The sequence below is a fragment of the Pelobates fuscus genome, chromosome 7, assembly GCF_036172605.1.
Source record: "Pelobates fuscus isolate aPelFus1 chromosome 7, aPelFus1.pri, whole genome shotgun sequence".
Lineage (NCBI taxonomy): Eukaryota > Metazoa > Chordata > Amphibia > Anura > Pelobatidae > Pelobates > Pelobates fuscus.
The window spans coordinates 81,897,238-81,954,209 of NC_086323.1; the positions used below are offsets into that span (position 1 = coordinate 81,897,238).

General features: G+C 41.4%; 1 protein-coding gene across 1 annotated transcript; it reads right to left on the reverse strand.

Annotated features, from left to right (window-relative positions):
• Window positions 1-519: 519 nt before the first annotated feature.
• On the reverse strand, window positions 520-32,291 carry LOC134567962 (putative ferric-chelate reductase 1). Its single transcript, XM_063426141.1, has 6 exons — window positions 32,207-32,291; window positions 22,295-22,496; window positions 20,122-20,261; window positions 9,592-9,683; window positions 6,276-6,405; window positions 520-893 (listed from the first exon to the last, which is right to left on the reverse strand). Exons 2-6 carry the CDS (start codon window positions 22,494-22,496, stop codon window positions 834-836), a joined length of 624 nt encoding a protein of 207 aa, XP_063282211.1. The 5' UTR covers window positions 32,207-32,291; the 3' UTR covers window positions 520-833.
• Between the last annotated feature and the right edge of the window lie 24,681 nt (window positions 32,292-56,972).

Sequence of the window (56,972 nt, forward strand, 5' to 3'; positions counted from 1 at the left end):
ATATAAATCTTTATCTATCTCTGGAATGTTATTGCAATGCTGACAATAAAATGGTAAAGTCAATTTACTCCTCACCCTTGACTGTAGGAATAATATGACCCATTGAAATGCCCATTACTGTTTGAAAGCAGGGGCTGAGCTGAAAATGTCAACAAACGTGCAGGCATTATCTCAGTTACTAGTGGCTTCTGGCAGACAAATACGTTCCTCTACAGGCTTGTAATCAAAACAAGAGTATAAATGAGGTTGATTGAGGCTTTATGGACTATAATTCATACCGAAAAATACATGAAAATGAAGCTGTTTATACTTTATTTGGGTATTGAAGTAGTTAATGCATAAAAGTAAAATATAGGCCTGCATTTAGTAAGCTTTCCAAATAATTCTATACTGTTAGAATAACTTTCAAAATGATTTATCTGCAAAAATTCCCATAGGCGTTAATGGTGACCTTTGTAGAGAAATAATTTGAAAAGTTATTCTAACACTATTGAATCATTGAGCTTATTAAATCAAGACCATAGCAAGTTTATATCAATCATATTTTGTGCCTTTACTCACAGCTAAATCATTTTATTCATTTAATGTTTTAGTCTATAATAATCATGCACTTAAATTAAAAAACACTCAAGACACATAAAGCATTTTAACTTGCCAGAGTCTATCACTTCTTCAAAAGTGCAGATTCCTGGGATGAGAAAGGCCTGCAAGCTGATTGAAATATATCATTATATCATTTGCCAATGTCTAACTGGACAACTACCATTGTTTGTTATACAAGGGGAGCTCTGTTTTGATTTCTTCTCAATCACTTGGACTAATTATCTGTAGATTCAAATGAGATTGGTGATGGAGATGATTGCAAAAAGCAGGAGTCCATGTACCGTAGGAATCTGTAAGAAATAATAAACTTTACTAATTTTACTAAAATTAAGCAAATGTAGCAAATGTAGCAATAGAATGGTAGCATTACAAACACTTTTTTTTATTTAACTAAATAAAATGCGATATCTCGCGTTGTCAGATCTATCTTAAATTATTGCAACCTGAGCAATATTACTTTTTTTTTCCTATTAGCACATATGTATGAGTCTTCAGAATCTCATTGTATTTAAAATGCAAACAAGACTCCAGAATCCATATGTCACAGGGTCATGATTTATTTGAATACATTGGCTGATACACAACGGAACAGGAACGGTAGCCTTGAACTAGCAACCAAACCTGGGGAATGTGAGAGAAATACACTTAAGATTATCTATACTCCACATTTTAAATTACGATGATCAGCTCTGCAGCTAAAAACTAGTCATTACCGTATTTAAGCTCAACTGAATACATCTTCAATTTGCCCAAGTCCTTTTTATACAGTTGTTCTATTTTATCCATGAGACACTGCCAAACTTATTTGTGTGTCATCAAGATATCACATAGCCTTGTAGCTCCTATTGCAGGTTAATTGAGAAATATACTAAGATCGATAACACGCAAAGTCTGATAATCCTTTGTGATAGTCTGTGTATAAATATAAATCACGCTGAACTATCTAGAGTAAATAAAGGTATAATCCTTGGTTTTACCTAAATATAACTCCCCTTTACAACATTATAAACAGGTTTATGGAATGAGGTTTGGTGAGTCATCTACAAATATTTTGCAAGTCATGCCCTTGAAAGCGTTATTGAGAGATGATTTTTTGTGTGTGTGCGCGCATGTTCTGGTGGATGATACTTAGGGGAGATCATCTTCTAAAGCTACGGTTTCCTCAACGTTACTGTGACCTACTTCTGAATTATATTTAATCATAACACATTTTGCGCAAATTATGCGACTGAAAGGTGACTTGACGAATAAATGTAAACACATTCAACTAAAATGTAATAATCCAGAGCAATGCCTGTGTAGCACTCTTAAGATAGAAATTATTAGTTCTTCCCTACAGAGTTCAGTAACTTTGATTTCATTTGGAGAAAAGATAAAATGAAAAGTGAATGCACAAAACTATATTCTTCAGATAAAAATGGTAAAAACTCAAATGACATTGCAAACTCCATGTCTGTAATAGACGATGGTTATTGAATTTAACATTGCACAATATGTATTGCTCTGTCCTAATGGTGCTGTTGATATCTGCCTCTTCATCCCCACCCCATTTTCTATCCCCATTACCTTTGGTTGTACTTAGATGTTAGATGAATGTTTCTTTCTATGTCTATGTGCACCAATTGTCTGACTGTGTTATAATTGTATACCCAATGCAAGATTTGCATATTTAACATGGCAGGTCTCCTTGACTCCTTTCAAAAGGCTCTACATTGCCATTTCCTTGAACAAGGAGATTTGCACTCTTGAGAGACTACTGATCCATCACTTAGAGGTGCTTCACATTTAAGCTTTATTCTCACGTGATAACTGATCTTTTAACTGTTTCTCTTTCTTATGTCTCTTGCTTTTTTTTTTTTTAATGTTCCTCCACATCCCTTTTTTCTCATTTTTGTATTATTATTATTTTTTTTATGGTGTTGGTGCCTATGGGAGCATGAGTCATCATGTAAAAGGCCTCAAAAGTCAATTGAAACAAATAATTTCTGTGTAATATTATATTTCTCAGGGTGTCAATATTGTTTTTGTACAGGAAACAATTTTCTCAGAAGACATGACACCTGAGATTTGAGACATGCCATTTTCTACAGTTTGCCATGCATAAGCTTACCTCCAAACATAATGTGGTTTAAGTTTTATTTAAAAAAAACAAGTGAGTTGGTTGAGAAACAAACAAACATACGCTCAGGGGAGATATTTGTTACAGATGGGTGGACTCTTTGACTCTCACGTCAAACTACTTACTGTATATCGCTGAGTGACCATGGCAACTGCTCCTTTTCCACCCTAAAATCTATACTAGTCAACAGGGAGTCATATTAAAACTATAGCATGCAGAGATTTTAATGCCCATGGACTGTTTTGTTTTGGTTATTTATCCAGTCTAGTATCTTCCAGGTTCCACCAAAACTCCCAACTGTTTATTTGTTAATGGTCAATGCTTGCTAGACAGAGAGATTACACCTTTTATTCATATTAACATAACTACTTGCGAATACACCACACGATCATAAAACCATGCATGATTTCTTGACTCATGTAGAATAAGTTGCTTAAACTTAGTTGTTCTAGATTACATACGGCTAGCAGAGAGCATCTGAGAGATCCATTGTTATGTGACCATGATGCATGGGTATAGGTATTGTGTGGAATACGTTTCTATGTTGATGGCAATACTACAGGAGATACCTTGAGAACAACAGTCTGGGTGGCCTTCAAGGCTCATATTAGAGGCAGATGTTTTTGTATAACATTTTCCATAATGCTCAGAATTATAGGAATATAGTCGACAAACATTGTTCTCAAATTCACTCATAAACTCTCCCCTAGCTAGGTTTTCATCCTTTTCCCTTGAATATATGTGAATGTGTGTGACTGGGTATGTCTATATATGTAGTATGTGTCATTCTCATGTGTTTGTGTATATCTGACTACATATGCATGTTTATTGTGTATAGGTGTAAGTACAACTCTAAATTAATTTGTATGTGCGTATAATTTCTAAGTGTTCTTTGATGGGGTGGGTAAAATGTTTTGCTCAGGGGGTGTATAACTGAGAGGTGACTGGATGGGCGAGCTTACTTAATAAGTGTGTAAATGTAAAAGGTTGAATAAGTTTAAAGGACTGAAAGGTGGGTGTATATGACTGAGAGGTAAAGTAGGGGTATGTGACAGGGTGGATGGATAAATATGAGTGCGACAGAGGTGTGTATGTGACAGGGTGGATGGATGAATATGAGTGCAATGAGAGGTGGGGTATGTGACAGGGTGTGTGAAGAGGTTGGGTATACTTACGGTGAGTATATTGTGTATTGCAGTGTGGCTGTTGCATGTGAACTAGTGATCTTAGTTGCTCCAACAATACAGCTGAGAGTTACTATAAAATTGAAAAACCAAATCCGTAGCCACTCATCTTAATTTAATGCCTTTATTGCAGCCATCACAAGAGACCGGATAGCATTTCGGCTCCAAACAATCCTACTTCAATGCTGTAATTTTCTTTTTGCACGTATCAGATCACAAATTTCTGGTGGAGTTTGCATTGGACTTGATCAGACACACTTTCTGTAGCTCTGTGTTTTGCTTGTAAAGATGCTGCAAAATATCTTTAAGCCTGTGCTTTTTGGACAGGATACCCTCACTGGCACCTTCCTTCTGGTTATGGCCCACAAAAGCAAGAATCCAAATGACCAATACCAGCCTAGACATTAGCAATCTACTTCAACGTTACTCCAAGGACCTCATGAAGGCAGATCCTTGCTGTCCATGGAGGACTCTTAACTTACCACCCTTAAGTTAAGCTTAACTTTACTGGGAAACAAATTACAGAAGACATGGTCAAAAGTTTGCTTGCTGATCTGCACTCAAACATCACTGTAGCTGTTTCTCAATTTAGGGATGCCATTACTGGAAGGAACACATGGATCACCCTAGTTGAAACCTCTACTAGCAAAAAAGACCCCCAACTGAAAGCCGTGGAGCAGAAATGTGCTGACTTGCAATGGGACCAACAGGTGACAACTCTCCATATATACACATTAGAAGATCAACAAAGACACAACAAGATTAAACTTGGAAGCAGTTCTCCCAAACTGTAAGGCTCTTCATGGCTTTGCTACCACCTAAACAGGCAAAATCAATATGTCTACAACGCTGCCTTTGACCGTTGCAGAGCTGAAAGTTAAGTTCCAAACTATGCAAGATAGGGCCTTATTCTTTTCATCTGTCAGGCTTACATAAAGACCCATTAAACTTTGACGACTGCTTTCTCCCAGTTTTTGCAGAACTCAATGGAATAGACCTGGCATTGGTCTAGCAAGTTGCAACCCCGAGAACAAATTATGCTATCAAGGACATGTCTTATGAATGGGTTTTCTAAGATTGTGCCTGTTCACTCATTAGGACATTGTTTATCACAAGCTTCACAGTATTCAGGACTTGGTAACACATCTGTAATAATTACAGGGATGCCTGGTCCCTGACTTGGGATCCACAACTGTCCCTCTATGTTTCAAACCAAAAAAAGTGGAAAAAGCGCTTAGATCCGAAAAGATTTACAAACAAATATATATGGTAAAACACCCTTTCAATAAAAAATAAAATAATACCAAAATTGGGATTATAAACAGTTTAGTACTTAATAGTGAACAGTGCTACATAAAAGCAATCACAATAATCTGTGCAAGTGTATAATGCCAGCAGCGCTCACCAAAGTGACACACATTCAATACAATGAATACCAAAACATGTAATGCGCTTGAGATATTTAACACAGGAGTAATATTCTTCATAAATCCAAATCTTTAAATAATAACATAAACACATAATATTGCAGACCATCTGTAACAATCAACAGTGGTAAATTGCCCAATGTTTTATATTGCCCTTTCCAGTGGAGCCAGTATAACCCAGAGTCATGGTGGTAAGGCTCTGTAAATGTGTGTTGGACTACTAGACACTTTATTATTCACTTTATTATTTACCACTTTTGATTGTTACAGATGAACTGCACAATTATGTGTTTGTTATTATTTGTAACCCAAGCACACCCCAAGTAACCCAAGTAACCCAAGCACACCATACATTTTGGTATTTTTGTATCTCCCTTCTCCTCTGGCACTATGGACCTAAACCATCTTCCAGGTAGGAATTGATCCCTCTGTCCTCTTTGTCCATTCAGGCAGGAATCAATTCCTCTGTCTGCTCCATGCTCTTAGGCAATAATCTACACCTCTGCTTGCTCCTGACACCATGTTTATAAAGATGTTTTATGTCTCTGAATCCTAGCTCTTTTACCCATCAGTCTTATGACTCTGTGGCTGAACCCACATGCCTGGAAGCATGCAGCCAGAAGATAGTCCATAAGACTCAAAGGACCACACGCAGTCAATATTTCCAAAGGGACTGTCTCAATTCTTTATTAATGAACTGTGACTACCTTTTAACCACTCTACATATGTTTTTACTCTTGCCTTTTTACCTATAATTATAAAAACTCAATTCAATCACTGTACTTTGCATATTGCTAATGTGGTGAGACATAAGTAAAAAAATGTATAATTTTAGATAGACATATGTATATATATACACACAGTATTTGTTAGTATACAAGATCCTAATACCATAGAGATTTAAATCAAGGTGTGTTTTCTTCTAATGCTGGTACTACTTACAGAAAACCCGTTATTACCCAGTACGCAATCGATGTTTCCCGTGCTATTGGATGAAGACGATGTGACATAGAAAAGTTTAGAACTAGCAACATTTGTCCAGAATGTCTTTTCCACTTGTACAACCGTGGCTCTAATAAGGAAAGATTGAAAAAGTTATACTGTAAATATTTTCATACAAATGAATTAAATTTTAAAGGATTTGTTCTAGTCTCACTGACAAAAGAGTCCACGGTTACCAAAATAATGCATTTAATCTTTTACCAGGGAATTCAGTCACATCATAGTGAGTTACACAACAATATTAATATAGCAGTATATATATATATACACACATACACACATATATATCCATCTATACTGCCTCCCTTGGTAAACTCATTAGCTCCTTTGGCTTCCAATATAAATTCTATGCAGATGACACGCAAATCTACCTGTCCTCTCCTGATCTCTCCCCGTCCCTCTTAACTAGTGTCTCTGACTGCCTCTCTGCTGTTTCTAACTGGATGGCTGCCCACTTCCTTAAACTAAACTTGACCAAAACTGAAATTCTGGTCTTTCCTCCCTCAAGTGTTGTTACTCTTGTGTTTGTCTCCCTCCAAGTCAACGGTGCTACCATCAGCTCCACCACGCAGGCTCGCTGCCTAGGTGTTCTCTTTGACTCCGACCTCTCCTTCAAGCCTCATGTTCAATCTATCGCCAAATCCTGTCATTTCCATTTCAAAAACATTGCACGCATCCGCCCCTACTTAACGCCAGATGCGACTAAGGTGTTGGTCCATTCCACTGTCCTTTCTCGCCTTGACTACTGTAATCCGCTTCTCAGTGGTCTTACGTGCTCTCAACTTGCGCCATTACAGTCCATAATGAATGCGGCAGCGAGGCTCATCTTCCTGTCCGCCCGCACCTCCCATGCCTCACCCTTCTGTCAGTCCCTACATTGGCTTCCTTTAAATATAGAGCTCAATTTAAAATTCTGGTTCTTGCTTTCAAATCTCTACATAATGCTGCTCCCACCTATCTATCCTCCCTTATACACAAGTATGTCCCGTCTAGGCCCCTTACGATCTGCTGAAGACTTACGTCTATCTTCTGTCCGTACTCCCACCTCTGATGCTCGCCTTCTTGATTTCTCGCGGGCTGCACCATTCCTGTGGAACTCGCATCCCTCCTCCGTTAGATGCTCACCCAGTCTCCACTCCTTCAAAAATTCGTTAAAAACCCACTTCTTCATAAAAGCGTATCAATTAAACTGTTAATAGCTCCCAACTGATTCCTCTTCTCTGCAACTGTCACTAGTCTAATACTATCCTTACCTTTTTGTGTCATTTTACCCCACTCCCTCTAGCATGTAAGCTCATTGAGCTGGGCCCTCAACCCCTCTGTTCCTGTTTGTCCAACTTGTCTGGTTACAACTACATGTCTGTTTGTCCACCCATTGTAAAGCGCTGCGGAATTTGACGGCGCTCTATAAATATCATAATTATATATATATATGTATATATATATATATATATATATATATATATATACAAAACACACACACTTTTTATTTACTATTTACAGAGTATATATATATATATTGTAGCGGACTGGACCCTGCACCAGAGTCTGCCCCAGTTTCCTGGAAGGGACTGCTTGCTCGCCTCCTGCCCAGTGATTATGGTCCCGGGAAGATGGGACCCTTTAAAGAACTGCATTTGGACATATAGTACTTTATTGTACTGTGCTGGCCTTTTAACAACAGTGAAGGGAAATACTGAAACTTTTTGGACACTTCCTCTTCCCCTCACCCGGATCCATTGTTCTCCAGCAGGGTGTTGTCCCAGGGACACTGCCAGACTCTTGTGAAACTGGTTTGGACCGGAAAGCCATGCTGGCAGTGGGTTTTAAAAATACTTTTGCTGACTTTTGAACCCCTGGTCTGATTCGTGCCAATTTTTTTATATGTTGTTCCCCTGAATGGATTGATTATGAAAATGTATGTTTTATGTTTGTGACATGTATATTTTAGAAGTTATAAATATTGTGTAAAAACTGTATTCCTCTGCCTGTGATAATGAGATTAACCATTGTGTTCAGTAATCATATCACAGGCAGAGGGGAGGATTTTGTGTGGGAGTTCCTGTGTGTATTGTACGGATTGATTGGTTGTTCTGTAAAACCCTGTGGGCTGTACTGTGTTTGGGGATTGGGAATAAAAGAGGCTGTATGAGCCAGGACAGAGAGTTCCTGTTTTAACCCTCAAAGTGAAGTGTCGTCTCATTCTTGGGGAAGGATTTATTGTATGCTGTTCCAGTTTGACTGTTAGGAGTGTAAACCTAATCGTATGGTTTCCTATTCAACTGTCTACAGCATTCATATGCTTGAGAGGATTTATATGCTTCTTCGGTTCGGTGATTGTGGTGTCTGCCAGAGTGCTTGGAGTCCTCAGGAAACGCTAGGAGCATCCTTCAATGGAGGTACCCAGTCGGGGTGCCAGGCCATCCGTTACACACACATATATATATATATATATATATATATATATGTGTGTGTGTGTATATCCCAGAAAAAGAGCACTCAGGAGGACTTTATAAGTGAAATACTTCCTTTTATTAATTTAGGGTAAAACACCCAAAACGTAGACGTTTCAGTCTACCAACTGACTTTCCTCAAGTCTAGTGGACATGATTGATGGGTGTTCTACACTAATTTAATAAAATCAAGTATTTCACTAACAAAGTCTTTCTGTATGTGTGTGTGTGTGTGTGTGTGTATGTATGTATGTATGTATGTATGTATGTATATATATATATATACATATGAAACATGGGGGATGGTTGCACTCACCTGAACATGCTTAAATGGGGTGCTGCTGGGGGCCATATTATCTGCTGTTTAGTAGATAGGAGAGTGCGCTGGATCTTGTGTATTGTTTATTATATATATATATATATATATATATGTGTGTGTGTGTGTGTGTGTGTGTGTGTGTGTGTGTGTGTGTGTGTGTGTGTGTGTGTATTTTTTTTTTTTTTTTTTTTTTTTTAGAGAGAGGGAGATAACAGGAGGAGAGATTTATCAAACAGCTGAAACTTGGGGGAAAGAGCTAAATAAGGTCTAATCAACATAAAAATCAATAAAACACCTCTCAGCAACCAGCACCTAAAATATAACGTATTTTTTGTCAATAAATCTCACCCAATATATAATACATCCCCCCTTTGCATAATAATTGTTTAATGTCTGACACAGGAAAAACCTGTTATATGATTTCATAATGTGTAGGGCAACACTGACATGCATTGTTTCATCTTATGTTACTACTGCAATTTACCTCAACTGGATATCCGTAATGTTATCTTTTGGTGCTACCCAGGTTACTTGCACACTTGACTTCCTTGAGCTACTTGTGTGGCTCACTGCAGTCTGTAGGTTGAATAAGGAAATTCATAATAAAGCAGCAAATCAACACAACCCACACTGGCTAGTGTATTTTGGACACAGAAATTGCAATTAGGTATTGGCTTATTCCATGGTGATCTGCGATTGGTAAACAAAACAAGACAGTCTAAAACACAGTACAATATAGGCACAGGAGAACAAATGATGATGAAGGACAGATAAACGGATTAAACATGCAGTTGAAGACAAAGTGTTAAATGGAGTTAAAGGGACAATCTAAGCACTAAGACAACTTTAGTGATGCTCTGTTAATTGCCTTCTAGATACTGCAACAGCCTCGAGGAGGACACGCCCCCCACCGAGGCATACTAAATCAACATGCTACCTGCAAAGATGCTCCCGTTGTGCTGAGAACTCCTGGAGGAAGTTTCACACCCAGTCAGACTTTCTCCATTATAGATTCGTATTGTGTTCATACAGCGCAGCCCTTGCCATACTTTTCCTCTCTCATTAGAAACTAACCTTACAGCCGATAGCTTTGCATGCTACCTTACCGACAAGATTAAACAGCTAAGGAAAGAATTCTCCCCACCTTCCCTTTCTATTTCTCAACCGCTCATAGATCATTCCTTTCCTACCCTTCAGACTTTCGCCCCCCAGCTACTGAACAAGAGGTGGCTGCACTTCTACTTTCCTCTCGCCCCACCACTTGCCCGCTTGATCCTGTCCCATCTCACCTTATCATATCTCTCTCCCCTTGTCTTCTACCTTACTTAACACACATCTTCAACTGCTCGCTCTCTTCTGGCCAGTAGAGTACACAACCCATGGGGCCCCGGTGCAAATCTGATCCATGTCCCCACCCCCAACACACACAGATACATACATACAGAGACACATACATACACACCGACACACACAGACACATACATACATAGAGACACACATACATTAAGACACATAGATACAGACACATGCAGATAGGCACACACACATACAGACACATACAGACAGACACACACATACACACAGAGACACACAATACTCAGACACATACACACACACACACACACACACATACATAAACATACACACACACACACACCCCAACACACATATACAAAATGTTTAGGTCACCCTCCTGTTTCCTATCTTTTAGGTGCAGGAGGGTTACTTTCCCTGGGTTCCAGTGGTGGATCAGGCTGGTGGTCCCACTCTGACTCCCTCTCCTTCCTCCCGCGCAGGCTCTCTCTGATAGCTGGGAGGAGTGACCAGGGCAGTCACTTCCTCCCAGCTAAAATGTCATACCCAAGGGGTTCTGTCGTGCTGTTAAAGAGCTGCAGCGCTGACCAGGGCCCACTGGAAATTCATCTCCATCAGGTGGCCCTAACAGCATGGGCAACCCAATGGGTTTTCCGCACGGGCCGGGCTACAAAACATGGTGACGGGCACCCGGTCGTGGGGGTCCACAGGGTGGCCGGGCCCCCTGGAGTTATGGGCTTGGTCGCAGCTGCGACCCCTGCGACCGCAGTTTGTATGCCACTGCTTCTGGCATTGTCCCTGCTGACCCTAAACATGCCACTGTAGTACCTTTCCTGAAAAAAACTACCGTCCATATCCCTACTCCCTTTTTCCTCAAAGTTTCTGGAAAGACTGTATGTCTCACATCCTCAATTCCAACTCTCTCCTTGACCCTCTTCAATCTGGCTTCCGCCCCCTCCACTCTACTGAGACTGCTCTTATCAAAGTTACTAACAACCTAATCACAGTTAAATCCAAAGGTCACTACTCCATGGTAATTCTTCTTGACCTCTCCTGCCTTTGACAACGTTGATCATGCTCTCCTTCTTCAAACTTTTCAATCACTTGGTCTCTGTGACTCTGTCCTCTCATGGTTTTCCTCTTATCTCTCCCAATGCCTATTCAGTGTCTCCTTTTCTAATGATACCTCCTCTCTTTGCCCTTTGTCCTTTCTTCTTGTCCTGCAACGTGTCACTGCTTGCCTTTCTTCCATCTCTGACTAGATGTCCTTCCACTTTCTGAAACTCAATCTCTCTAAAACTAAGCTCCTTGTCTTTCCTCCTAATACTGATCCTCCTCTTTCACTCTCCCTTTAAGTTAGTGGTGTCCTCATGAGTCCATCCTTTGCAAGCACTCTGTCTTGGCATTATACTTGATTCTGGCCTCACATCCAGTCTGTTACCAAATCCTGTAGAATCCACCTTAAAAACATAGCCCACACACACACCCCTTTCTTACACAATATGCTACTAAGGAGCATGTCCATGCTCTAGTAATTTCTTGCATGGATTCTTGTAACCCTCTCCAAATTGGTCTTCCCAAAAGCCGTACTGCACCACTACAGTCTGTAATAAATGCTACTGCCAAACTGATTTTCCTCTCCAGTTAGTCCTCTCACACCTCACCCCTCTGTCAGTCCTTACATTGGCTTCCTGTGTCATATAGGAGTAAATTCAAAGTACTAACCCATACCTATAAAGCACTGAACAATTCTAGCCCCTCCTATATCTCTTCACAGATCCGCAGGTATGCCCCTTCTCAGTCTCTACGCCCTGCCCATGACCTTCTCCTATGGATCAGCCTGCCTACCACCATTAGACTCTCCCTAGTCTTCAATATTTAAGAAGTACCTCTTTAGGAAAGCTTATGGCCTCCCAGAGTAACCTCTATCTCACATACCTGTCTTTACTCTCTACTCCAGCTCTGCTTCATTCCCACCTTATTTGATTGCTATTTCCTGTCCTATTGTGTTTTTATACCCCACCTCCTATAGACTGTAAGCTCGTTTGAGCAGGGTCCTTTTCATGCCATTGTTCCTTTAAGTTTTCTTGTAATTGTCCTATTTATAGTTAAATCCCCTCCCCCTTATAATTTTGTAAAGCGTTCCGGAATCTGTTGGCGCTATATGAATGGCAATAATAATAATAATAATAATAATAATAATAATAATAGCTACTGTTTTGTAAATAGTGACTGGGTAAGTTTACCACTGTGAATTTTGTTCGCTGTAGTAAACATGTTATTATTAGAGATGTCCCGAATAGTTCGCTGGCGAATAGTTCCTGGCGAACATAGCTTGTTCGCGTTCTCCACGGCGGGCTAACATATGCGATGTTCGGTCCGCCCCCCTATTCGTCATCATTGAGTAAACTTTGACCCTGTACCTCACAGTCAGCAGACACATTCCAGCCAATCAGCAGCAGACCCTCCCTCCCACACCCTCCCACCTCCTGGACAGCATCCAATGAGAGGAGGGACAGTGTAGCTGCTGCTGGTTTAATAGGGAAATCGATAGCTAGGCTAGTGTATTCAGTGTCCACTACTGTCCTGAAGGACTCATCTGATCTCTGCTGTAAGGACAACACCCCAAAAAGCCCTTTTTAGTGCTAGAACATCAGTCTGCTTTTTTTTTCCTTTTTCCTGTGTAATCTAATTGCAGTTGCCTGCCTGCCAGCGTGTGTGTCAGGCTTAACAGCGTATACTGTGCCCACTTGCCCAGTGCCGCCACTCATATCTGGTGTCACAATAGCTTGCATTTAAAAAAAAAAAAAAAAAAAAAAATTTGACTGTAATATAATAGCAGTCAGTTTCCTTCACACGTGTGCGTTTCAGGGCCTGCCAGTGCACAGTGTCACATCAGTGCAACTTATATCTGGTGTAACAGTAGTGTACATTAAAAAAAAAAAAAAAAAATTGACTGTAATAGATTGAATAGCAGTTAGTTGTCTACTCTGCCAACTTCTGCCAGTGAACTGTGCCATTCATATCTGTTGTCACAGTAGCTTGCACGCATAGTACCACTAATCCCCCAAAAAATGACAGGCAGAGGCAGGCCAACCCCGCAGGGGCCGTCGTGGTCGTGGTGCTGTGATTCCCTTTGGCCCTAGAATAATGCCCAGTTTTCAGAGGCCACGTACCCTGAACTCGAAAAGTTCTGAGGACATCGTTGACTGGCTAACACAGGACACCCAATCTTCTACAGCTTCCGCTCGGAACCTTGACGCACCATCCTCCTCCAGCATAGCTTCGGTCACCTCTCAAGTTACCACTCGCCCGCCTGCCGCCACCACCAACACTAGCACCACAGCCGCTTCACTTGATCTGTCAGAGGAGTTATTTACACATCAGTTGGAAGAAATGAGTTAAGTGCAACCATTATTGCCAGACGATGTAGAGAACAGGGATATGTCTCAGTCAGGCAGCATTACACACATGGATGTACGGTGTGATGATGATGATGTTGTACCTGCTGCTGCTTCCTTTGCTGAGTTGTCAGATACAAGTGAAGCGGTTGATGATGCCGATGCATCCGTAGATGTCACGTGGGTGCCTGCTAGAAGAGAAGAAGAACAGGGGGAAAGTTCAGATGGGGAGACAGAGAGGAGGAGGAGACGAGTTGGAAGCAGGGGGAGGTCGTTGCAAGGAGCTAGTGGCACAGTCAGACAGCATGCACAGTCAGACGGGTCAGCAAGACAGCACGCCAATCAACGCATGCTGTTGCCACCACCAGAATGCCGTCATTGCAGAGCTCAGCAGTGTGGCATTTTTTTGTGTGTCTGCCTCTGACAACAGCGATGCCATTTGCAACCTCTGCCAAAAGAAACTGAGTCGTGGGAAGTCCAACACCCACCTAGGTACAACTGATTTGCGAAGGCACATGATCGCACATCACAAACACCTATGGGATCAACACATGAGTACAAGCAGCACACAAACTCAAAGCCGCCATCCTCCTCCTGGTCCAGTATCTTCAGCCACGTCAACCACTGCTGTCCTCCTTGCCCCCTGTCAACCATCCGCCACTCCGTCTCTCGTCTTGAGCAGTTCCTGCTCATCTGCCCACAGTCAGGTGTCTGTCAAGGACATGTTTGAGCGTAAGAAACCAATGTCACAAAGTCACCCCCTTGCCGGCATCTGACAGCTGGCTTGTCTGAACTCTTAGCCCGCCAGCTTTTACCATACAAGCTGGTGGAGTCTGAGGCATTCCAAAAATTTGTAGCTGTTGAGACACCGCAGTGGAAGGTACCCGGCCGAAATTTCTTTGCACAAAAGGCAATCCCCAACCTGTACTCGATTGTGCAAAAGGAAGTAATGGCATGTCTGGCACACAGTTTTGGGGCAAGGGTCCATCTGACCACTGATACCTGGTCTGCAAAGCATAGTCAGGGCAGGTCTATCACCTACACTGCGCATTGGGTAAACCTGCTGATGGCTGCCAAGCATGGAATGCGTGGCTCTGCAGAGGAGTTGGTGACACCGCCACGACTTGCAGGCAGGCTTGCTGCCACCTCCTCTACTCCTTCTACTCCATCCTCTTGCATAACCTCCTCGGCTGAGTCCTCTTCTGCTGCTGCGTCTTGCTCCACATCAACGGCACCCCCCCCAGCTCCCCAGGTACTATTCCACATCCCGGATACGACAGTGTCACGCCGTCTTGGGGTTGACTTGCCTGAAAGCAGAGAGTCACACCGGACCAGCACTCCTGTCCGCCCTGAACCACAGGTGGATCAGTGGCTGACTCCGCACCAACTGGAGATCGGCAAAGTGGTTTGTGACAACAGAAGAAATTTGTTGGCGGCATTGAATTTGGGCAAGTTGACACATGTGCCGTGCATGGCACATGTGTGTATTCTGATCGTACAACGCTTTGTGCATAAGTACCCAGGCTTACAGGACGTCCTGAAGCAGGCCAGGAAGGTGTGTGACCATTTCAGGCGTTCCTACACGGCCATGGCGAACTTTTCAGATATCCAGCGGCGAAACAACATGCCAGTGAGGCGCTTGATTTGCGACAGCCCGACACGTTGGAATTCAACACTCCTAATGTTCGACCGCCTGCTCCAACAAGAAAAAGCCGCTAACGACTATTTGTATGACTGGGGTGCTAGGACAGCCTCTGCGCAGCTGGGAATTTTTTTGCCACGTTACTGGACACTCATGCGCAATGCCTGTAGGCTCATGCGTCCTTTTGAGGAGGTGACAAACCTAGTCAGTCGCACCGAAGGCACCATCAGCGACATCATACCATTTGTTTTCTTCCTGGAGCGTGCCCTGCGAAGAGTGCTGGGTCAGACCGTAGATGAGCGTGAAGAGGAAGAGGAAGCGTTGTGGTCAGGGCAGGTCTATCACCTACACTGCGCATTGGGTAAACCTGCTGATGGCTGCCAAGCATGGAATGCGTGGCTCTGCAGAGGAGTTGGTGACACCGCCACGACTTGCAGGCAGGCTTGCTGCCACCTCCTCTACTCCTTCTACTCCATCCTCTTGCATAACCTCCTCGGCTGAGTCCTCTTCTGCTGCTGCGTCTTGCTCCACATCAACGGCACCCCCCCAGCTCCCCAGGTACTATTCCACATCCCGGATACGACAGTGTCACGCCGTCTTGGGGTTGACTTGCCTGAAAGCAGAGAGTCACACCGGACCAGCACTCCTGTCCGCCCTGAACCACAGGTGGATCAGTGGCTGACTCCGCACCAACTGGAGATCGGCAAAGTGGTTTGTGACAACAGAAGAAATTTGTTGGCGGCATTGAATTTGGGCAAGTTGACACATGTGCCGTGCATGGCACATGTGTGTATTCTGATCGTACAACGCTTTGTGCATAAGTACCCAGGCTTACAGGACGTCCTGAAGCAGGCCAGGAAGGTGTGTGACCATTTCAGGCGTTCCTACACGGCCGTGGCGCACTTTTCAGATATCCAGCGGCGAAACAACATGCCAGTGAGGCGCTTGATTTGCGACAGCCCGACACGTTGGAATTCAACACTCCTAATGTTCGACCGCCTGCTCCAACAAGAAAAAGCCGCTAACGACTATTTGTATGACTGGGGTGCTAGGACAGCCTCTGCGCAGCTGGGAATTTTTTTGCCACGTTACTGGACACTCATGCGCAATGCCTGTAGGCTCATGCGTCCTTTTGAGGAGGTGACAAACCTAGTCAGTCGCACCGAAGGCACCATCAGCGACATCATACCATTTGTTTTCTTCCTGGAGCGTGCCCTGCGAAGAGTGCTGGGTCAGACCGTAGATGAGCGTGAAGAGGAAGAGGAAGCGTTGTGGTCAGGGCAGGTCTATCACCTACACTGCGCATTGGGTAAACCTGCTGATGGCTGCCAAGCATGGAATGCGTGGCTCTGCAGAGGAGTTGGTGACACCGCCACGACTTGCAGGCAGGCTTGCTGCCACCTCCTCTACTCCTTCTACTCCATCCTCTTGCATAACCTCCTCGGCTGAGTCCTCTTCTGCTGCTGCGTCTTGCTCCACATCAACGGCACCCCCCCCAGCTCCCCAGGTACTATTCCACATCCCGGATACGACAGTGTCACGCCGTCTTGGGGTTGACTTGCCTGAAAGCAGAGAGTCACACCGGACCAGCACTCCTGTCCGCCCTGAACCACAGGTGGATCAGTGGCTGACTCCGCACCAACTGGAGATCGGCAAAGTGGTTTGTGACAACAGAAGAAATTTGTTGGCGGCATTGAATTTGGGCAAGTTGACACATGTGCCGTGCATGGCACATGTGTGTATTCTGATCGTACAACGCTTTGTGCATAAGTACCCAGGCTTACAGGACGTCCTGAAGCAGGCCAGGAAGGTGTGTGACCATTTCAGGCGTTCCTACACGGCCATGGCGCACTTTTCAGATATCCAGCGGCGAAACAACATGCCAGTGAGGCGCTTGATTTGCGACAGCCCGACACGTTGGAATTCAACACTCCTAATGTTCGACCGCCTGCTCCAACAAGAAAAAGCCGCTAACGACTATTTGTATGACTGGGGTGCTAGGACAGCCTCTGCGCAGCTGGGAATTTTTTTGCCACGTTACTGGACACTCATGCGCAATGCCTGTAGGCTCATGCGTCCTTTTGAGGAGGTGACAAACCTAGTCAGTCGCACCGAAGGCACCATCAGCGACATCATACCATTTGTTTTCTTCCTGGAGCGTGCCCTGCGAAGAGTGCTGGGTCAGACCGTAGATGAGCGTGAAGAGGAAGAGGAAGCGTTGTGGTCACCATCACCACCAGAAACAGCCTTATCAGCATCGCTTGCTGGACCTGCGGCAACGCTGGAAGAGGATTGTGAGGAAGAGGAGTCCGAGGAGGAATGTGGCTTTGAGGAGGAGGAGGAAGACCAACCACAACAGGCATCCCAGGGTGCTCGTTGTCACCTATCTGGTACCCGTGGTAATGTACGTGGCTGGGGAGAAGAACATACCTTCAGTGAGATCACTGAGGATGAGGAACGGGACATGAGTAGCTCGACATCCAACCTTGTGCAAATGGGGTCTTTCATGCTGTCGTGCCTGTTGAGGGACCCTCGTATAAAAAGGCTGAAGGAGAATGACCTGTACTGGGTGTCCACGCTACTAGACCCCCGGTATAAGCAGAAAGTGCCTGAAATGTTACCGAATTACCACAAGTCGGATAGGGTGCAGCAGTCCAAAATAAATTAAAAAGTATGCTTTACACAGCATATAAAGGTGATGCCACAGCACAATGGAAATCTAACAGGGGAAGAGGTGAAAGTAATCCTCCTCCTCCCACGACCACGCCGGCAAGGACAGGACGCTTTAAAGACGTGTTGTTGATGGAGGACATGCAGAGCTTTTTTAGTCCTACGCATTGCCACAGCCCTTCGGGGTCCACCCTCAGAGAACGACTCGACCGACAGGTAGCAGACTACCTCGCCTTAACTGCAGATATGGACACTCTGAGAAGCGATGAACCCCTTAACTACTGGGTGTGCAGGCTTGACCTGTGGCCTGAGCTCTCCCAATTTGCGATAGAACTTCTGGCCTTCCCCGCTTCAAGTATCCTGTCAGAAAGGACCTTCAGTGCAGCAGGAGGTATTGTCACTGAGAAGAGAAGTCGCCTAGGTCAAAAAAGTCTAGATTACCTCACCTTTATTAAGATGAATGAGGGATGGATCCCGAAGGGACTGACAGTGGGCGATACATTCAACTAAAAAAGGCCTGATGAGGGGGACATAACAGGGATTAAACTGATAAGAATAGTACTACTTAACACACCACTCCTATCTGGTGGCCCATTAGATTGCACGCGCAGTGCCCCAAATTTGAAGTAGGAGGACCGACCAATCATCTTTTTCCATATCCCGGTTCCTAAAATCGATGCCTTATATACACGTCCCCTGACAGGGTACGTAACAGGGATTAAACTGATAGGAATAGTACTACTTAACACACCTTATAATAACGCAGAGAGAGGCAATGCAGAGAGAGGAGTCTGAAGAAGAGGAGTCAGAGGAGGAAGGTGGCTTTGAGGAGGTGGAAGACCAAACACAGCAGGCATCCCAGGGGGCTTGGTGTCACCTTTCGGGGACCCTTGGTGTTGTACGTGGCTGGGTGGAGGAAGAGACCTTCAATGACATCAGTGAGGACAAGGAACGGGACATGGCTAGCTTGGTATCCAACCTTGTGCAAATGGGGAGTTTGCGGTTGTGCAAATGGACTGTTTGTGGTGCGTTAAACGGGGAGATTGGTCTGTCACTGGGAAGCGGGCGTAACCCTTACACTACCTGATCGATACAACATCATACCTGATGTTTTAAAGCACGTTATTCCAAACAATTTAGGAATGTTAGGTGATTTATGCCCTTTATGGATTAAAACCACCTCAAGACTCTGCATCAACTATGTAATTTTCCATGGGAGTTTTGCCATGGATCCCCCTCCGGCATGCCACAATCCAGGTGTTAGTCCCCTTGATACAACTTTTCCATCACTATTGTGGCCAGAAAGAGTCCCTGTGGGTTTTAAAATTCGCCTGCCTATTGAAGTCTATGGCGGTTCGCCCAGTTCGCCCATTCGCGGAAAATTCGCGTTCGTCATTCGCGAACAGAAACAGTATTACAGTATTATTCATCATGCAATATCTACTACTATACAGTGTATAATAATCCCTTCTTTTGTTGGAGCAGTAGTCATCCAGATATGCACAATAAGCATTCATACTTAGGCATGGTAGTGTCTGTGTTGTCACGCTCATGATGTAATCAACAGGCACATACAATGTCTGTGCTTTTTCCTCAGTCTCAGAAAGAAATGGGTTGTAATTCAGTAGCTATATAGTCATTGTTTAGCCACATTTGCACTGTAATTCATTTTAACATGAAGAGAATAATCTGTGTGCTTCAATACTAGTGTAACTCTGAATTACTATGAACTCATTCAATATATGTGGGATAGGTAACTGGTTGAACTTGATGTAACTGAGCTTGTCTCCAGTCTGTAATACAATATAGCACACCAGTGTATATTAAATCATACTTTCTCTCAGGGTATAGTGTGAAAGTACAAGTCTATAGATCAGACTAAAATGACCAAGCCGTAAGTATGGCGAGTTGGAGAGTTTTTAAAACTCAGCTATTTTGTAGTTAAATATTAAATGAGTAAATACTACTTTTGTCTAATTATACTCACCGCACTGGAAGTGCACGTCAACGTTTGTGCATTTGAGTTACTGGTCTCAAAAGATCCTATAGGTGTGTTACTGCTACCGGCACGAGCCTGGATCAGAAAGCCAGTGAACTGGGATCCACCAGAATTAGTGCTGAGAGTGACTGTAAAATGTTATAGATAAAGGTTATGATATATCTTTCATAAAAGCTACACAATTGTTGATTTAGTCAACAATGTTATATTTTCCTGATCAGGAATAGCGAAACATTGGATCCTCAGGCTAGCAAAGCATTATGGGAGCTGTAGTTCTACAACAGTTTTAGATCTTTGCACTAGTATTTGCTTTTATTCTGGCCAAACACGTGCAAACCAATTAGTACTGTTATTGATACTTTTTAGAATTACTATAGCATTTTATTAGAGTTCCCAAATACTGGATACTAAAAGTTTATACAAAAGAAATTCAAGAAAAAAAAATGTATTTAGCACATATTTAGAGATATGATTAGGCAGATATGAAAATACTGTAATGGTATTTTATTTTACATTTGGATTGAAAATGTTACTTTGATTGTCCCCTGATTTATTTGAATGCTAGAGGGCATTGAACCAGAAAACTGACTAATGTTCTATTTGTTCTTTTGTCCTCTAGTGGTAGTTTTGATTGTAACCATTTTTAAAGTTTTACTTAATATTGAAAACATCTCCCCTTATACTTTTCCATCAAAATGGCTGTAAGAGCATTATAGGAGATGAAGTCCACGACATCTTGAGTATCGAAGGTTACCTACCCCTGGACTAGAGTCTCCATGCATAATTATAATTAATATATTTGACAGGCTGGAGAGTTAACATTTGATCATAAAATATATTTCAGAATATTGGACACAGTTTTTACCCACCACTTTGCAAAGACCCGGGAGGGAGACCTTTGATCTCCCTTACCATGTGTATGTAAGGGCTCCAGACCACTGTGGCTTCGGCCCATTATACGTGTAGGGGTTGTATCCCTCTGATGGTGGGCCTTGTGCATGATAAATTATATATGGTACAGGCCTTAGAGTAGCAAAAAAAACCTCAAATGATTTCGTGATTCTTGCTTTGACAACTAAAAGATCTATTAAATCTATGTGTGAATATTTGACTTTGGTTTATTTGTGCCTGTGGTTCTCACTCATTTTTTAGATGGATAGGAATCCAAAAGCTTTTCAGACGAACTTGTAAGTGTAACTTTTCCATTTTGTTTAGATAAAAAATATAGTACAATAGAAGCAACAACACTCATGCTTAGTAATCCTCTGGGAGATATAGGAGAATGAGGATTGGATGAGAGTTCTCAGCAACTTCCTGGATGACACTAGTTAACCCCTTAAGGACACATGACGTGTGTGACACGTCATGATTCCCTTTTATTCCAGAAGTTTGGTCCTTAAGGGGTTAAGGAGATGACCATGGAATTTCGGAAAATGATGATCCTTCGTTTATTTTATTTTTTCATATTTCTAATTTAATTTTCAATGCATTATCTTTACACTAGCATCCTTTAATATATCAGGCCCTGGGGAGATAGCGCAGCTAAGCGGACAAGGGCACATGTAGGAATGTGGGGATAGATGCATGGGATTGGTTGAGAAAGAGTGTGTGGGTGGGATTATGTTCTGTGTAAGTTAGTGTGGGGGAGGTCTTACCTCAGTGCCACTTGGGATTCGGGCCAGCAAACAGCTTCCCTCCCGCCCACCCTATTGGTATATTTCGTCGCAGCTAGCCGGGGGTATGTCCTTGCCAATTGAGTTTGAGGGGTTACGTTTAAGTATATGGAATGAGATGAACACGTTTTTAAGGTCTAAACCTCCCCTGCTTCAAAGGTTTAACATTAGGTTGCCTGAGGTCTCGTGCCCATCGAGCATGGATAGGTCGGCTGATGGCGGGCGATTCCCTAGTACGTACATACATGTGCCTCTATGACATTGCTAATTTAACCAACATTATCGAAAACTAAATATATACATTGTATTAGTAGATGTCATATAATCAGTAAGCTAAGTACTCACACTGATGCCTGCCTATGTAGTGCAAAATGCAAAAGAAAACAAATGACTATGTTATGAACATTGCTTTGGAACCAAATATTGAAAGCAAACTAAAACTACATTAACAGGTAGCAATAGTACAACTGTGTGCAAATCAGATTTACCTGTAATCCTCTCTCCTGAACTGTACGTGCATTTAGAAAGTCCCACAGTATAAGGGGCGCTGCTTGTTTGAGCTGATGCTCCATGAGTTGGAATCATTGAGGTGCATGAACCCTCTATACCCTGTCCACTGGGATAGGCAGTAATACAGAGAGGAAAGAGCAATGCCATTATGAACAGTACGTTCTGTAAATATGGGTCCATCTGGTAGGAAAAGCAGACAGTTCTGTAAACGAATATTATTTCTCTCATATTATTCACGAGATGCATTTTACCATTACACTTCTTTACTCTTACAGTAATTGCAATGTAGATATCCATTAAAAGGTAAAATGATTAATTCAGATATTAGCTCCAACTTTATTTGCAATTTGTACATAATAAAGTAAGGAACAGTCATGGTTGGATTTTTTATACCCCACCCTCTGATACTCTCTAGTCAAATAAAAGGTTACTTTCCTGCTACACACTGATTAGCCATGTAATAAATATTGTATATTGTGTACATTATATAGTATATATTGTTTATAGGCTTGGTGTTCTGCATATGTAGCTGTACATTTCCCTGTAGAATTATCATATATGTTTCTCAATCACAGTGCTCCAATGTATACTTTTAGTTATGAGAAACTTTGTTTTTGCAGTTAGAATTCTGAGTATACTCCAACTCAATAGACAAAAAAAGGATACAGTAATATACAGTGGATTTATGTTATGCACATGAAGATCTGAAGCATGGCCCCACTACACTTGAGTGACTGCACAAACAGCGTGTGTGCTCTGTACAACACAATTCCTGTCCATTGGACTGAGCCCCTACTGCTCCAAAAAACAAAACGGACACACACTCATTCTTTACTATGCTACCCAAGATTAAATTTCGTTATTAAATTATGTCAACAGGCAGATTTGGTAGCCAGCAGATACAGTTTCTTCTGGATAACTCAGAATCAGGGCCGGCGCTACCATTAAGGCAGACTAGGCAGCCGCCTAGGGCGCCCCTTGGGAAGGGGCGCCGCCAGGAGCGCCGGCCCCCCTAATGCTGCAGCCGCCCGAGCGCTCTGTAGAGCGCCTCTGGTGGCTGCAGCTTCGCCCGGGCTGGTGCGTCCATGAGGGCGCACCGCCCGGGCGCAGCATGAGGAGAGGGGCTGACAGGAGGGAAGCGCTCAGCGCTCCCTCCTGTCACTCCCTCAATGTAGCGTGGCCGAGCCCTGTATGATCCGCCGGTACAGGGAGCATCTGTCTCCTGTACCCGGACGGACTAACAGGAAGTGAACACTGAGTGTTCACTTCCTTTTAGTCCGGCCGGGTACAGGAAACAAAAGCTCCCTGTACCCGCGGACAGTACAGAGCTCGGCCACGCTACAACATAGGTAGGGGAGGGGGGGGGGGGATAAAGGGAGGGGGGGGGGAGAAATAACTGGAGCGGGAGGGGGGGGGAGAAAAATGGAGAGGGAGGGAGGGGGGAGAAATAAATGGAGGGGGGAGGAAATAAATGGAGAGGGAGGGAGGGGGGGCAGGAGAAATAAATGGAGGGGGGGGAAATAAATGGAGAGGGAGGGAGGGGGGGCAGGAGAAATAGAGGGAGGGAGGGGGGGGGAATAAATGGAGAGGGAGGGAGGTGGGGAAATAAATGTAGAGGGAGGGAAATAAATGGAGAGGGGGGGGCAGGAGAAATAAATGGAGAGAGAGGGGGGGAGGAGAAATAAATGGAGAGGGGGGGAGAAATAAATGGAGAGGGAGGGGGGAGAGAAATAAATGGACAGGGAGGGGGGGAGAAATAAATGGACAGGGAGGGGGGGAATAAATGGACAGGGAGAATAAATGGACAGGGAGGGGGGGATAAATGGACAGGGAGGGGGGGATAAATGGACAGGCAGGGTGGGGGGAATAAATTGAAAGGGGGGGAAATAAATTGACAAGGTGGGGGGGGAAGTAATTGACAGGGAGTGGAATTGACGGGGTTAGGAGGGGGAATGAGAGTGGGGAGGGGAGAAGAGAGTGACACGCAGGGGGGAAGAGAGTGACAAGGGAGGGGGGAGAAGAGAGGGACAAGGGAGGGGGGAGAAGAGAGGGACAAGGGAGGGGGGAGAAGAGAGGGACAAGGGAGGGGAGAAGAGAGGGACAAGGGGGGGAGAAGAGAGGGACAAGGGGGGGAGAAGAGAGGGACAAGGGGGGGAGAGAAGAGAGGGACAAGGGGGGGAGAGAAGAGAGGGACAAGGGGGGAGAGAAGAGAGTGACGAGGGGTGGGAGAGAAGAGAGTGACGAGGGGGGGAGAGGGGAGAAGAGAGTGACAAGGGAGGAGGGAGAGATTGACATCCATCACACACACACAATGCACCCCTTGCACACAGAAAAACACACAATGAATTACACACACAGACACACACACACAAGCAATTCAACCCTTACATACAATGCATCCCTTACACACACAGAAACACACAATGCATTCCTTACACACACTCAATGCATTCCTTACACACACTCAATGCACCCCTTACACACACTCAATGCACCCCTTACAGACGCACACACTGCATCCCGTACATACACAGAAACACACATTGCAGCCCTTACACATACAAACACAGATTCACACAATGCATTCCTTACTCACATATCAGGACATCCCCTACTCCTGTGAACAAACTATTTGGTGGAACATGAAGGTGGACCCTGGGGCCCAGACCATGAGCTGTGTAAAGGGCCTTTAAAAAAATGGAGCTGCTTTCCGTTCTCCCAGAACACAAACAGCCTCCAGAGAGCCTGTTCTACACCAGACGAGTGGAGCCAGACTGCAGCTAGAGCCCATCACCATCCTCATCTGATTGTAAGTAGGCAATCTAGTATATTATTCGTGGCACTAATCTCTAATTTACCTCACATTAAAGGGACACTTTAGTCCCCAGAACCACTGCAGCTTAATGTAGTGGTTCTGGTGTCTATAGCCTGTCCCTGCAGGCCTTTTAATGTAAACACGGCGGCACTGCAGCACTTGCGTTAGTTAACATGGGGCATTGTGATGTCATATGGGGGGGGGGGGGGGCGACAAACTTTACTTTTGCCTAGGGCGGCAAAAATCCTTGCACCGGCCCTGCTCAGAATATGTATATGACCTCAGTTTCGAGCAATTTAACAAATAGTCATCTCTAGCTCTAGACTTTATCTCTAAACAATTTCAGATGACTGAGAAGGGGTTACTTTTGGTGGCAGACAATGCATATAGAGGTAAAGACTTCACTCGGAAAATGTCTATTATACATGGACACTGCCAGTGCATCGATGACTCCGAGCTGGCAAGCCTGTTCAATATCCAAAAACTACAAAGAAAGGATCCAGGTAGGTGTAATCGCAGACTTTAATAGGAATTAGGTATAGGAGATAATGTTTTGGTGCACACCGTGGCTTTTGGAAATGGATAGTGAACATTCTCCAACATTTTGCTTATCTTGAAGACTGATCCTACAGTCAAAACAAATAAGTTATCATGATATCTCACAACCTACCAGTTTTGGAAGATGCTGCATGTCCGAATCGCACAATATGAGATAATTCTCTCTATTGCTTTCAATTGTGTAGACAAGAGGAATACCCTATATGTAAAACTTTGAAAAAGACCAAGTACATTTACTGTCTCTCAGTGGCTTATGGCTTTACACCAGACTAAACACTCCCCAAAAAGCCTCTTTCACTGAGAGGCATACAGTAAAATCTTAATGAAATGGTATTTGGGCCCTTATGAACTATCACAAATCTATAAAAATGTAGACCCTAGCTGATGGAGATGTGGGAAAGCTATAGGATCTCTTACACATATTTTTGGGACTGCAACAGCTAACAGCAGTAGTGATGTCTCGAACATAAAATTTTCGGTTCGCGAACGGCGAACGCGAACTTCCGCAAACGTTCGCGAACTGGCGAACCGGGCGAACCGCCATAGACTTCAATGGGCAGGCGAATTTTAAAACCCACAGGTACTCTTTCTGGCCACAATAGTGATGGAAAAGTTGTTTCAAGGGGACTAACACCTGGACTGTGGCATACCGGAGGGGGATCCATGGCAAAACTCCCATGGAAAATTACACAGTTGATGCAGTCTGGTTTTAATCCATAAAGGGCATAAATCACCTAACATTCCTAAATCACAATGGGTATGGATTGACACCTGACAAATGACATATTGACACCTTGACATATGGATTGACACCTGTCCTCAGAGACAGGGGGAACAGTCCCTTTTCTGCTCTGTGTCAGTGAGTATCAGGGATCCTTAGGATAGTTGTCAATCCATATCTGCCAAGTGACCCTATGTAGGGGGAACAGTCCCTAGTCTGCTCTGTGTCAGTGTCTGGGGGGAGTATCTGCAGTAATACAGAGTGTCTGGAGGGAGTATCTGCAGTAACACAGGGTGTCTGGAGGGAGTATCTGCAGTAACACAGGGTGTCTGGAGGGAGTATCTGCAGTAACAGAGTGTCTGGAGGGAGTATCTGCAGTAACACAGAGTGTCTGGGGGGAGTATCTGCAGTAACACAGAGTGTCTGGGGGGAGTATCTGCAGTAACACAGAGTGTCTGGAGGGAGTATCTGCAGTAACACAGGGTGTCTGGGGGGAGTATCTGCAGTAACACAGAGTGTTTGGGGGGAGTATCTGCAGTAACACAGGGTGTCTGGAGGGAGTATCTGCAGTAACATATGGTGTCTCGAGGGAGTATCTGCAGTAACACAGAGTGTCTGGGGGGAGTATCTGCAGTAACACAGAGTGTCTGGGGGGAGTATCTGCAGTAACACAGAGTGTCTGGGGGGAGTATCTGCAGTAACACAGAGTGTTTGGGGGGAGTATCTGCAGTAACACAGGGTGTCTGGAGGGAGTATCTGCAGTAACATATGGTGTCTTGAGGGAGTATCTGCAGTAACACAGAGTGTCTGGAGGGAGTATCTGCAGTAACACATAGTGTCTGGGGGGAGTATCTGCAGTAACACAGAGTGTCTGCGGGGAGTATCTGCAGTAACACAGAGTGTCTGGAGGGAGTACCTGCAGTAACACAGAGTGTCTGGAGGGAGTACCTGCAGTAACACAGTGTCTGGAGGGAGTGTCTGCAGTAACACAGAGTGTCTGGAGGGAGTATCTGCAGTAACACAGAGTGTCTGGGGGAGTATCTGCAGTAACACAGAGTGTCTGCGGGGAGTATCTGCATTAACACAGAGTGTCTGGAGGGAGAACCTGCAGTAACACAGAGTGTCTGGAGGGAGTATCTGCAGTAACACAGAGTGTCTGGGGGGAGTATCTGCAGTAGCACAGAGTGTCTGGGGGGAGTATCTGCAGTAGCACAGAGTGTCTGCGGGGAGTATCTGCAGTAACACAGAGTGTCTGGAGGGAGTACCTGCAGTAACACAGAGTGTCTGGAGGGAGTATCTGCAGTAACACAGAGTGTCTGGGGGGTATCTGCAGTAACACAGAGTGTCTGGATGGAGTATCTGCAGTAACACAGAGTGTCTGGAGGGAGTATCTGCAGTAACACAGAGTGTCTGGAGGGAGTATCTGCAGTAACACAGGGTGTCTGGAGGGAGTATCTGCAGTAAAACAGAGTGTCTGGAGGGAGTATCTATCTGCAGTAACACAGAGTGTCTGGGGGGTATCTGCAGTAACACAGAGTGTCTGGAGGGAGTATCTGCAGTAACACAAAGTGTCTGGAGGGAGTATCTGCAGTAACACAGAGTGTCTGGAGGGAGTATCTGTAGTAACACAGGGTGTCTGGAGGGAGTATCTGCAGTAACACAGAGTGTCTGGGGGGAGTATCTGCAGTAACACAGAGTGTCTGGAGGGAGTATCTGCAGTAACACAGAGTGTCTGGAGGGAGTATCTGCAGTAACACAGAGTGTCTGGGGGGAGTATCTGCAGTAACACAGAGTGTCTGCGGGGAGTATCTGCATTAACACAGAGTGTCTGGAGGGAGAACCTGCAGTAACACAGAGTGTCTGGAGGGAGTATCTGCAGTAACACAGAGTGTCTGGGGGGAGTATCTGCAGTAGCACAGAGTGTCTGCGGGGAGTATCTGCAGTAACACAGAGTGTCTGGAGGGAGTACCTGCAGTAACACAGAGTGTCTGGAGGGAGTATCTGCAGTAACACAGAGTGTCTGGGGGGTATCTGCAGTAACACAGAGTGTCAGGATGGATTATCTGCAGTAACACAGAGTGTCTGGAGGGAGTATCTGCAGTAACACAGAGTGTCTGGAGGGAGTATCTGCAGTAACACAGGGTGTCTGGAGGGAGTATCTGCAGTAAAACAGAGTGTCTGGAGGGAGTATCTATCTGCAGTAACACAGAGTGTCTGGGGGGTATCTGCAGTAACACAGAGTGTCTGGAGGGAGTATCTGCAGTAACACAGAGTGTCTGGAGGGAGTATCTGTAGTAACACAGGGTGTCTGGAGGGAGTATCTGCAGTAACACAGAGTGTCTGGGGGGAGTATCTGCAGTAACACAGAGTGTCTGGAGGGAGTATCTGCAGTAACACAGAGTGTCTGGAGGGAGTATCTGCAGTAACACAGAGTGTCTGGAGGTAGTATCTGCAGTAACACAGAGTGTCTGGGGGGAGTATCTGCAGTAACACAGAGTGTCTGGAGGGAGTATCTGCAGTAACACAGAGTGTCTGGAGGGAGTATCTGCAGTAACACAGAGTGTCTGGAGGGAGTATCTGCAGTAACACAGAGTGTCTGGAGGGAGTATCTGCAATAACACAGAGTGTCTGGGGGGAGTATCTACAGTAACACCGGGTGTCTGGAGGGAGTATCTGCTTGAACACAGGGTTCTGGAGGGAGTATCTGCAGTAATACATGGTGTCTGGGGGGAGTATCTACAGTAACACAGGGTGTCTGGCGGGAGTATCTGCAGTAACACAGGGTGTCTGGGGGGAGTATCTGCAGTAACACGGAGTGCCTGGAGGGAGTATCTGCAGTAACACAGAGTGTCTGGGGGGGAGTATCTGCAGTAATACAGAATGTCTGGGGGGGGGGAGTATCTGCTTGTAACATTTATATGCACTCAAAAAAAAATTATAATAATAAATTGAAAAAAAAAATGAATGCAGCTTCCGAATGAATCTTAAATGGATGCTGTCCAGGAGGTGGGAGGGTCTGCTGCTGATTGGCTGGAATGTGTCTGCTGAATGTGAGGTACAGGGTCAAAGTTTACTCAATGATGATGAATAGGGGGCGGACCGAACATCGCATATGTTCGCCCGCCGCCGCGAATGCGAACACGCTATGTTCGCCAGGAACTATTCGCCAGCGAACCGTCCGGGACATCACTAAACAGCAGTTCTAGCAAGAAGTTGGGGTTCTTCTTAAGAGAGTAACTAAGTCTATTAGCCCATTCTGGCCAGAATACTACCTACTGCACCTTACCCAGGGACTAGCTAACATTTTCCATAAATTTGTAATTTAGAATTTTCTAATACTAGCAAAAACTAGTGTTGCTCACTGTTGAAAGTGTGAGAAGAAACTGTATATAAGAGAAGGGATACATGGGTAGATTCCCTTTTTCAGTATGAAAAGATGACATTCAGGTTACAAGGTAAATTGGATAAGCAGGAGAAACAAATGGTTAAATGTACGGGATAATTACTTAAGTCAAACATGACCGAACAAATTCTATTCAAGGACAACTAGGAATGGTATACTTTAATCTTGACCCCCATAACTGCAACTGAGTATTACATTAAACACCCCCACAGGAACCAAAATCAGTGAAATGGACCATGGTCCATTTCACAATTTACACATAGGATGAAGAGCAATGTGCTTTCTAGCTGAATTAAGTTGCTAAAAGAGCATTAAAGGACCACTATAGGCACCCAGACCACTTCAGCTCAATGAAGTGATCTGGGTGCCAGGTCCATCTAGGGTTAAACCTGCCTGCTGTAAAAATAGCCGTTTCAGAGAAACGGCTATGTTTACATATGGGTTAATCCAGCCTCTAGTGGCTGTCTCATTGACAGCCGCTAGAGCCGCTTCCGAGCTTCTCACTGTGATTTTCACAGTGAGATGCCAGCGTCCACAGGAAAGCATTGAGAATGCTTTCCTATGAGACTGGCTGAATGCGCGCGGCTCTTGCCTCGCATGCGCATTTAGCCGATGACGGCAGAAGGAGGAGATTCCCCCGGCGCTGGAAAAAGGTAGGAATTTAACCCCTTCCTTCCCCTAGAGACCGTCAGGAGGGGGACCCAGGGGGTGAGGGGGACCCAGGGACCTTATAGAGCCAGGAAAACGAGTATTTTTGCCTGGCACTAGAGTGGTCCATTAAGAGTGATCAGATTATTATAATGTAACTCACATATTGGAAATATATCATATTACTGTATTTGTTACTTCTCTTATTCACTTTTCATTTTTCTAATTATTTTGAACACATTATTATGTTAGAGAAATAAAACGCTCTATTCTATTTCCTTACTTGATAATAATAAGCTATAATAATGTCTTTCCATGTCAAACTATGGCATATGTACTATTAGGGGCTCTTTCATGTGTGTTTTTTTTCTTCTTTTGCAAAAATCAATAAAATACATACATTGGAAACCAAATCTTGAAGACTAAAAACTTTTTTCAATGACGTGATGTAATTCAACAATCCTGTATGTCCTTAACCCCTTAAGGACACATGACATGTGTGACATGTCATGATTCCATTTTATTCCAGAGGTTTGGTCCTTAAGGGGTTAAAGAAACACTATAGTCACCTAAACAACTTTAGCTAAATAAAGCAGTTTTAGTGTATAGATCATGCCTCTCAGGTTTCACTGCTCAATTCACTGCCATTTAGGAGTTAAATAACTTTGTTTCTGTTTATGCAGCCCTTGCCACGCCTCCCCTAGCTATAATTTACAGAGCCTGCATGAAAAAAATGGTTTCACTTTTAATCAGATGTAATTTACCTTAAACAATTGTATCTCTTTCTCTGTAAATTGAACTTTAATCACATACAAGAGGCTCTTGCAGGGTCTAGCAAGCTATTAACATAGCAGGGGATAAGAAAATCTTAATTAAACAGAACTTGCAATAAAGAAAGGATAAACGTTAGATGACTCTTTACAGAAGTGTTTAGGAAGGTTATTGAAGTCACATGCAGGGAGGAGTCACTAGGGTTCATAAACAAAATGATTTAATTCCTAATGGCAGAGAATTGAGCAGTGAGCCTGCAGCGGCATGTTCTATATACAATAACCGCTTCATTAAGCTAAAGTTGTTTTGGTGACTATAGTGTCCCTTTAATATGTACAGGACAAGGCTATTCTCAAAATTACTAGGTTTTGTAAACACAAAGTTTGTTGCTGTGATAAAAAAGCCAAAGCATTATTTTACTTTTAAAGGGACACTCCAAGGTGGATTTTGTCACCCATATTTATGCATTACTTATGCAAAAGGACCGTATAAGCACAACAGGAACTGACTGTAGTGATTATAGTGAAAGGATACCAAATGAAACCAGGCATTGCTGCTTCAGTCAGTTTCTGTGTCCAATATTACCACACCAACCTTTGCGTTTTTAATAGTAAAAATTCACAGAAATTGATGCTGAAGAATGCTGAAATTTTACATATATATATATATTTTTGTAATTTTTTTTTTAGTCAACTCCTTATCGACTATTAAGAACCAATGCTGTCCTTTAGAATCCTTAAATACCCTATGCCAACTAACTACCAGTGGCACAAAAAACTCTGTTGTCATAACATGAGCAGTATATTCCATGTCAGAGTGCGATCTCTAAGGACCAGCTTATTGTTATGACAACCTAGAAAGCCACTGTTCCTTAAATACATAATTTCCCTTTAAATAAGGATAAACAGAAGCATGCTACCCGCTTCAATTCTCAATGGCTTTACAGTTTTTAGAAAACATTATAATTTTCCTACCTTATGATTAGAAGAGCAGGTAGATAGGTTTGTTGTACAGGTAACCTGCCTCAGGTGTTGTGCCGCTGCCAGCTAGCTGCTCTTAATTAATAAGAATCAATCAGCAGTCATGGGGAGGGGCTGGTATGTTCTCTCAGGCATTATACTTTTCAGGAAATGAACATTAGGAGCACACATGCAAATCCTCTAGTCTAGAGACAGGTGTTTTCTAAGGTAGTGACAATGAATTAAAATTTCGTCGCAGTTTTTACTTAGATAAGCAACTCAGTGGATGTAAGTAAAAACCTTATTTTTATCCCCTAAATTTCCAAGTTGCAGCAACCTTATCATCATAAGGCGCTTCTCGAGTGTAACTATAAAAATGCACACACTTACAAACAATCATCCACATATGAACATATTTACACATGTTAACCCTCTTTAGTATATTTTTACATATGTTAAACCTCAAACATTCAGGTACACACTCACACACACACACTGACCCTCACATATGTATACACACACATACACACACACACACTGACCCTCACACATGTATACACACACACTGACCCTCACACATTTATACACACACACTGACCCTCACACATGTATACACATACAGGGTTATTCACTAACGCCTGCAATATCCAGACAATGTTCACATTATTTAACAGTGCCCAGATTTTATGTAACTCCGAATGAGCATGAATTTGGTCCCAATATGTACAAGACTTAAAGGATCACTATAGTGTTAAACCCACCATTTAGGTGGCTCGCACCCCCTTAACCCAGCTCGGCTCCCTTTTTAGCCAATCCAATGTTTTCAATAGGGAAAGCATTGGATTAGCTAAAATCGGCACAGAGCGGGGCCAAATGCCATTTTGGCCAATCAGGACCTCTTCATAAAGATGCATTGAATCAATGCATCTCAAGGAGGAAAATTCAGCGTCTCCATGCAGAGTGTGAGGACGCTGAACGGCAGGGCTTCTTACTGTGCAGCCCTGAGCAAGGAAGCCCCTCCAGTGGCCATCTAAGGAGTGGCCACTTGGAGGTGTCCCTAGGGGCAATATAAGCACTGCCTTTTCTCTGAAAAGGCAGTGTTTACATGAAAATGTCTGAAGCAGAACAACTACATTAAGCTGTAGTTGTTCTGGTGACTATAGTGTCCCTTTAAAGTTTCCGGACGGAAGAATCCTTCACTCAAATCGTGAAACCCAAGACCCGGATACTTAAAATCAAAGGCCAGGTTTTAACAATCAAAACTGTTTGTCTGCTACCATTGCTAGCGGGGGAGTAATTAGGGCGTTTTTTTATTTAAGTGGTTGGAATCCACCACATGATTAACTCTCGCACTGCGAAGGGTTTTTTTTCACATCTTGCCCACAGGTTGCTAGCTTGTTTTTTTTTTTTAAATAATGGTCTGCATTTCAGCCATCCAGCAGCTTTTGTCCTGAAATCTGGACAACAATCAGGCTCATTCATAGTCTGCTCCATAAAATCAAGATATTGGTAAATACTTGAATGAATTCAAACTTAAATATATACGATTTCATCCAAAACAAATTAATTTTCGCTAGTCGATTAGTTTTGGATAAAATTTGTCTGACATTTTCGGTAAGAATTTCCATTCAGTATTTAAGTAAAGGGTTATTTACTGATTTATTAACTAAGGCAGAATATGAGTATTTAACAATAATACAAGAGGAAAGTATACACACTAAAGGTGAAAAACGTATAACTGGAAGTGATCCCAGGTGTACTTCACAGCGACCTAAGAAAATATACAAATATACAAGAAAAGTGGAAACCACCCAGAATACCTTTAAATATATATAGAATAGAACGACCTGTATTCAGGTAGAATCTCCAAGAGTATGCTCTGTGTAAAAAAATCAAATAGCTAACATAGCGTAAAATAATATAATATAGGAATGTGAATGAGTAGAATATGAATGCACTCACAAACGAATGAGAAAATCAGGCCTTTCACCCACTCAGGGGTACTGTGATGGATATGAGATGAGGTATCTTCCAACCAAGTATGTAAAATAAAGAAAATCAAATATGGTGAAGATTGTTACAAAATTATATAAGACACATTATTGGTCGCACTTACACATAGGAAGTATAAAAACAGCGTGTCTCCAAATAATCATGGGACTCCTGGATGGTGTTATCAAGATATCCACAATGGGAGTCCAGGAGCAACGATATGGGTATAGCAGAAAATCTAAATAAACAAACATACGTATAAACAGTCCACAAAGAATAAATCCTACGCTTTTCGTCCGATAAGATGCTGGACTTCTTCAGGGATGTCTCTGGGTTCGTCCTTGTGGGTTTAGATAGCGTGAACAATCTCCATTCTTCCGGAATATTGGTGGTTTTGCGTGCGTTTCAATCGTGGAACGCAAAAAGGTGCCAAATGTCCGGGATTCCAGAATAATAGTTCCGGGTGTTAAGACGCATGCGCGTTCAATGATATTGAAAACATGGAAAAAACAGAAATTGAGATATTAAATACTGATAGATCATTATTTCTGGAAAATAAAAATAAAAAGGAAGACGACCATGTAACTGTTCAACAAAAATCTAAAAACAGGTTTATATATAGCAATAAAAATAAAAATAAAAATAAAGATACTAACAATAAATTTGAATTTGCCTTCATAACTCAATTTAATTATCAAGCAAAAACGATAGAAAAAGTACTCAAAAGACATTGGTACATCTTGATGAGAGATGATATTTTAAAACATGTGTTACCTGAATTCCCAATAGTCATCTACAAAAAAATCTACCAATCTAAAGAACAAATTGGCACCTAGTTTATTACCTATAGCACCTTCTTGTAATAATATTCTAAAAACGCCGATACAGGGTTTTTACAGTTGCGGCCATTGTTCGACTTGAAAATACCAAAAAAGGAAAATTAAGGATTTTGTGGGAACTTATACTAAAAAAACTTACACCATTAAAAAACATGTTCATTGCTCTTCTTCCTTTGTTATTTACTTGTTGCAATGTGGCTGTGGGGCCCAATATGTGGGCCGCACATCCAGAAAATTACACACCAGAATCTTGGAACATTTCAACAATATAAAGAAAAATAAGCTTGACCACAGTGTACCAAAACACTGCAATTCATGCCCTCTGTTTTGCTGGAATACTTTTGGAATTGACTCAGTACAATTGGGATGGAGAGGAGGAGATAAAATGCAGGAGTTAGTTAGAAAGGAGGCTTCATGGATTTTTAACCTCAAAACTCTAGATTTAGGACTAATTCAAGAAATTGACTTACAAGGTCTCATTTAAAAGTATTGTTTTCTTTGTGTTTTTCATAATTATGTATGTAAATTGTCATGTGTATAATTAATGGATCAAAATATGTACGCATGAGTATGTTGGGCATTAGTGGCTATCACTTCTATACTACTATGGTTGATTATGAATATTTTATTCATGATATTTCCTTCTTAACAATGGCTATATATGGTTATACAAATATATCTAGAACACTATGCATACACACATTGGATCAGTGTGTATAATATATTATTTTATTTTGCTTTTGGTTTTAATATATTTGGAGTTTTCTTTATTTTTTATATACTACCGATCTGTGTTTAATTTACTCTATATGTCATTTATTATTATCCCATTATATATATATATATATATATATATATATATATATTTTATATACATATTTTCTCCATGTTTAAATATGCAGTGGTGGTTCTGGTGTTATCACACTGATTTCATCCTTTCTTATTAGTCAGACATTCAGGCGTTTTCGCCATATGATTTTTGTCCTTCTTAGGTCACGGTCCTCTATGTTCACGCATGCGTCTTAGCACCCGGAACTATTATTCTGGAATCCCGGACATTTGGCGCCTTTTTGCATTCCACGATTGAAACGCACGCGAAACCACCAATATTCCGGAAGAATGGAGATTGTTCACGCTATATAAACCCACAAGGACGAACCCAGAGACATCCCTGAAGAAGTCCAGCATCTTATCGGACGAAAAGCGTAGGATTTATTCTTTGTGGACTTTTTATACGTATGTTTGTTTATTTTGATTTTCTGCTATACCCATATCGTTGCTCCTGGATGCCTATTGTGGATATCTTGATAACACCATCCAGGAGTTCCATGATTATTTGGAGACACGCTGTTTTTATACTTCCTATGTGTAAGTGCGACCAATAATGTGTCTTATATAATTTTATAAGTGGTTTCCACTTTTCTTGTATATTTAACAATAATACATACCAAAATACCGGTATATGATATTATATTTTGCCAAAAATTCACAAATTTGGCGAATTTCAATCTCAAATGTAACGTGCTATATTTGACCCTGTAACTTCCCAAAACACCATAAAACCTGTACATAGGGGGTACTGTTTTACACGTGAGACTTTGCTGAATACAAATATGTGTATTTTATTGCAGTACAAGCAAACCGTATTATGACATTGACAGTTAAAATGGCATGTAGAACTAAAAAAAATAACATTTCTTATTTTCTCCCATTTCTTTCATATTAAATTATGTTTCATAGCTAAATATTTGATATTAAATGAACGCCCTGTTTCCCCTGAATAAAATTATATATAATAAGAGGGGTGCATTTAATATGAAAGAGGTGAATTACGGTTGGACAGACATATAGCGCAAATGCCAGGTTTTGTTTACGTTTTGTTTTGTTCACAACGTGTACATTTGGCTCAGTCCTTAAGGAGTTAATACATAATAAAATAAGCTTGTGGTTAAATTTTAATAATGAAACAAGCTTTAAACATAGTAAAAGATAGTTATAATGTTGGTCATGTAATAAGCGGCCATTTTAGATGTTGGGCCGCACCTCATAATAGTTCGCAAAGCAGTATGGGGCATGTAGTTTAAATTATGTAGCCTGTATGTTTGCGGCTATGGTAAAAAGCAAGAGGAGGGTCACATAACTATCGGTCATATTGTGGGTTGTACCTTATGTTAGCATTTTAAGTATTGTGGGAAATGTAGTTTATTGCTGTGGTTGTTGCGGACTGTGCTGCACAAACGATCGTGATAAAGATAATACTGAAGGAAAAGGGGGTATCGCTGGGCAGACGTAGTTAATAAATATAATGAAAATATAATATATTATATATTTTTTTCCTTTTTGTGCACTATTTTTAGCAGGTTTTTTTTTATTATTCTAAAATGCTCTACACTTTTTTTGCTGGCTTTAAACACCCCAATATGTCTGATGATGATCTATAGTGAGTCAATAACAAGAGAAGAAACGACACAGACAGAAACACACAAATAAAAAGTAGTAATTTAAACCACAAAATTTTAATTTCTATACTACTTTTTGTGTGGATTAAATTGCTGTATCTCAGAATGAATGAATGTGGCGTTCCATTTTGCGAACTGACTTTTTTTTAATAACACAGTGTTAGCAAGGAGGCATAAGTTGCAGAAGTTCACGCAGCAGTAGAACAAAGGGCTAGATTATTTCTCAAAGCCATTTGAATTAGACAGGAAAACAAAAAAAAAATGAACCTGGCTTCATTAATGAGGTATGTTTAAGTGGACATAAGGTGCAAGAGTTGCCAATTTGTAACTAAAAGATCACATAATCTGATCTCAAGCATATATTATCATAAGATTATATCAATTGTTACAGTACAAAAGTTAGTTTACCTCATTTAGTGTTTATTTTGTAGAATACAGTATTTTGGGGGGGTAAATAAATGGAATTCTGTGGGAGAATACACAAGCCCCCCTTAATTCTTTTTTTAGGGGATTGAGAACTGTCTTAACACTACTAAGGGATGTGATATAGAACTTAAATTCAGTGCCCCAATGGAATAAATATAGAAAGGGACCTTTTCAAATTTTTTTTCAAGGTCATTTTGTTTATTATGTACACTATATATATATGATTCCCTTAACAGGGACCTTGATATACATATTTGCCATTTAGTAGATTTTTATGCCCAGGTTGATGTCCATTTGTATATGAGATACATGTTTTTAAGAACACAAAGCACGTATGTCAAATTGTATGGGTATTAGGTTGATTTTCTTCTCATACTAGTTGTTTTTTGTTATGTCGTTTATGGCCCTAATATGTTTGTTAAGCTCTCAGGCATTCAGTTGTAACATTGTTGCTCTCAGATACTCAATTATAACAATGTTGCTCTATCAGGCTATTATGTATTTTATTATACTGTAGAACTATTTTTGTAACTTTTTTTTATAATGTTAGCATTAGCTGAAAATTATAGCTTTGTTGCATTTGCCGCTGAGCTTCAAAGTCAATTTGTTTCATCAAGAGAAAGCCATCTACACAATTTAGAATAAGATAAAAAATACAAATTATATTTGTTTGCCTTTTTTTCTTCAAAAGTGGCTTTGATAATGTAGGCAATACCAAATACCCAAACTGTGTACCGCGGTGCCTTGGGCGCCATGACATGCACACAGGGGTGCCACAGAATATTTCCCTGATGCTATAATTTTAGCACCGGGGAGACATTACTGCTCAACAGGGACCCAGTCGAGTGCCACAGTCCTTTAAGATTGCGACCGGGCCCCTGTTAATGCCGGCCGGCTGGGAGTAAATGACATCCTGCAGGGAAACAGTGCGGGAGGGAGAGGAGGCCGCCACAGTTTGAGGGGAGAGCTCAAGACCTCTTCACTCCCCCCAGTAGGACTAGGACTCCAAGCTATCCTCCTGGACACACAAGGTAAGCTAACAGGAGGGTGGCTGGAGATATAAAAAAAAATCACTTGTGTGTGAGTGTTTGTATGTATGAGTTTGAGTGTGTTTATATGTCAGTGTGTGTATCTGTGTCATGGTGTGGGCATGTATCAATGTTTGTGTGTGTCAGGGTGCATGTGTGTATGTTGATGTGTATGTATGTGTGTGTATGTGTCGGTGTCTATATGAATTTTCTGTGTATGTGCCAGTGTATTTATATGTATCTCTGTGTTAATGTGCATGAATATCTGTGTATGTATGTATGTATGTATGTGGTAGGGTATGTGCATACATTCAATCAGTCAAACACCGGCACAACATACAAGCACACTCTTGCAATCTAACACAAATATTACATACAAACACACCCCTGCATTCAAACTCCAAATATATATATATACAAACACACCCCTGTATTTAAACACAATAGTTGGATACAAGCATCCCTTCCAACATCAACACTGTACATTACACTATAGCGCCAGTAAATGCGTAAATGCCTTGGATAAATACTGAAATATTAAGTGTGCCTTGAACCTAAAACATTTGGGAACCACTGATCTAGACCATCTAGACCTTCCCAGCAGAAAATCCTCTATCAAGAATCCTTAATCAGCTACAGCGGATGCACAGCAAGTCATAGTACTAGTTACTAGGGCGTGCACATTATGCTATGATGAATTGCATATTGTACATTTAGGTTGTAATCAAAAATATTCATCCCACATTGAAAACCAAGTTTATTGTCAAAATGTACAGACATACAGATTTAACCCCTTAAGGACACATGACATGTCTGACACGTCATGATTCCCTTTTATTCCAGAAGTTTGGTCCTTAAGGGGTTAAAATGTACAGCTGTTTGCAATGAAATCAAACAAAAGCAATGGAAGTAGCTCAACACAGTGATATAGCTCAACACAATGAATGCTTTCCCTTAATTCAACTGCAAATATAATTTATAATTATTATTATGTTATTATTTATATAGCGCCAACAAATTCCGCAGCGCTTTACAGTGGATGGACGAACAAACATGTAGTTGTAACCAGACAAGTTGGACACACAGGAACAGAGGGGTGGAGGGCTCTGCTCAATGAGCTTACATGCTAGAGGGAGTGGGGTAAAATGACACAAAAGGTAAGGATAGTATTAGACTAGTGACAGTTGCAAGAGAGGAATCAGTCGGGACCTATTAACAGTTTAATTGGTACGCTTTTATGAAGAAGTGGGTTTTTTATGATTTTTTGAAGGAGTGGAGACTAGGTAACCATCTAACAGAGGAGGGAAGTGAGCTCCACAGAAACGGTGCAGCCCTCGAGAAGTCTTGAAGGCGAGCATCAGAGGTGGGAGTACAGACAGAAAATAGTCTTCAGCAGAGCGTAAGGGCCTAGACGGGACATACTTGTGTATTAGGGAGGATAGATAGGTGGGAGTAACATTATGTAGAGATTTGAGAGCAAGAACCAGCATTTTAAATTGAGCCCTATATCTTACAGGAAGCCAATGTAGGTACTGACAGAAGGGTGAGGCGTGGGAGGTGCAGGCTGACAGGAAGATGAGCCTCGCTGCTGCATTCATTATGGACTGTATGGCGCAAGTTGGGAGCACTTAAGACCACTGAGAATCGGATTACAGTACTCAATGCGAGAAAGAACAATGTAATGGACCAGCACCTTAGTCGCATCTGGCGTTAAGTAGGGTCGGATACACACAATGTTTTTGAGATGGAAGCGGCAGGATTTAGCGATAGACTGAACATGAGGCGTGAAGGAGAGGTCGGAGTCAAAGAGAACACCTAGGCAGAAAGCCTGTGTGGTGGAGCTGATGATAGCACCCTTGACTTGGGGGGAGAAAGACACATGAGTAGCAACACTTGAGGGAGGAAAGACCAGAATTTTAGTTTTGATCAAGTTGAGTTTAAGGAAGTGGGCAGCTATCCAATTAGAAATAGCAGAGAGGCAGTCAGAGACACTAGTCAAGAGGGACGGGGAGAGATCAGGAGAGGACAGATAGATTTGTGTGTCATCCGCATAGAAATGATATTGGAAGCCAAAGGAGCTAATGAGTTTACCAAGGGAGGCAGTATAGATGGATAACAGTAGGGGACCAAGACCTGAACCTTTGAGGACACCAACAGAGAGAAGTTTGGGAGAAGAAGCAGAGCCAGAGAAAGAAACACTGAAAGAGAGATGGGAGAGGTAGGAGGAGCATCAGGAGAGAGCAATATCTTGTAGACCGATTCTGCAGAGGATGAGAAGAAACTGTTGATGATCAACAGTGTCAAAAGCCTCAGAAAGGTCAAGGAGAATTAGGATAGAGTAGTGACCAAGAAATTTTGCAGCGAGTAGATCATTGGATACTTTGGTCAGTACCGTTTCCAAAGAGTGCTTAGCGCAGAAACCAGACTGAAGCGGATGTAGCAGAGAGGTGGACTCGAGGAAGTTTGTCAATCTTGCATACACAACTCTTTCAAGGATCTTGGATGCAAAAGGCAGTAGCAAGATAGGAGAGTAGTTAGATGGAGAGTTAGGTTCAAGGTCTAAAATATAATTCCTCACAACAGCACAAATATGCAAAACAGATGGTGTCTCAAGCAGACCTCAAGCTGGAGCACTTGTAATACCTGAACTGGCTAGGGTTTTGCTGAGTGTCACATTTGACTGCATGTTAGAAATATGGCTAAATCAAAAGAATGGTCCACAAAGAGTAGAGACCATCGCCCTTCACAAACAAGGAACAAGATACAAAAAGATAGTGAAGGCGCTGAATGGTCCTAGAGATACCATTGGAAGCATAGTTTGCAAGTTCAAATTGAAGCAACAGTGGTTACACTACCTAAACGGGGCAGAAAAAGGAAGCTATCAATGGATGCAACCAGATTTCTGAGAAGGCAGGTTGTGAAAAACCCTTGAGTGACTACAAAAGACCTGCAGCAAGACTTGGTGATAACAGGCTTTGGAGTTTCAGTGAGCACAGTAAGACGCATACTAAATGCATAAGGTTTACTTGCCAGAGCTAAAAGACATACACCACTACTGACCCACAAGCACAAGAAACGTCAGCTCCAATATGCTTAAAATCGTATAAATAAGCCACAAAATCTGGGGGTTTCTGTTCTGTGAAGTGATTAAACAAAACTGGAACTATTCAGCCCAATGGATTAGCGGTATGTCTGAAGGAAGAAAAATGAAACATATGCTGAAAAGAACACTTCCTACAGTTAAGCATGAGGGTGGCTTGGCTAGGTCTGCTTCACATACTCTGGCACTGGAAACCTGCAGTGTGTGGAAGGGAAGATGGATTCATTGAAGCGTCATTTGACCTTCCAACAAGACAATGATCCCAAACATACCTCAAATGCCACCAATGCTTTGTTGCAGAAGAAGTTCTGGAAAATTCTACAGCCGCCATCACAGTCATCTTACTTGAACCCCATAGAAAATCTCTGGTGGGTTTTGAATAAGGCGATTGCAGCACGCAACCCAAGAATATTACTGAACTGGAGGTCATTGCTCATTTCTCAGGAATGCTGCCAGAAGCTGGTGTCTGGCTATGAATCTAATTTACTGCAAGTCATAACAGGAAAACAGAGTTCTACTAAGTAGTAAAGATGCTTGCCATGAATGGGGTTGATTAATTTTGAGACTGGAGAAGTCAATGTAAGCTGCATTCTCAGTTAAATTTGGGGAAAACAATTGAAGTATTTATTGTGATAATATACCTGATTTTCAATGGGGGTTGAGTAATTTTGATTACAACTGCATATATATATATATATTTGTGAGCTTTGTTTAGTGGATAAGTAAGTGCACTGGATGTTGTATATTGTATAAATTGGCTCCAGCAGCACCCCATTTATGTATTTTCAGGTGAGTGCGGCCCCCTGGTTTCATATATAAATATATATTGGAGTCAGACCAACTCCGTTGTTTTGCACCCCTCCCTGTCACAGGTGCCTAATTCCAGGGCCCTATTTAGCCTTGTACAGCAGAGAGCCCCAAATGGAATTTTTTCCCCCAGTAAGTGGGTTAATCTCATAGAAACAGACATTAGGCTGTTAGAGTAGGACCTGCCAAAGATGGGGTACATTAACGTTGTGGCAAACTTACGCTTTGTATCATCATATACTGTAACTAAACTCACATTATGTTTACCTAGATTAGGTGTTTTTAGAGAAAACTAATACAATCTGTGAGCTTTGAAGTTGCTGTTTAGTGGGTGAGTGATTGTGCTGGATCTTGTGTATTGTATAAATTGGCACCAGCAGCACCCCATTTATGCATGTTCATATATATGTATACTTTTTTTTCTATTGACTGGTTTCTGCTCTGTAAATGTGTACTTTAGCAACTTGCAGTCAGGACCCTCAAGCGAAATGAAGAAAGATTACAAGGGAAGAGAACAAAGTTCAATAAACTGTTCCGAGCACACATGGGTGAGAAAGGCAATGCTAACTTTGGTTTTTATATAGTTTTTGATGATTGCAATTTTGCTTTACGGTATATGGTTTAAAGGGGTTGTGGGTATGTTTACTTTGAAAATGATCAATCTTGTCACAGATGTTCCACCAATAAATGGGGCTGCATAAGCGGATCATTCATGCATACCTGTGTCTTGTATTCATTTTACTGTATTTTTGCTATGTTCTGGATAATCATAAAGAGCACCAGCTCTATAGGTAGAATGGTAACTTTTAACTTTCTGTATCAGACACTGCAGTTACCAACTCGACTTATTTTTATGCCCAGAAAATTTTTATGCCCAGAATATTTGCCAAACATACACACACTCACACATACATATCCATATTGGCAGAAACACACACATAACACAACACTCCTAGACATTCCCAGATACACACACAAAACACATAAAGGCATAGTTAGACATACACACGCTCAGTTGCTTGGATGGGGCCTCTTATCAAAGTTCTGACTCTACAATCCTGATAGCAGACCTGCCCAGGCCACTAAAGAAAGTGTCATTGTCCAGGCAGCTATTTAAACCAAAACAACCTTTTAAAACCAATTAACCTTTCTGGAAAGTGAATGTTATCTTATCAGACAAATAGCTTACTTAAAGGAAATAGTCTTTAAGAATATCACTTGAAAGTCACTAAGTACACATGGCAGCACTGTAGCAGGTCACCAAGGAGGTATGGTTATTTAACCCCTGCTTGCAGACAAATGAAAATAACTGAACACCAATCTCTTTGCAACAAATGCATTGCATACAGGTTGATGTATTGCAGAGATTAAGGATGTTTTTTTATTATGATTTATTTGTAGATTACTGCAAATTCTGCATTACCGTCTACAATGAATAAAGGGTGTATTAACATTACTTAGTTTGATATAAACAGGGGATTCTGAGAGCCCTTCCCAAATGATTGTAATTTAAAAGTATAGAGGAGACTTTGACATAAGGTTTATTTAGGGTGTGTTGAAGACAAGTAATGAAATAAAGAAGTTGACAGATTACTGATATTGCAGGTCTGGGCATTAGTGGGGTTGGTATTTGTTGAGCAATTTATAACTTCCTTAGAAATGACATATACATTTCAAAGATATGGAGCAGGTCATGAAAAGTCTTATAAAGGGGACAAAGAATGTAAAGCTATGAGACAAGTGAAGGATATATTTAAAGAGACACTCTTAACTTCAAAACAGTTTAGCTTAAAAGCACACTATAGGATGGAAAACAACTTTTGCTTCAATAAGCTGTTTTGGTGCAGAGCATGCCCCTGTAGTCTCACTGCTCAATTCTCTGCCATTTAGGAGTTAAATCACTTTGTTTATACAGCCCTAGTCACACCTCCCTGCATGTGACTTACACAGTTTTCCTAAACACTTGCTGTAAAGAGAGATCTAATGTTTAAGCTTTCTTAATTAGACATTCTGTTTAATTTGAAAGGACGTATCTCCTGCTCTGTTAATGACCAGCTAAGGGCTTCAGGGACTTTTTTATTTTTTTGTGCAGGTGAGTACAAATTGGCTTCAAAATGCCACAACAGCGTTCACATACATAAACAAGCGAATAAGGGTTTTGCAATACAGTTGTGTTATTAAATTATATATGCATTATATTATATAAGCTTATGGCATGATATGCAGCGTACAAGCTGGGAAATGATAAAAGTAAAAATAAAAGTAAAAATATAACATTTGTACTATGTAGGCATATCTCCCCGCCAAATATTAGGTGTTAGGCTAAGAGTAGGACATAGCGGTATTATTAGCACTGGGTTATAATCAGTTACAGATAGAGGCAGTGGGGAGTATGGTGCGAATTTCTTATCTGTTGTGGTAAGTGTCCTGGTCAGCCCACTCCTGCTTGAGGTATTTTACAGTCCTGTGTAGGTGCTCCTGCTGCTTTTCCACTGCTTTTGCACAGGTCTGGGAGTTGAGCATAATCAGTAGGGCAGTTTGGTGCGGCAGTTTTGCTCCCTACTTGTTGTGAGTCCAGCGCCCTGCATGCGTGCACTCGGTCGCAGTAGGCACCCGGCCCTCTTATCTGGTGCCCCCTTGTCCAAGGGTCGTATGGCGTTGCGGTGGTGGGTGGTCCCCTCTGCCCCGGGACTGTGTTGGAGCTAGCGCCCTCTTGCCACTGACCTGGGATCCTATGTGGCCCACGCTCGTCCCTGAAGCTGTGCATCTTTGCGTGGGTTGTCGTTTGGCTGCTCTTCGCCGGTTACCTCTGGTTGCTCCCAGCCCGGGAGGGCCTATGTCATGGGGAGTTGCAGTTTGAGTCTTATTTGTGCCCTGAGGTGGAGGCCCCGGTCTCCTCCCACCAGATACTCTGGTCCGTGAGGACAGTGTGGGATATGCTGTCGCTACTTGCAGTCGCCTCATTCACTTAGCCCAGAAGCGGTCAAATAGTGCAGCGATGGGGTCACCATTATGGTCGCAGGTATCTGGGGTGAGATCTAGTCGTCGTGGGTCTCGAGTGTCTGAGTCTGTCAACGCCGCCATTTTGGAAGCCCTCGCCGCCATGTTGCCTGTGGGGCTTGCGGGATCCGACACTTGGTGCGGCGTGCGGGATCTCCCTTCTGGCGGGGACCAGGATATCCCCCACCGGTCCATGGGGGGGGGAGTGGCTTCTGTGTGGAAAGGCGGGTGTCGATATGGGTGCCATTGGGTGCACAAGCATTGTGTCAGTCCAATGGGCTTGGTTACTCACCAGTCGTGTTGCTGTGTCTCATTTTATCGACTTATTTGAGCCCGTGTAGTCGGAGCCCATGTGAAGTGCGACTGGCCAGCTCGCTTGCTCGGCTCGCCCCCCTACAGGGACTTTCTGTGTGGGTTTAAAGTTTTATTTACAGAGTTATGAGTAAAGTAAATTCTGATCTGATATAAAATTAAACATTTTGTTTTCATTCAGTCTGTGTGTGTCACAGCCAGTGGAGTTGTGGCTAGGGTAACATGGACAGAAACAAAAATGATTTAACTCTTAACTGGGAACTGAGCAGTGAGATTGCAGGTACATGATCTATTCATCAAAACTGCTTCACAAAATCTAAAGCTGTTTTTATTCCTATAGTATCCCTTTAATGAGGTGGCTTTGGTTTGCTCTATGCAGCCTTATTGCTCAATTCTCTGTCATGTAGACTTTTAAATCAATTTGTTTATGCAGCCCTAGCCCTAGCTCCATGAAAAAAAGTATAAATTGTTTAGCATCACCTAATATGTTGATATCACCAAATATGTCTCTTTCTCTGTTAACAGCCTACTAGAGCCTGCAACAGCGTCCGTGTGCAATTAAAGTTTAATTAACCACTTAAGGACACATGACGGATCTCTTCCGTCATGATTCACTTTTATTCCAGAAGTTGTATCCTTAAGGGGTTAACAGAGCACAATGTAAGAACTCTTAAGTAAACACATTTATCTATAAGATCTGATTGCAAATTAAATGTAATTAATTATTTATTTTTGTGTTCATGGTTTAACAGGGAGCCAATGAAATGCTCTAAAGGAGAGGAATGATGCATATGGGATAAAGCAGAGTGGAACCATTTTGTATGGTTGGAGGAGTCATATGATTTGCATAATGGACAATAAGGAAAATATTTTGGTAGTCAAAACAGAAGATGAGAGAATGCATCAGTTATTACTATCATTAGCATTTATATAACACCAACTTATTCTGCAGATATTCAAAATTATAGAAATGGTACATTTGAGAGGTGGAGAGTGTCCTTCTCAAACCAGCATAAATCAATGATAATAGAGTGAATGAATGCTAGTGAGAATCTAAACACTATTTAGTGTGCATTGACAGTTAAGGACAAGGAATTTAATGTAAGTGGAAAAAGAGGTGGCAAGGTCAAAAGGTCAAATATAAAACTTATCACTAGTGTTTGGTTAGTTGAGAATATAGGGTTGGATTTTCTTAGCAGAGTAAATGTTTACACTGTATATTGAATAGAAATGTTACTGTATAGATGTTAGTGGAGAAATTGCAATTCTTGTTCTGCTAAGGGAATCCATTCCACAGTCAATATATCTAATTAACAATGAGGGAAAGTAGAGGTAATGAAGATTCCCCCCCCCCCCTAATGTTAACCCCTTAAGGACCGGCCTGTTTTTTGCGATGTTTGTACGTTAAGGACCAGAGCAGTTTTAACACTTTTGTGGTGTTTGTGTTTAGCTGTAATTTTCCGCTCTCTCATTTACGGTTCCCATACAAGTTATATATTGGTTTTTTTCACGACGAGAAGGGCTTTCTTTACATACCATTATTTGTATTATGTCACATATTGTATTAAAAAAAAAAAGAAGAAAATATGGTGAAAAATTAAAAAAAAAACATGTTTTTGGACTTTTACTTGAAAAATCTTTTACTTATCTACAAAAGCTAATGAAAAAAACTGCTAAATAGATTCAAAATTTTGTCCCGAGTTTAAAAACAGTGTTTACATGCTTTATTGCTTTTTTTTGCAAGTTATAGGCCTATAAATACAAGTAGGAAATTGCTGTTTCAATATATATATTTTTTAAATGTTTTAATAGTGACATTGTAACACCGTTATCTGTCATAAATGTCCGAAACACACCTAACATGTACATATTTTTTTAAAGTAGACAACCCAGGGTATTCAAAATGGGGTATGTCCAGTCTTTTTTAGTAGCCATCTAGTCACAAACACTGGCCAAAGTTAGCATTTATATTTGTTTGTGTGTTAAAAATGCAAAAAACGCTAACTTTGGCCAGTGTTTGTGACTAGGTGGCTACTAAAAAAGGCTGAACATACCCCATTTGCAATACCTTGGGTTGTCTTCTTTGGCAAATGGTATGCCATCATGGGGCTAATTCTCATTCCTTGGCTACCATACGCTCTCAAAGGCAACCTAACCAATCTGACAAATTTCAATAAAAAAAAAAAAGTAAAATCAAGCCTTATATTTGACCCTGTAACTTTCACAAACACTATAAAACATCTACATGTGGGGTACTGTTATACTCAGGAGACTTCACTGAACACAAATATTAGTGTATCAGAACAGTAAAATATATCACAGCAATAATATCCTCAGTGAAAGAGCTGTTTGTGTGTGAAAAATGCAAAAAACTTCACTTTCACTGACAATATCATCGCTGTGATATGTTTTACTGTTTTGAAACACTAATATTTGTGTTCAGCGAAGTCTCCCGAGTAAAACAGTACCTCCATGTACAGGATTTAGGGTGTCATAGAAAGTTACAGGGTTAAACACAGTGCTAGCAAATTAAATTATCTGGACTTTCGGCCTGGGTTGGCAGGCAGGTCCCTCGAATTGCAATCATTAAAATTACTTAATTAGGTAAAAATATTACATAAATATGCACGTATAATTTTAATATATATACATATTTATATATTTGACGTCTACGTGTATATTTATGAAATTATTTATGTAATTATGTATGTGGACATATGTATATTTCGTATTATTTTTATTTATTTATTTATACATAGATATATATATCATTACATTCTAAGTGTATTTTGATATAAATATATATATCAATATCAAAATACTGTTAGAATATATATATAATTTTTTTTTAATTATTAAAAATTATTTTTATTTTTTGTTATTTATTTTTATTAACATATTATTTGTATTTTATAATAATATATATATACCATATATATAGTTATTATATATATTGTATATATTCGTGTGTAATTTAAATATAAGTGTATTTTTATATTAATATACGTATATATAAATATAAAAATACACTTAGTATGACATTATATATATGATATATATATACATATATTATATATAGGTATATATAGATATAATACATGTATATATATCATATTTTTTTACACTGATTGTTTTTTTTTTTAACTTTATTTTTGATTTTTCACTTGCAGGGAGACTGCCTGTCAGCACAGACAGTCCCCCTGCAGGCAGATACACAGACACCTATTGCGGTCATGTGATCGAGTGATCACATGGCCGTGGGGTCCTGATCTGCCGAGGGGGGACCAGGGCAGACAGGCAACCCCCCTGGACCGGGAGGAGAGCTGATCGCCGCCGTGGGACCGACGGCGATCAGGTAAGTTGCCCAAGACCGTTATGACGGTTCAGGACCGTCAGCGGTCCAAACGCACGTTTTACCGCTGACGGTCCTGAACCATCAGCGGTCCTTAAGGGGTTAAAGGGACACATACTATACAGGGCCGGATAAACATAGGTGCTGATAGAGCTGCAGCTCCAGGCCCAGGCCCATGGAATAGGCCTATTTTTTTTTTAAACATATATATATATATATATATATATATATATATATATTTATTTATTTTTACACACTACTCTTGGGTTTTCCACCTGACTGGTATTTGAGGCTGCCTGGCCGTTTCAGTAATGCAGTAATACCAGAAATACAAATGCAGATATTTTTCTCAGTATAAACAGAGATTACTCTGCAATACCAGCACCAGCCAGTCACTGTGTGTGGAGAGAGGCAGGGATAGGAAGTTACAGCATATCCCTCCCTGCCTCTCTCTACTCACTGATCTGCAGGGGAGCAGCTACACAACACAAAGAGTTCAGACAGCAGCTCCCAGCCTGTAGAGATAGACTACAGCTCAGAGAAGTGATGGATGGGGGGAAAGGCAGCAAGGAAACATGGGGACACTTAGACACTAGGGGACACTGAGACACTTGGGGACACATACACTAGGGGACGCTGTGAGACATAGGAACATTGGGAGACACAGTGGGACATGATGACACTAGGGACACAGTCGCCATGTCTCCCAGCCAATGTCCCTAGTGTCTCAGTGTCACCACTGCTCCCAGTGTCCCCTAGTCTCACAGAGTCTGTGTCCCCATGTCTCTTTGTCCCTAGTGTCTCATTGTCCCCATGTCTCCCAGTGTGCCCACATATCTGTCTCCCAGTGTCCACATGTCTCCCACATGTCTCCCAGCCAGTGTCCCTAGTGTCTCAGTGTCCCTATGTCTCCCAGTGTCCCAACGTTTTTCAGTGTCCCTATGCCTCCCAATGTCCCTAGTGTCTCAGTGTCCCCATGGCTCCCAGTGTCTGTGCCCCCATGTATCTCAGTGTCCCTAGTGTCTCAGTGTACCCATGTCTCCCAGTGTCCCCAAATATCTGTATACCAGTGTCCACATGTCTCCCAGCCAGTGTCCCTAGTGTCTCAGTGTCCCCATGTCTCCCAGTGTCCCCATGTCTGTCCACAAGTTCCCCCATGTCTCAGTGTCCCCTAGTCTCCCAGTGCCTTTTGGGCATATTCGCCCCTTTTGGCAGTTCTGGTCACGTGATTCATGTCAGTGACCCACCCTTTTACCCTGCTTCACTGGACACTGCTGTTAGGGGGTATGGGTTTACTTCAAAGATGAAAGCATAAATTAGAGAGAGATTAGCATAGAGTATGTGTTTTCTTTTAGCTGTATCCTTTGGGTTTCCCTCCAACACCATCTCCATCAGATACATGACGCTTGGGAGGTATGACTGTTTTAGTGTTTGTGATCGATAAGATTCTGTAATTAGGCCCCATCATAATTGTGAGCACCAGGCCCACTGGGCTCTTAATCTGGCCCTGATACTATAGCAACTGTAATGCTAAGATCTCACTTATATTTATCACATGTGTAACAAAACAAAGCTTCCCTTTAAATGGCAACCCAATTTAACTGCTCCCCCATGTCTACTAATGTCAGTTAAACAGAGACAATATACCTTCTGGAGGCGCTTAGAGACCAGCTTTCTTCTTAGAGACTATAGACCCTCTATTATGGCTAGAGCTGGACTGTGGATAGCCATCCGGTTTAAGATGGCTGGGATTTTCTATATTGTGGAGTTGACTCAAGCTAAATATTTTCTGTTTTTCCTTCTTCCCCCATCTCTTTCTTGTTGTTTTGCTAGCAGGGCATTGTCCTATTGTTCCGGGGTGGGGAGGGGGCTTCCAGACAAACTGAAACTGGATTTCCTTCCACGCCATGAAGTCTCCCATGTGATGCACAGTGCTCATCATTGTCTGTCCTCACCCTTGCTTGTAAACATGGTACTCCATTCATTCTAGCTGTAATTTAATTAAACGTGTTAGTGTGATTGGTTGCTTTCACAAGTCCTAACTGTTATTGGTTGACTTGTGTTCACTGTAACATCCCTGTGAGTCTCAATAAAGCTGTACAGTACGTACCCCACATTATCAAATGTCATGTTGAGATTAGTGGAGGAATTTCTGCTTAAGCTTTCTCTCTCTGGAAAATTCTTGGCACTACTAGTCCCGCAGTGCTGGAAGAAAGGCTGTTTGCTCTATTTCCCCCTAGGGAATGTAGTATTTGCCATTTGATTGCACCAGTTTCCTGTGAAGAAGTTGTGCCATGATTGCACTCATGCACAATTCATAAAACATGGGTGGAAGTTCTGCCATGTGCTCAATGACATAAAGCATAGGAAAATAATGTGATGGTTAGATTAGGATATTCAAAGTAGCAAGATGTGAGGAGAATAAGTAAAGGTGAGGAAGTAAATTCATTTTTTATATTGTAATGGATATATTGAGCATTCTTAAAACCAATAAAAAGTGGTCAGGAAACACATCTATTTGTAAGTGTTCAAGACAGAGCTGTAAATCGACCTTTAAATTAATTAATCATGAATAAGACATATGGGACAAAAGCCTCTAAATGTCGTTAAGATAATGTTATATAAAATTGTTTTAATAGATAAAAATACATTAACAAAGCAACATGTGTAGAAGGATTTGCTTTGTTAATTTATTTTTATGTATTAAAACAATTTTATATAACATTATCTTAACGACATTTAGAGGCTTTATCCCATATGTCTTATTAATGATTCCTCTCCCTCCTCTTTCTCCACTTTATATATTCTGCCGAGTTTTATTTTGGAGTAAAAAAGATGTTGAGATTTTATAAAAAGAGCTTATAAATCGAATTGGATACTGGTCATTAACGGAAAAGGATTATTCTACTGCAAATCAACGAATGGATAGCTTTTCTTCAATCTTGAAAATATAGCCCTAGAATTGAGAGTTTTAAGATCTAAACATTATAATAAATGAGGAATTCACACACTAAGATAATCGCCTGAGTGAGAGAAAAGGGGGCTTGCATAATAAAGAGGAAAGTACACTGTGCTGAATGATACACACGTGCCCAAAGCAGGCCATGATTTTTTCTTTTCATGCTTGGCTATATGTTAGGCTGGAAAAAATCACCACAGGGTCTGGAAACCCTTACGTTGCCATGGTCTTATGCGTAAAATTTCTGCTTTCTCTTATCTCTGTGTAATCAGCTGATGGGAATACTCAATGAACACCACTCACATGGATTACCAATAAGAATACAAAGGTTTAATGCGTAATACATTGTATATATAAAACACAGTTTGTCTAGGGATGTATACATCAACCCTTTTAAAGCATGAGTATCTCGCATTATCTAATCAGGCCTACTGACCACTTGGTCTTTCAAGCTATGTATACAGTAATACTTTAGCTACGTAATAAGAAATACAGAAATCGAGAGCAGGACATGAGACTGACACCCTGTAACATAATATATATATATATATATATATATATATATATCTTAGGGAATATTCACTAATCATTGCATAGGTAAACCTATTTGTTTCTGTCAGTATACTAACAGCTTTTATTTCTGTGTATATCAGTCTGTTGGGTTGTTTTTTTACTTCTTCAAAGAAAAAATATTCTCTTGGCAAAAACATGGATAAATGGTAGAAAATTAACAAGGAGACTGCAAAATGTTAGTTATATAGAAGTTGAAAAAATAGCTGAGTTTGAGAAGTTTTCCATTTTGGCTATTTGGGCCTAAATCTTGTATGTCCTGAATTTTAGTTTAAACTTCAGTCAGCCAAGTTTAGTATAGATGGCTGTGTAGTTTCCCCAACATTCTGAATATATTTTTTCATGACGCAGTAAGTGACCTTTTCATGAGTCACGCAGCCTATGTGACCTTATTATATTTTTATTATCCAGAATAAAAAAACTGAAAAGCAACTCAGACATTCTGTGTTTGCACACATTCCATTACTATAAAGCTAAATAGAACAGAAAGGGTTGACAGGCTTTGTAAGTTTGATATATTTTAATGACGGCCTATCATTATGCAGAAATTGGATACAAAGGTGGTCCAGTTGTTAGATATTCTGAGGGCAGGTGACTCAAAAGTTTTCCATGGTTAGTGGTAAGGACACAAATACGTTTGTGTATGGGGAGTAGGTAAAGTCATATAAAAACATACATCAAAAACTCATCTTTATGTTCTTCCCACTTGTGATTATGAAGTTCCAGATATATTGAAACCAAGTTGGCAAAACTTCCCTAAAGCTTTGACAACAAGGATACACAATTGTTCTTTATCAGAACTTAACGTGGTTAGGGTATCAGAAATGCAGGTCTTGGTATCCTAACCTGTTGAAGTTTGTACTCAACATATCTAACAACTAGTGTTATCCTACAGTAAGGAGTCAAACCATTTTCACATGGTTTCATATTTACCTGGATACCCTGAGTTCCTCCAGTCTGGACTCCCCTTTCGGCATACTAAACCTAACATTCTTTCGCATTATGAATTTTGGCCCTATTTGTCAGAATTCATTGGTTGACAGCGTCAGCCAGTGAATTACTTCCTGAGACAGGTGCAATTGTCTTTCATATTAGCAATCTTAGAAGACATTCCTGGACCAGAGACAACGACTCAAGTAAGTGTTAAAAACTTTTGAAAATGCTGTTATGGTTATGGAACCTAGACTGACTCGTTAAATAATATGACATCAGGTTGAACTAGACACACAGCAAGAATATTCATTTTGGCTGAACCATTTTTATCAAAAATTAAATTTTCATGATGCCCAAAATTCAGACATATCAGTCTGGTTCTGCAGAATTCTGATAAAGAAAAACCGATTCAGGAAACAAATCATATAAACCAAAAGTGTGCAAAAATGGGCCAGTGTGCTATAAAAAAAATACATCTATCTATGTGTAAAAATTACACAGGAAACATTTTTCTGCCATTTGGTTTACAAGTCAAGTAAAAACTAACCAATAGAGGGAAAAAAACGAGTAAAATAAAATTATATTTATATATTATATATTTATTAAATATATCATATACATTTAGATTTTTTTTACTGCTCCTTTTTTTCCTACTATTATTCACTTTTCAATAGATCTATCATTGAAATCTATTAATTGGGGTCATGAGGTATATTTGGCAATGTCTCTTTATTTGCTTCCCTATTTAAAATATCATCCAGTCTGTGTGTTTAACCTTGCTTGTGTCTCTGCAGCTGCTCCTGACCGTGACTCTGTTAGCATCCTCTCGCCATGTGACCACGCTCCCTTGCTTCAGCCAAGCTCGCATCCTTTATCTCCTCAGAGCCTGCTACTCGGACGGAACTAAGGTATTTAACTAAGACTGGCTTGGTTCTCTCCCTCTCTGCTCCCTCTCTCTCGGATGGATCTCCTGACAACAAGCCTTGGTTTCTCCTCTCTTGAGCATTCTGGCTCCTTGAATTGTACTGCCTTTACGGTAACACTGACACTGACTCTGGACACGGTTTATCTCTTAGGTTTCTCCTCAAAAGTTATTGGACTGATCTCAGGCTTTGAGTCTGGCTCTGGAAATGGTTTTGTCTTATGGGTAGCCCCTCAAAGTTATTGGAATGATTTCTGGCTTTGACCCTGGCTCTGCACATGGTCTACCTCTGGAATTGCCCTTTAATATCTGCCACTGGAAGATCTACCCCTCCAGAAGCTTAGTCAATCCATTATTTGCTGGGTGTGTCTAAACTTGCTTTCTCTTTGGAAACTGCCTTCAATTTGATCATTAGTGAAAACCCTGTTTATGGAATATACACTTAACCACTTGTAAAGTTGCATGTACATAGGCTAATTTGCGGTCACAGCTCAAGATTCTTGAAATGGATACCACTGAGGGCTTTATCCTTTCTCTGCTACTACTGGGCAATACCAAATCCATCCTCAGCCTATCTCTGGAGCCTTACAAACATAGTTTGAGGATAATCCTCAAATCTTCGAATATTACCTCTAAAAGTCACCAGAAGGTTTAACCAAAAGGGTTTTATTAATTTCTGCTTATCTGAGGTACGTGTGTACTCCCCTATGTCAAACATTTCCTTGAGTGTGGCCATAATTATTTTTCTGTTGCTACATATTGTCAGTGCTACATATTGTCAATTATTGTTTAAGAATTGTTTAATCCATATCAGCTTATTCTACGGCAGAACTAAAGCAGAATCTAAACTCAACATTTAGTGGCTGACCCCTAGCCATGAATAATCTTTAATCCATCAATCATCTCGTTTTTTGGCACTACGGGTGGAATTCCAAACCAAGATTTAAAATAAACATGCTTGGTATATTTCCTCTTGAAGTTCGGGAATTCAAATATCACCCAATCAGATGAATTACAGTTCAGAACAAAAATAATCTTCAAGTGTATTGATTATCATCAGGGTATCATGATATGACTTGATTCTATTAAGGTATACAATGATCCCTTAGTTCAGGCAAAGGTGGATGCATTTTATAAGCTGTAACCTGCTAACAACACTGGACACAGTGACTATAACCAGTGGTGACACAACTAAATATAAAAATAAGGAAAATTTTGGAGGTTGTTAAAAGTCATGATAACAGAAAGCATATTGCATGTATCAATTATTTTCACAGGCTTTTTACATAATGACAACTGTCCCTTACTTGTCTTCTCATGCGCAGAAGGGGTAGAACGTTTATGTTAATCACTCATTATATATATATATATATATAAAATATTAAAGTAACATTTCCAAAAAGTCAACTCATACTGCTAAGGTTAATAAAATGAATACCAATTAATTTGGTAAAATGACATTTATAGATGGGATCCACACTCTTTTACATATATTGCAGATAATATGCTACTGACTACTTTAAGAATTTTAGGAAAAATTAGGAAGCAAAAAGATCTAGTATCTTTGACAAGGGCTAAATAGTGATGACTGGGTCAGAGCATCTTCAAATTGGCAAACCTTGTGGGGTGTTCCTAGAATACCAAGGTTAGTACATACTAAACATGGTGCACGGAAGGACAATTAGTGAACCAGCATCAGGGTCCAGGGTGCCCAGGTTTCATTGATGCACATGGGCAGTGGAAGCCAAGCCTGCTTCTCCGAACGCATAGAAGAGCTACTGTAGCTCAAATTGCTGAAAAAAATAATAATAGTGGCCATGGTAGGAAGGCATTAGAACACACAGTGCATTGCTTTTTACTGCGTATGGGGCTGCATAGCCACCGACTTGTGAAAGAAACTATGATTATCACTGTCAACTGCCAAAAGTGCTTTCAATGGGGACGTGAGTGTCAGTACTGGAAAATGGAGCAATGGAAGAAGTATGCCTGGTTTGAGGAATTATATTTTCTTTTAGAGCTGGTGGATGGCCATGTGTGTGCATGTGGTTTACCTGGGGAAGAGATAGAAGAAATGTAAAGTAG

Excerpts from the sequence above, each read along its gene's own strand:
- LOC134567962 (XM_063426141.1), bottom strand. The coding sequence starts at position 22,496 with ATGGACCCATATTTACAGAACGTACTGTTCATAATGGCATTGCTCTTT. Across the intron at positions 20,262-22,294 it reads TTCAGGAGAGAGGATTACAG|TCACTCTCAGCACTAATTCT; the intron begins GTAAATCTGATT and ends AACATTTTACAG. Across the intron at positions 894-6,275 it reads TGGGTAATAACGGGTTTTCT|ATTCCTACGGTACATGGACT; the intron begins GTAAGTAGTACC and ends TATTTCTTACAG.